Consider the following 72,089-nt stretch of genomic DNA (forward strand, 5'->3'; position numbering starts at 1 on the left):
ACATTACCTCTAAACCATGCAAAGGATGTTTTAGTGGTTCCCAACTTTGAAACACTCTTATAACTTAAGAAATGGCAAAGCAAATGCAAATGCAATACACGAAAAACTGCACAACTTGTAGTCTTTATATATACAAAGAGATCTTTTTTAAGGTGCTTATTACATATTAACACAATAGAAAAATTGTTCCAACTGCATACATATTCCAAAATCCAAATAATAAAACAATAAAACTCATTCAACCCATGCTAAATGATAAGCCATAACCTAGTTCAATTGGTCTAGTTGTTCATTAGCTAGGTTGATTACAAATTTCTATAGAACTCTCATTAGATTGGTACAATAAAATGAACAATCAGTTGTTCCCAGCTAGCATTAACTTGACTGGTATATTTAGACCCATTGATTATTGTCACAAGCTTTTACACATAACTATATAAGGAGTGGGTTAGGATGTATATAGGTTAACCTTAAATTAACTATAAATTACAACACAAAGGTTACACTAGGGTATTGCAGTATTGTAATTATAGAAAACTGCCTAATTTGCTCAAGTGGTGAAGAGTTGTATTAGGCGAGTAAAGTTCACCAGTGGTTATAGGAATACAACTACATCAAAATAATTAGAAACCATAACTACATATACATTAGAGTGAGTAGTTCAAGGGTCTTGATCCTGTGTATATAGGTATTTGGGCAGCCCGGTAGGCAGAGTATGCTTCCAATGTGCAGACACCTTGGACATAGCTAGGTAGCCTTGGACATAGTAAGGTAGCACTTAACCATGTATGTATGTATGCATGTATGTATGTATGTATGTATGTATATGTGTATAGATGTAACTATTCTCTACTTAACATTGTCATCCACATGGGGGGTAGTTGAGCATGCACCTTCTGCAATACTTCATTTCCATTATTTGTGCTCTTTGAATCGAAGGTATATAACTTTATCACTTGTAACTACAATTTTAAAATAGTACAAACCACAATAGTTTCTTATAATTCTATGGTTCTCTTTGAAAGTTTATAAAATTGAAGTTTAAAAATTAATTGCATTTATATACATCTTTTTCAAGTTTGATATTTCTCTTTTTCCTAACTCACAGTCCAAGAATATTTTTTCAAAACACATATTGACCAGTTGGAGATTGAGCTAAAAAAAATTAAGAATGATTGTGCCAAAAGATCTTTAAAATGATTGGTGGATGATAATCATCTTTTTACGCTCTTTTTAGCACAATTCTTACATTTTATGATTTTTGGTGAGAACAAAATTTCAAACTAATCAGGTAGGTGATCCAAAATTAAATCATAATTGGTTGAGGCATGTTTAAATACCTTATTTCACATGTTATTGAATGTTATTTATTTATGTGCTACTGCTAATTAATGTTAAAGGATGAATGTTCTAGGTTGTTGTACTAGTTCTCCAGCCCAAAATAGATAAATCATGATTTGAAATGAAAACTTGGGTTCTTAACTTAATGAATTAGCACACCAAGTGAAAGAAATTGTGTGATGAAGTATTATATGATTTCTACATATTTCACCACATAACAGTGCATTGCAGGTTCACATACATTCTTAAGTAGACATTTGTGAGCACTAGGTGTGTGAAGGCTCCATGCAAAAACATGTAGAAGCAAAAAAGGTCATGATGAACATTTTTGATGACATGTTTTCCAAAAGCATACATAGGTTCCTCAAGGTGATTTCGCATTATTAAATTTTCATGTTTGCCAACACCACTGCTCTTCCTCCTCTGTTGTTCCCAGCTAACAAGATCAAATATAGTTTTCCAAGGATAAAATTGCATATGCAAATGCATCACTTGATAGACTAATTATATAAAGGATGTGAAAGTCATATGAGCATAATGAGAGGAATAATTGATCACACTAGTCACTTTTCTTCATTTTTTTTGAGATTCCAAAGTATAGTCATATCATTAATGTTTTGAGATCATCAAATTTGTGGTTCACTTAATAAAACTATCTTCCAATCACTTTAAACATAAGAAATAATTGAGTTCAAAATTCAATAAACTTACTAGAGTTCACAACAACAATCTATCAAAAACAAAAAAAAAAAGAGTTAATAAAAAAAAAAGTCTAATAATGATGTTATTAGTTGATAGGTTTTTACATCAAGGCATAGCCCGTCATTAAAGTCTTATACTACCAAGATGTTAGAATTGTCAACATCATAAATTGGATCCATTGATGGGAAAGCAACTGTCATCAAGTTGGAATTATTGAAATCATAAATTTATTTTGTTGATAGAAAACCAACTACGCTTTAATCAAGCATTTTAAAGATGCTTTCTAGACGCACCTCTATAGCTTCAAAATTGGTTTTCCAATGGACATATCTATGGAAAACAAACAAACAAACATGTATGTGAAATGTGGGTTTTTTGATTATGCGTGTCAGGTGTTTGATTGATATATGAATGAAATATTGTCTTGTGGACAACAATGATTTTAGGATATACTTAGAATTAGCATGGGGAGAAAACCCTTGAGATTTATAGGATGTTTGTGCAAATTTGGCATCAATAGAAGCTAGGAAGAAGGTCCATACTAATGTTATTAATCTTAGTTTTGCATGGATTGTCACAATGCGGTATGCACTTATCACCATGTATTCAAAATGTGGAAATATGGAGAATTCCCTCAACTTGTTTGACAGAATGTCTAAATTAGATAAATTTTTATGGTCAACATTGATTACAAGGTATGGTTAGAATGGACATGGAACTGAAGCCCAAAATCTATTCTTGCAAATGCAATTGGAAGGGGTTGAATCTAATAAGCAAAGCAAGTCCACTCTTACATCATTAAAATGGACAATGAATCAAATATTCTTTTAGAAATTAATCTTGTAACTATGTATGCAAAATGTGATGCTATGGATAGTGCACACAATCTGTTCAATAAAATTTTGGATCTTGACTTGGTAACACTAACTATAATGGTTGCAGGGTATGCCTGTAGTGAACATGGTGAGGAATCTCTAAAATGTTTTAGACTTGTGGTCATCTACTAACCTGAATAACCTTTGTTTCACCAGTGTGTTAGGGGTGTGCACACACCTAGCATTGTTAATCAGGGTAGACAATTTCATTCTCAAGCAATTAAAAGGGATTGGAGTTGGATATCTCTATAGGTAGTGCTCTTATTACAAAGTATGCCCAATGTAGTTGCATAGTATGGTAGATGTCCATATGGTTTTTGAAAAAATGATCAAGTTGAATGTTTTATCATGGATTATGCTCTACATGGGTTGGACAAGGAGGCAATCCAACATTTTGAACAAGTGCAAAGTGCTAGAATCAAGCCAAATCAGGCTAGGGAATGCTTATGAAAATATAAACCTAATCAATGAAATAACATGCAAACAAGCAAGCATTGAGTATTTCTTTTGCATGGTCATGATCTTCATCCTTTTGGATAATGTAGGCAAAGTAAGTGGTACCAAAAATGACTTTGTCAAAGTATACAAAGTATATCCAATCAAAGGTCATCAAAGTATCAATTAAAGCTACTATGGAATTCATCAAAACCAACAATGGGGTTTCCCATCCAATGTTACCATCACTTCCTCTAATCATTCCATACACAAGAAACCTCTACACAAATGCCCAATGCAAGTTTACAATCACTGTCATAACCAAACCAATCTTGGTCTTCTCCCCTACATAGATAGAAGCTAGTGAGTTGAATACGGTTGCCTTATTAAGCAATGAAAATATGAACACAATAGGAAAAGAAAAAAAAATGAAATCAATGTCTTTGAGAGCTTGTGATATATGACATGGGTATGGTGCCAATTGGGGAATCCAAACACCTGAGTAGAAGACTAAATTTGTACTGGTTGTGGAGAAAGAGGGCATACTAGACAAGAATTTTAACAAAAACAAGATATAGAAATAATAGTGTAATTATCCTCAATACAAACAAATTTTGTACCAGAATTGATGCAGATGTCTCATCAATTAGTTTCGATGCATATTTTGTCACATTTCTAAAATGATTGATTATTGTTGACTATAACTTGCACTTGTTCTTGGGGTAAGTGCTAGTTAGTCTGTTATTGGCTTTTTATGTAGTGAGACTATTTCAATTTTTTTGAAAACTTTGGTTGTCATTGATATTTCAATGCAGCCTACCATCGATGGTATAAAAAACTCATCAAATCATCTCTGGCTAGCGTCAATAGTTCAACAAGGTTTATCATTGATGGTATAATAAACTCATTGAATCATCTCTGTCTAGCATCGATAGTTCAACATTTTGACTAGTTGTTTGATGCCACCATGTGACATAGATGGGGATGATTTTTGACAAAGTGGCCCATCGATAAATTGACAGTCATGGAGTACATCAAACTTTCAACTCAATTCTGGCAATGTTGAATTTTGATATTTAAGTGTCAAAATTTTGACCACCCATGCATTGAAAAATAGGTCCAAATTTACTAGTGAGTTCTATAGTATAAAGTTGGCCTATTAAGGCTTACAATTGACCACTTTTGGTGATCTTCCCTATTAGGAGCAATAATGACTGATAGGTCCACCTTGTTAAAGGATTTATAGACATACAATGAAGTATGCACTTTGTTAGGAGATTTAGAAAAAGACTGTTAAGTACACCTGGTTAAAGGATTTGACTGATGCACTTGCTAGGATGAATCAGTGGTTGATCTCTAATCTACAACTTTGATTTTTTGAATGAGATTCCTTGAATTGCAATGATCACTTGACTGTGATAGATAAGTCTTTGTTCTACTGTATACTGTTTGTAACTTTCTTTGATTTGCACTCATCTGCTTTTACTTCTTCACATACTCATACTTAATTACTTCCTTATGGATATGATACAATACATTACATATATACCAATCCTCTTAATTACATGTTGGAGTTGGCTACAATACCAAATTCATCATAATTCACAATGTCAACCCATTATCGTAACTTGGATTCTGAAGTCAACTCGGTGATGTTCTGACACTCGGCAAACATTGTCAATACTTGGCATACTTTGGCACTTGGTTAATGTTAAAGCTCAGTCTATACTGATCACTTTGAGTAGCAAAAACTCAGTCAATAGTATATGACTTGGTGAACACAAGGAAACTCGGTAGATACTAAATCACTCGATTGACACTGCATGACTCGGTCAACACTGAATTCACTTTTGTTAACACTATGAGCTCAGTGGACACTAATATGCTTGTTTAACACTACAAAGCTTGGTTAACACTAAGATCTTCATCACTTCTACTAGATAGCTCGATAGATTCTGCTACGCTTAGGCAATACTATAAATTATCTCAGATGCTCGGTAGACACTGTAATGCTTGGTATGAACTGCAATCTGATTGTTTAGCTTGGTAGCAACTGAAACACTTGGTTAACATTTCTAAATGAATGGTAAGCTCAGTAGCAACTATAGAGCTTGGTAGCAATGTAACCAACTGACTAAGTGTTAAGTCACTAATAGACAAATTGACCTTAATGTCAACAATCTCTCCCTTTAGCACTATTGACTAAAACACTTACCATACCAAAAATCTAAATTCTCAAAATTACAAATCAAAACCTTCCTTTATCAACATTTTGTGTCTTCAACTCGGTTTTGACTTATTGCTACTGTAGTTTGGTAAATTACTTCATTTTTCAGATTTTTCAAAATTGCTTTTGTAAACACATTTTTGCTAATTTGTACATGTGTCTCCATATTACTACTCCCCCATACATATATCTCTCCCTCGTATATATATCTGGAGTATGTAAATAATCTTCTCCCCCTTTTTAACATAAATGCCAAAGGTGCAAAATATTTACAAGTTAATACCAAAATGTGACAAGAAATCAGTATGTAGCTTCAAAATGATTACCATGGTCTTGTCCAAATTCTCTTTCAATACCTTGGATGCATGCAAGGCTATTTATACCTCTACTAACAATTCCATCATGTGGTCAGCTATGGATAAGTTATTTTCATGGATCAGTGTTTTTATGTGTGCAATATGTTTCTACATTGCATCCATGTTTGCAAGAATCATGCCCTAATTTTTTGTAAGTGTAGCCCTAATTCTGGCTTCTTCCCTTAACAACTCTGCTTGTAGATCTATTAAGTATCTAATCTTTGTAAAGTGTGCAAAGCTACAACTAGGATCAAGTGACAGCTAATGTGCACTTGCCTTCATATTCTCATCTATCTTGGATAATTTATCCTCTATTTCCTTAGTAAAAATAGATGTGTCACTCAACTTGACAAATAAAGAAACAAAATTATTTACAAATGTTTCCAGTGTAGCAAGAATAGTAGACAATTATACTTGATTAATAACAATATTGTATGTTATTTTCTCCAAAAAATTATTTTTAAATTTTCTCTCTGTTCTCTACAACAATTTTTCTTGTCCATTCAGTTCTTCATTGTACTTGTCGACAATTTCAAGTAAGTAATCTAAAATAGGTTGTTTTTCATCAACCTCAATGCATAGAGCATCTACAAATATGCTCTTGATGTCCTCAAGGACTTGATTTTTCTTTTTCCTCTCTTCTCTAAGCTTCTATTGCTTAGCCCTTTTCTTCCAAAGTTTTCCAAGGGTATCCATTTGATCAGATGTCAAATTAGAAAGATCCCAATTCGGTGTTACAATATCTTCCTCTAGATCAATATCATCCTTAGAGGTTTCAACTTCTTGACCCTTGTCCTTAGGAATAATAAATGAAACAATTTCTTTTCTCTTATTCAAAACTTCAGTGCTTGGTTGAGACTGGGTCTCAACTTTCATTGCACTAGCCATGGTGGAAACAATAGTCAAAAAAGTGGGAACAACAACAAATGTACTAACAGTAGAAATAACATTCACAATAGGAATACCTTGTTGTTTCTTGGTCAAGCCTAATGCTGGAGAGATTTGCTACTCAGCAAATGAAGTGTTAAAAACTTCAGTCATTGAAACACTCGGTAAAGTAATTCTAGAGATTGGTTGGGTGCTAGGTGATCCAGTTGTAACCACAACCAACTCAATAGAAACCTTCTTTGAGCTTGATTTCATTAAGGCTTTGCTTGGAGAATAAGGAAAGGAAGTCATAACTTTTGCTACAATCTTTTCTACATGAGATTCTTCAATACTCTGAATTTCTAGAAGACTTCCTCCAATGGCTTCTTTTTCTTCTTCCTCATCAACATCATCAAGATCTACATTGTCTATTTCAGCATCTTTGATTTCTACTTTCTCTTCCACATCATCTTCTTTAGCATCTTTGTCATCTACTTGCACAACATAGTCACTAGGCTTGTTTTCAATGTGGTAGTATTGGATTTCACCATAGATTCAATGTCCTTTAGCAATATTAGACATGTATTGAATTTAGGTGTTTTGTTGATTCCTTTTCAATGATTCCTTCACCTCTTTATCACTAAGACTCAGCATAACTTGTCTCAAGGTTTGTTCATTGATGTCTTTAACAACTTTCAAAGCATTTTCCCATTGAGGTTTGACTACTTTCAGAATTACATGAGGAACTTGTTGTGTTAATTCATTAGGTGAGTACTTCAATTTACCCAATTTTGTCACAAGGGCATCAGTCTCAATTTGTTTTTTCTCCTCTTGGCTCCTAGTCTCATACTTAAGAGATTTAAAACATGTCATACCTATTCCCTATTCCAATCTTTTCAATTTTTCTTGAAGGGTAGGGGTAGACCTCTAAAATATAATCTTTCCAGCATCATCCTCTTCACCCAACTTCAATTTCCTCTTGGATTTGGTGGATCTTCTTGTGAACACAACAGGGGAAGATTTTTTAAGCTTGGTTATTGTAATCTTCCTTTTTTTCTTGGGAGGTTCCTCTTCCTCAGGTTTTGCATTCTCATCTTCATCTTCAACTAAGTCATATCCCTTACCTTTAGTAAGCATGAGAGTAGAGCTTGATTACTTAGTGTTCTTCATTATTTTCTCTATCCTTTTTCTTCATTTGTTCACTGCTTGGGGTAACTTAATCTCAAGCTCAATTCTGACCTTAGCCTCTTCATATGTTCCAAAATATGTTGCCTTAGGATCTACAAGCTCATTCAGTAAAGCCTCAATGATATCCTTTGTCTCATCTACATTAACCTCATATTCTAGAGGTTTAACCCATGCCAATCTAGGCCTGGTTGCTTGAATGTAAACCTTGTCACAGTCAACCAAAAAATAGATATCATGTTCATAATCTTCTACTAGTTTCCTTAGTATCCTATATCTACTTTGCATTTTCTTCTTGAATATCTCAAAATAATTATCCATAATGATGTCAAAGTTTTCTCCCATCTATGCTATAAATTCATTGATTTGTAGCAATACTGGGGTATCTTTCTTCCATACTATAGTTCCTTTAGAAGGAAAAAAACTTTTGAACATAGAAGAATAAACATGTCAAGAGAGAACTGTCATGCCCAAACTGCGAGGGCAAAAACACACAATAATTTTTTTTTTTAAAGTTAAAAACTAAAAAGCTCAAGTTTGATAAGTTGCGATCACAGTTTAAGTAAAGGTTCTCTATACTAATAAATTATTATTTTTGTTATTAAGATGATAACGACAAAATTTATTTTATTACATTATCTTTCCACACAATGTGCATATTATATAAATAACAATTTAAAAGAGTTCGTTCCAAATAATTATGAAAATATAAGATCAAGAACTCATTAAGGAAATATTACATCTACCCATACATCCATATAAACTATTAAGATTATGATCAATTATTAACCTATTAAGTAAAACTAAATAATATTCGAAGACAAATTTTAGCATTATTACTAAAAATAACTATTCATTAAGTTATAACTTTCTAAGGTAATTAAATAATTAAATTAATTTAAAGCTAAACTAACTACATACTAACCAAAAAAAACATACTAATTCTTATAAAGAATTTTATTAAATCACTTAATCAAATTAAGACTTAACAAATTAACATTTAACTATGTAACTATCTAATTACTAAACATTAATTTCAACTAAATAATAACGAAAACTTTCTAAAATTTATTAAATAACTAAATTAATTTAAACTAAACTAGTTAATCTAAAATATCTTACAAATTAAATTAATTAAACTAACTACTAAAACAACTTATAAACTAATACAAATAAATCTAATATAACTAACTAAAATAAATAACTAAAACTAATTACTACCTAATCTAAAATCTAACACTAACTTATTTAAACATTTAATAAAACACAAATTAAAATAAACAATAAACTAACTAACATACTAAACAACTGAACTTATTTTTTAAAAAACATACTAACTACAAATTAAAAACTTAAATATAAAACTACCTACATACTAACCTCCTACCCTAAGCTACCCCTACACACCCCCCCCCCCCCTCCCCCCATGCCAAGTGGCATGACAAGACCCCCCACCTGCCTATCATAGGTCTGCGCGCTACCCAAAGGCCTGCGCAAGCAGACCTGCCCCCCTTCCCAATGACTTACGCATGGGATCAATGGGAAGAAAAAAGAAAATTAAAGGTTTCTGCTTTATATGCATAATACTATGCTAATTTCATTTCACTCCCCTTACCATGATTTGACCCCTGTACTTGCTGGCAGGGTTGGGGATTGTGATTAGATTTTGATTTAAAAATTTATTATTATTTTTTTTTTTTTTAAAGAATGGACATAAAGTCCTAGGCTTAGTGCCTTGCCTCCTAGCCTCTAGGAGTTAATGTAAAAGTTTTGTTGTTGGGTTTAGGATATTTTAGGATAGATATTACTAAAGTTTTATAGATTGAGATAGGATATTTAGGATATTTTTATAATGTTAAGAGTCTATTTTGAATTCTTTTACACCTATTTAAAATAATTGATTTAAATTATATTTATATGATTCAAACAGAATATCAAAAGAATCTTTAAGAGATTCTCTATTGCCCAACATCACTTAATTGTTTCTCCCATACAAAAGACAGAGAGCTTTTACTCTCTTAAAACCTTTTCTTTTTTGAAAATTTATCTAAGTATAGAATTACAAGCAATGCATGTATTTTTTTTTTTGGTCTAAAATTTTTCGAAGTATAAAATTTTAAAGTGATATATTACCAAGAGGGGATTAAATTTTTCTTTTCAAAGCAAATCTATAAGGACTTGTTACAACTTAATATACCAAGAATTTGAATTATCCATTTTAATCAATAATGCAAGAATTGTTTGATTCAAATATTCATGCAAACTGAATCTACATCCATGATCATAATTTTCGTTTTCAACATATATGAAAACTTGAAATTTTTCCAAATTAAACATCATCATTATTTCCATCCTATTTTCTAATATGCATCCATCTAATTTAAAATTTTGATTGAATCACATGAAAAAAAATTATACTCAAACACAAATTTTATTGGTAAACCTGATTCAAAGGCTCAGCCGAAAAAGAATCAGGAAGAAAACCCGGCTTCGTTGCCAATCCAACAAAGTTTGAAATACAATTTACTTAGGATATCAATCCTAAATTACAACAATTAAATTGAATTTTCTTCATGACCCTCATCAAGGGATTCATAAAAAATTCTGCAACACATTTCTAGAACCATGGATGGAACAGAATTCTGATCAGGTGACAACAAGCATGACCAAGAACAAATCAAACATGCATATTCATACAAGGCTTTCACAATAGGATTCACAATGAATCAAAACTAGGGAAAGGTGGATTCTTCCAGCCAGGAGAAGTCAAGCACAACACCAAACAGATGCCCAATCGAGGCTATAAATCAAGAACTTATGTTCTTCCATTTCAACATACCATAATCATACAAGGTTTGTGTTGATAGGTAGGGGCCCATAACACCCTAACCTTTCTCCCTCTTCTCATCCTGAGAAGAGACTCTATACTGGTTGGAGTCCAACTAAACAGACATTTCCCAAAATTGGTCACTTCTGCCCTATCCAAGGGTGAGTAATACCAAAACACCCATGCAAGAAAATCTCAAAATTTCCAAACATAAACATGAAAAGAAATCATCCAAAATAACATGGTTTTAAAATCTTCCCAAAGTACCCACAAACATACAAACATTCAAACAACAACAAGGTAGCATAAGCATGAAACAAGAATGAAATCTGAACAAGGGAGAAGACAATTCCTACCTTCACAAAGAGGTAATAGCAAATGAACAAGTTTGAGTAGAGCTTTCCGCTTCCTTGCTTCAATCTTCAAAGACTCCTCTCTAAATGTAGAGATTGGGTAACAACCTCCACTAGTCCAAGAAGGGCCTCTAAATAAGCCTCAAACTCAACCACCAAAAGGATCAATAACTACTCCCACCCACTTACAATTCTAGAAACTCCTAACTCAACCCACACTATGGTTAAACACTAAGTGGAGGTGGGGTAATGAAACTCAAGGTAGCCATAGTCAATTTTCGCACAAAAGCAAAAAGAGACTTTTTGAGTGGTCTCAAAAGTCAATTAAAGGGGCTTAGGGGTTGGAAAAAACCCCTAACCCATACCCATACCCCTTGGGTATAAATATTCCATGTTTTAAAGCCTTAGGAATAGGTTTAGAGCCAAACAAAAGTTAGGAAAATAATTAGGACCAACTAACAACTCTAACAAAACAGATTAAGCACTAATCCAAATTAGGGTGACTAAACTTGATTAAGAATCAAATTAGCAAACTAATACTAGCTAAATCTGACTTAGATCCAAAGGCTACATAGCTAACCCCAGCTAGCACGTTGAAGAACACAAACAATTCACGAGTGTCAAGCGACACTTAAAAGAACACAGTTATGAACATTAACATTTACTGATCGCAGAAGGATACATACATACATCTCACAATACAATACTTGAATTACGAACAAAAAGGTTTCCAAAATTAACACATAGAGATCAGTTATGTTCCTCCATAGGGTTTCTCGGCTAAAATATCTACACACTCATTGCACACATCAGTAGTCCCATAAAATCACATGTACATATATGTATACGCATTAGAAATTCACATAAATTGGAACATACACCACTCAGGGTTTCTTTCATCCTACTTAATTCTTAACCATTAAAAATCTCTTAAATCAAAGTATCAATCCTACATTTACTGATTTTATCAACATACATATACATAAAACATTAAATGAAAAACATCAAATATCTAAAAATAACATCACACAACGTAAAATAATATAATATGTTCAAGTATCTGATAGTGTCTGGACATCTTGAGTCATGAGTATCAAAATGATAGAGTAACAACTAAGGCTATGAAGGGTCGGGGCGAGGCCTCACAAGAACCGACCTTACACGGATTGTTCTTTAATTATTAGATGTTTTCCATGTTCTTGCTCAATTGATTTAGCAACAACTCGGCAAGGTCAAAGGAAAAATTATTCTTTACCACGTTATACGATATGTTGTTCAACTAGGTTGAGCTGTAGATTTTATGTGCTATCATATGGATGCAAAACTTCAATTCCATGTTAGTTACTCCACTTAGTTTCATTCCTCTTCCATCCCATTAAGCAAACGTCCTTTTTGCCAATTCAACCTGACTTAGGGTTTTTGTGGTTTTTTTTTTATTCAACATGGGCAATCCAGTAATCCTATGTATCATCTTCTTGGTTATGAAAATAGGATGATCCAACCATAATTGCATGTTATGAACACAACTCAAGATGAATCTGATCCGCTTTACTTGGAAGTCCCTCAACATATGTAAAATATGTGTCAAACCCTTTGTCTCCAAATGTTTGTGCTCAGGTTTTAGAACACCATCCGCACATAGTTTGTTGTATGCCTCATTCATCTCTAGGGTTCCAAACTCTTGAATAGAATAGTGATAAAATGATAGAATGCCATGAAAAAGGAGTACCTTAGGTGGAATAAGGGATTGTGCTCCAGTAGGTTTGAGTGCCTTTGCAACTATTGGACTCAATTTGAACGTGGGAACCTTGCAATCAACTCCACAAACCAACATCTCAGAAACTTTCTTAATCTTCTTGCTAGAAGATGCCATCACTCGGTAGGGTTTTGAACATAGAAGAAATCTTCAAAAATAACTACTTAAATTGCTCAGGGTCTCTAAATTTGCTCTTTACTCTATGCTCTAAAAATTTACGGTGAAATAATACATTTGATTTCCTCCTTTTAACAAATTTTGTCTTTTTGATATCCATTAATGCTTCATATGTATATTCTCTCGATGACTGGCTATCCTCCACTCAGTTTGGTCTTTAATATTTAGAAGACACCTTGAAGTCAGTAAGGTCTCTTGACTCGGTAGCAACTACCAACTTAAAGAGAACTTCGAACTTGGCAAGGTTACCATTACTCAGTTTGAACTTAGTAGTTGCTAGAGTCACCAACTTGGCATCTACATCCTGAAAAAGATACGCAACCTAGCCTTGCTCGGTAAGGTCTTAAAATTCCATCATCACTTGGTGATCCTCGTGCATCTTAAATTTTGATATAGATCTTTCTGCTTGCTAGCTGGAATGGTGTTAGATGACTTCTTTCAAATAATAGTTCTAGTGATCTCCATAGGGAACTAAGTCGAAGTGATTTTGCCACCCAACTCATGATTTTGGTGTCAACAACTTCATGACTTTGGCTTGCATTCTCTAGATATTTCTACACCCATTGCTACCTCATTTATTTTATGATATTGTTAGCTTTGGCTTTCTTTACATCTTCAACTCTACCTCTATTCATATAGTTCTTGGCAAGATGTCCAAGTTTTATACAAACAAAACATCTCTTTGTAGTGTCTCTCTTTCTCGTGCGATTTTTTACCTAATTTGCTCCAATGTGCCCAAACTCACCATAGTAGTGACATCTTGATGCAGGAGCATCCAGAGGTATAAGGGCAATCCTGTGTCACCCAAAAAATGTACTTAGACTTAGTTTATATTTCATGTCTTTACATTTTTGGATACCCATTTGGGTCAAATAAAGGTTCCAACCCTCATAGTTCCACTATCAGTGTGTTTGAAAATCTCAAAAAAAATAGGAGCATGCAATTTGGCCATCATTTTGGTAACCTAGAAGGTGTGAATTGGCTAGATGAATGTAATTGTGATTTAGAGCATTCCAAAAAAAGAATCAGGTCAAAAGGCCCCACGGTTTGAAAGTTATTACAATTTTTTGGGTTTTGGAGACCTCCTAAGAATGCTTCAAAGTTAGGTTAGGGGCATTAAATGACCTCGAAAAGGCTGAAAAATGGGGGATAGGTGAAGCTTGTCCATAGGGCTATAGAGCGCTTTGAGAGCTTTCTGAAAATGTAAACGGTTCGTCAATCGGAGCTACGGTTCAAAAGTTATGCCTCCCAGAAGATCGGTTACCATTTTTGGATTCTTCTAGATTTGCACCGACTTCTAACGCCGCTTCTGGAACCTTCTATTTGGTCGGTGGATGCCTACTAGCACTTTCTAGAATGTACTCCTAGTCCTTAACCCTCCGGGGTCTATTTAAGGAGATTTTTGGCATTGTAAAAGGCAGTTCGGAGTGGAGTTTGAGAGGAGGTACCGTAAGGAGAATTTATCTCCAAATTTATGTTATTGTAAGCCCTTAGGGCATGTTTTGAAGTTTATTTTCTTATACTATTTGTACTAGCTTATTTTCTCAGTTAATATAATTTTCCTTTTCTATTGTTTCCATTCTGTTCTTGGGTCGGGTCCCCATCAAGTGGTATCAGAGCGGGTTTTCCTGAGTGTGTAGACAGAGCGCCGACTGTGAGGTAGTTTGCACCAGGACTGTGTGGTTGTGGGTTCGAGTTAGAAGATTCCTCCACGAAGAGAGTGTGGAGGAAGGGCCAAAGCTCCTAAGGAGGTTAGAGCCCTCCAGAGGCAGGTACAAGCATTGCAAGAGGAGCTTCGTAGAGGAGCAAATGTTGCCGCAGGTGACAACAGTGAGGATGACAATGAAGAAGTAATGGGACCAGAAGAGGAAGTTGACAGGGAAGTTCTGAATCCTATAGAGGAAAGGCTTTTTAGGGCCATTACTAAGTTTGGGAAAAGACCTACAATTGAAGTGGGTGTATTTTCAGGAAATCTAAAACTAGATGAGTTGATCGATTGGATCAATGAACTAGAAGAATACTTTGAGTATGAGGATATAAGGGACCCAGATAGGGTTAAGTTTGCAAAGGCCAAACTGAAAGGCCATGCCAAAATTTGGTGGCAAGAGGTTCAACTGGAAAGAAACAGAAGAGGAAAGGAGAAGACCACAAGATGGGATCGCATGGTGGACAAATTGAAGAAACAGTTCATTCCTGTGGACTATGAGCTTGATTTGTTTAAGAAGATGCATGGGTTAAAGCAAGCAGGAAGATCAGTCCAAGAATATACAGAGGAATTTTACCGACTCTTGATTAGAGCAGGGCATGCAGAAGCAAATAAGGAGAAGGTTGCTCGTTATATCAGTGGATTGAGACAGCATCCAGGAGGAATTAAGTCTAGTAAGAATGACCAGCGTTGAAGAGGCATACCAGTTTGCCCTACGAGTTGAAGAGAAGCTGAATAAAAGGTTTGAAGGAAGACAAAGAGGGTGTGGTCAAGGAGGAAGGGGAAGCGGTAGATCATCTGGAGGCCACAATGAAACCCAAAAGAAAAATGAAGATGAGGGTACTAGCAGGAACCAGAGGAATGAGGGTTTCAACCGCTCCTGTGACCAAGACTTTGGAAATCAGAGAGGAAGAGGTAGAGGACATGGACAAGGAAGAGGAGGCTTCTATGGTACCTGTTTCCATTGCAATGAAGAACGTCATCATGCCTTTGAATGCCCTCAACAACAAGGAAGGAAAGATAGGAGAGCTGAGGGCCAAGCTAGGGTTGCTCATGTGGATGAGGATGCACAATCATCACATTCAAAGGATGCAGAAAGAGGAGAGACCTTGGTAAATGAAAGAGTCCTACTAAATGGTGAGAATGAACTAGGACAACGGAGGAGTTTGTTCTGTACCAGATGCAAGTGTGAGGATAAATGTTGTGATGTGATCATTGATGGTGGTAGCACTGATAACTTGGTATCAGAAGAGATGGTCTCTAAGCTGAAGCTCAAGAGGGAGAAACATCCCCAGCCCTATTGGATTTCTTGGGTAAAAGATGATCATAAGGTCCTGGTAAGTGAACAATGTTTAGTGAAATTCAAAATTGGGAGTTACCATGATGAAGTTCTCTGTGATGTTATTTCGATGGATGTTTGCCATCTATTGTTGGGTAGACCATGGCAGTTTAATAGACATGCAGTGCATGATGGACATGCAAACACATACTCTTTGACAAAGGATGGAGTTCGCCACAAATTGAAGCCCATGAAAAAGGAAGGTGAAAAGGTATGTAGCAGTGCTAGGATTTGTCTTGTTGATGGAAGGAAGTTTTTAGATGGCATGAAACATCAGCATATGTGCTATGCTTTGATTCCTAGGAAAGATAAAGAAGGTAGTAGTGAAATACCACTTGAAGTTTCAGATTTACTAGGGGAGTTTGGAGATATTATCTCTGATAATGTTCCAGATGGATTGCCACCAGTAAGGCAAATCAGTCATCAGATAGATATGATTCCAGGAGCTAGTTTGTCGAACAAGGCTGCTCACAGGATGACTCCTACTAAAATAGAGGAGCTAAATAGATAGGTTCAGGAGCTGTTGAGGAAGGGCTTGATTCGAGAGAGCCTGAGTCCATGTGCAGTACCTGCAGTACTCGCACCAAAGAAGGATGGAGAATGGAGGATGTGTACAGATTCTCGAGCTATAAATAGGATCACCATCAAGTACCGATTTCCTTTGCCAAGGATGGATGATATTATGGACTGCTTGAGTGGAGCTCAGTACTTCACAAAGATAGATCTGAAGAGTGGTTATCATCAGATACGGATTCAAGAAGGAGATGAGTGGAAAGCAGCCTTTAAGACCAAGGAGGGTCTTTATGAGTGGTTAGTCATGCCCTTTGGATTGATGAACGCCCCAAGCACATTCATGCGGCTCATGAATGAGGTACTTAAGAAGTTCTTGGGAAAATTTGTTATTGTCTATTTGGATGATATCTTAATTTTTAGCAAGATTTTGGAAGAAAATTTACTGCATGTTCGTAGTGTCCTTGAAAGGCTAAGGGAAGAGAAACTGTTAATTAATCTGAAGAAGTGTGTCTTTGCAAAAAGGGAGTTAGTCTATTTGGGGTTTGTTATATCACCTGAAGGTCTCAAAATGGATCCAGAGAAGGTAAAAGCCATCTTGGAATGGCCTACTCCAAGGTCTGCTACTAAGGTAAGATCATTTCATGGTCTGGTTAGTTTTTACAGGAAGTTTATTAAGAATTTCAGTGGCATATGTGCACCCCTAACTAATACAATAAGAGGGGATAGAAAAGAGTTCAAATGGACTACAGCAGCTACGAGAAGTTTTGAATTGTTGAAGAAGAAGGTAACAGAATAGCCTGTGTTGGCACTTCCAGATTTTAGAAAGGTTTTCCAGGTGGATTGTGATGCTAGTGGCAGTGTTATTAGGGCTGTATTAAGCCAAGAAGGTAAGCCTATTGCATATTTTAGTGAAAAATTGAATGATGCAAAGAAGAAGTATTCTGTTTATGATCAAGAGTTCTATGCAATAGTTCAGGCCTTAAAGAAATGGAGGCATTATTTATTGCCAAAGGAATTTGTTTTGTATACTGATCATCAGGCATTATAGTACCTAAATAGCCAAGGTAAATTGAATCAGAGGCATATGAAGTGGGTAGAATTCTTGCAGAGTTATACATTTGTGTTGAAGCGTAGAAGTGGAAAATCTAATAGGGTTGCAGATGCACTAAGACAGTCACTGCTTACAGTAATGCAGGTTGAAGTAGTTGGGTTTGATGAACTCAAGAATTTGTACCGTGAGGATCCTGATTTTGATGAAGCATGGAAAGCTTGTAAAGAACCTGTTGCTATAGATAGAACCAAGTGGTTAGACTATTTGATTCAGGATGGCATGTTGTTCAAAGGTAGTCAATTGTGCATTCCAAGGAGTTCCATGAGGGAAAATCTGATTAAGGAGAAACACAGTGGAGGGATGGCAGGACATTTTGGTCAAGATAAGACCATTTCCATTCTTAGAGAACATTATTTTTGGCCTCAAATTTCATAGGATGTGAAGAAGTTTGTACAGAGTTGCCAGGTTTGTCAAGTTGCTAAGGGGTTTAGTCACAATACTGGTCTATATCAGTCGTTGCCTGTTCCATCAAGGCCATGGGAGGACATAAGTATGGATTTTGTTCTTGGATTACCAAGGACACAAAGGGGTAATGACTCAGTATTCGTGGTGGTTGATAGGTTCTCCAAAATGGCACATTTCATTCCATGCCACAAAACTCATGATGTTGTCCATATTGCAGACTTGTTTTTCAAAGAGGTGGTAAGACTACATGGTCTTCCAAGGAGTATAGTTTCTGACAGAGACACTAAATTTGTGGAGTATTTCTAGAGGACATTGTGGAAAAAGTTGAGAACAGACTTGAAATTCAGTTCCACGCATCACCCACAAACTGACGGTCAAACAGAAGTGGTAAACAGAAGTCTGGGCAATTTGCTGAGATGTTTAGTTGGGGATAAGCCCAAGGGATGGGATTTAATTCTACCATAGGCAGATTTTGCTTATAATAACTCTATAAATAGGAGTACTGGAAAATCACCATTCCAAATTGTATATGGGAATAGCCCAAGGACTGCACCAGAGCTGAGGAAGATAGAACAAGGGGAGAGGACAAGTGCTGAAGCTGAGGAATTTGTTGAACATATCAAGCGTCTACATGAGGAGGTTCAGGCACACATAACCAAGATGAATCAAGAGTATAAAGCTAGGGCTGATCAAAGGAGAAGACATAAGGAATTCCAAGTAGGAGATTTAGTCATGGTACACTTACGAAAAGAAAGATTTCCAGCCGGTACTTACAACAAGCTGAAAATGAAGAAATTTGGTCCTTGCAAAATTTTGAAGAAACATGACTCAGGAAATGCATATGAAGTGGAGCTGCCAAATGGTATTCACATTTCTCCCATTTTTAACATTGCAGATTTAATAGAGTATCATGATGATGGTGCAGATGATGAGCTGGTGTTAGAGCCATGTCCAATTCCTACTTCTAAGAAGGAGGAGATAGAAGACATTCTAGATCATCGTGTGGGTAGGAGTACTAGAAACAGGCAGTATGAAGAGTATTTGGTCAAATGGAAAGGACGACCGATCGAGGACTCAACTTGGATTTCAGCAACTGAGGTTTCCCATTTGGGATTTCCTCTACCATCCATAAAGTGACAGGGTCACTTTTCAATCTACCCTGGGTGTCTGATGCAGGAGCATCCAGAGGTATAAGGGCAATCCTGTGTCACCCAAAAAATGTACTTAGACTTAGTTTCTGTTTCATGTCTTTACATTTTTGGATACCCATTTGGGTCAAATAAAGGTTCCAACTCTCACAGTTCCACTATCAGTGTGTTTGAAAATCCCAAAAAAATAGGAGCATGCAATTTGGCTATCATTTTGGTGACCTAGAAGGTGTGAATTGGCCAAATGAATGTAATTGTGATTTAGAGCATTCCAAAAAAAGAATCAGGTCAAAAGGCCCCACGGTTTGAAAGTTATTACAATTTTTTGGGTTTTGGAGACCTCCTAAGAATGCTTCAAAGTCAGGTTAGGGGCATTAAATGACCTCGAAAAGGGCCAAAAAATGGGGGACAAGAAAATCTTGTCCATAGGGCTATAGAGCGCTTCGAGAGCTTTTCGAAAATGTAAACGGTTCATCAATCGGAGCTACGGTTCAAAAGTTATGCCTCCCAGAAGATCGGTTACCGTTTCTGGATTCTTCTAGATTTGCACCGACTTCTAACGCCGCTTCTGGAACCTTCTATTTGGTCGGTGGATGCCTACTAGCACTTTCTAGAATGTACTCCTAGTCCTTAACCCTCCGGGGTCTATTTAAGGGGATTTTTGGCATTGTAAAAGGTAGTTTGGAGTGGAGTTTGAGAGGAGGTACCATAAGGAGAATTTATCTCCGGATTTATGCTATTGTAAGCCCTTAGGGCATGTTTTGAAGTTTATTTTCCTGTACTATTTGTACTAGCTTATTTTCTCAATTAATATAATTTCCCTTTTCTGTTGTTTCCATTTTGTTCTTGGGTCGGGTCTCCATCACATCTACACTATGTGTTGTAATCTCAACCAAATATTGCTTTCACAATTTACTCTGTTGAGTTCCACTTCTTGGTTTTGCACTCTAAATATTTGTGTCCTTGTTTGTTGCAATTGTAACACTTTCCTTCAAACTTAGGTTTCTATTTGCATTCACTTGCTCTATGACCATGCTTATTACAATTGTAACACTTTCCATTGAACTTTTCTTTGCTATTACTCCAACACTTATTTGATGTATGACCTATCTTACCACAATGATTTCAAGTAGGTCTTTTGTTATTTTGAGCTCCTTGTTGAGATGATTCAGCTTCTTCTATATATCCTAATCTAGCTTTGCCTTTGTGTCTGTATTGAGTTTGCTCATTCAACTGATTCATGATTTCTTAAGATTTCACCATTCTCTCATTGGTTTTCTTTTCCGTGCTTAGTTTATTCTGCAATCTTTCATTCTCTATCCTTAGATTGATAAGCTCTTGATTTGCATCATTGGTTTGATCAATAAATTCTATATTCTGAATGGATAGTTGTTGAATTTCATTGTCCTTTTCTTCTATCTCTTCTTTGGCTTTGTCCTTTTGTTCCATGACTTCACACATTCTAATTGATTGGATTTCTTGATCTCTTTTCAACTTTTTGACCTCTTCTTGAAGAATGAGATCCTTCTCAAGTAGGCCTTTGATTGTTGCATCAGATTCATCAAAACTTCTTTATGGAAATAAGTCTTCAATTCTTTCTTTAGTGTAGAGATTTTCATCTATTTGTGTTGCAAGATCTTTCCTTCTTTGCAATGATTGATAGATTTTCTCCTTTGCTTTCTTGAGTTGTCCAATGGCTAATTCCAGATCCAACTTTTCATTCTTCATCACCTTTTCTAGCCTGTATACCTCCATTACCTCTTATCTTATCTCAAGCTATTAAACTTTTGATGTGAGAACCAAAATCTCTAATACCAATTGTTGGAAATATAAGGTAGGCTAGGTTACTAAGAGGGGAGGGGTGAATCAAGAACCAATACAACTTTAACTCACTTCACCAATTAATCCTTCATATATTATTATGATCTAATTGCATGCATGAAAGAATGAAAGCATTAAAACATTTATAACACTTTGACACAAGATATGGTGACCTAGAAACCTTCCAAATAGAAAGTAAACTAGGGTGAGGATGATACCAACAAGCTTTAGTACTGCAGTATAAAGTTGGCTTGTTAAGGCTTACAATTGACCACTTTTGGTGATCTACCCTATTAGGGTCAATAAGGACTATTAGGTCCACCTTGCTAAAGGATTTACAAACATACAGTGAAGTATGCACTCTGTTAGGAGACTTAGCAAAAGACTGTTAAGTCCATCCAGTTAAAGGATTTGACTGATGCACTTGTTGGGATGAATCAATGGCTAATATCTTATCTACAACTTTTAGTTGTCAAATGAGATTCCTTGAATTGGAATGATCACTTGACTATGATAGATAAGTCTTTCTTGTACCATAGACTGCTTGTAGCTTTCTTCAATTCGCACTCATCTACTTTTACTTTTTTACATACTCATACTTAAGTACTTCCTTATGGATATGATATAATACATTACATATATACCAATCTCATTAATTACATGTTGGAGTTGACTACAATACCAAATTCATCATAATTCACAAAGTCAACCCATTGTTGTAACTCGAGTTCTGAAGTCAACTTAGTGATGTTCTAACACTTGACAAATACTATCAACACTCGACATACTCTAGCACTCAGTTGACATTGAACCTTGGTCCATACTGATCACTTTGAGTACCAAGAACTCGGTCAACATTGTATGACTTGGTGAACACTAAGAAACTCGGTAGATACTGAATCACTTAGTTAACACAGCATGACTCGATCAACACTAAATTCACTTTTGTTAACACTATGAGCTTGATAGACACTAATAGACTTAGTTAACACTAAGATCTTCATCACTTCTACTGGATATCTCAGTAGACTTTACTATGCTTGAGTGATATTGTAAACTGTCTTAGATGCTTGGTAGACACTGTGAAGCTTGGCATGAACTGCAATCTAATTGTTTAGCTTGGTACCAACTGAAACACTGCTAAATGAATGATAAGGTCAGTAGCAATTATAGATCTCAATAGTGATGTAACCAACTAACTAAGTGTTAAGTCACTAATATTGATGTTAATGTCAACACTTAACAAGTGTTATATTTGTAAACCAACACATACTAGATGTACTTCCTTTCTTACCATAATAATAACATGTGGGTTTAGTCTTCTATTGTCCAAGTCTTTTTCTCTCGAGGTATCACCTTCATCATTCTTGATGTCACCTTTGTAACCAAGATCAATAATGCTTTTGTTTATTCTCTTAGATTTTTTCTGCTCATCTATTTTCTCTAAGCTCTTGTTGAATTTTATTAACTTTTAATTCTTCTCATTTGTACTCCTTAGTTCCACTATTAGCTTGAGTACTTACTCTATCAACTATGAGAACTATTCCATGCAAGGATGACATCTCTTCTTAGTCTTTTGTGTGTCTTTTTTTCTAACTATTGCTTCAGCTTCATCTTTTGCTAAGATGGTATTATCTTTCTCCTTCTTAGATTTTCTCACTTCTCTTCTCATCTCTTCTTTCTCCTTTCTCATATGAGTAATGGTATCTTTTGGACTTTCATTCTTAATCATTGGGTCAGATGAGCTAGAAGAGACATATTTGATGAGATTGTGATAAGTAAGGTATTGAATACTTTACTTCCCATCTATGCAATTAGAGTATCTACAATTCAAGAACTAAGATGTACCCCTGGTAATGGTTTGACCTTGGATAGTCTAGTTGGTAGACTCACTGCATTTGAACTGTCAATTCTTTTATAATTGTTCCCCTACTAGTGTTGAGTATTCTTTCAGGGCTCAACTAACCCTTGATGGAACTAGAAGAAAGAAAAAGACTAAACATGTGGAAAATGACAGTGAATCAGATAATGACCTTGATAAAATTGGAGCATTATTGGCCAAAAGGTTACTTAGAGGAAAAGGCAAATACAAAGGTAAACTCCCTATTATTTTTTTTACATGTAACAAAGTCGGTCATATTGTTGCAAGATGTCCTAACATAAATGAGAACGATGAAAGGAAAAAATTGAAGTATCAAGGAAGGAGAGACAATAGAGACAACTGAGGTAACAAAGACTACAAAGACAAAGGTAAGAAATATTGCTACATTATTGAAGAAGATGGTTCTAGAAGTGATTATAATGTATTGGTTTGTTTCTGGATTTGACTGTGTAAAGATTTTTACCATCAATGTTTCGAATCACACTATGTGATCCATCATCGGGATGAAAAGAGAGAAAGAGATGCAAAACAAAGTGAGTTGTAGATGTTGACATGCCAAAGGGAAGAGAGATTACATGCACACCAAATTTAGAAGTAGGTAAGATGGTTGCACAGGGAACCAACAGGGACGCTTCACCAACAACAAAGAAAGAAAGAACATGTGAGGTCAAAATGAGAACAAAAGAGATAAATCAATCAGATGTAGGAAATTGAAGAAAAGTAATTAACAAATCAAAAGGAAAAAAGGACGTCACAACTAACCCAACCTAAAAAGTAAAAATTAAGCAAGGGCAGACAATTATCATGATGAAGAAGTTGTTTATGTTGCAATGAAAGATGACTCTAATGAAGATGAGAAAATTGCATTAATTTCACATCTAATTAAGAATGATAAATGGATGATTGATAGTGGTTTCTCACATCATATGATAGGTGATACAAGTAATCTTGAGAAGTTAGAACATTATAATGGAAGTAGTGTTAAGTTTGGAAATGATGCACCATGTTATGTGAAAGGTAAGGGATTAATTATACCGAATGATAAGATCAATTGTGACAATGCATATTGGGTTGATGGTTTGAAATATAATTTATTGAGTGTGGCATAGTTGGACAGTACAGGCAACTTAGTTGAATTCCAAAATAAGAAGGCAAATATCTATGATTCTACTAGTGAACTAATTGGAAGTGGAGAGAAAATAAGAGGTAACTTGTTCTATCTAGACATATCTAAGGATACTTGTCTATTTTCACAACTTGAAGATATATGTATATGGCATAAGAGGCCATGTCATGTGATCTTTGATAATTTAGTAAGCATTAGTAAGATGAAAAGAGTTAGAGGGTTACCAAGATTAAGCCAACCTGATAAGGTGATGTGCAAAAAGTGTCAAATGGGTAAAATGACAAAGTCTAGTTTCAAGAGCAAGACCTATTGTCATGATGATATTTTGGAGTTGGTTCATATTGATTTATGTGGTCCAATTGGACTACAAAGCTACTATGGTGACAAATATTTCATTTTATTTATTGATGAGTTTTCTAGAATGATGACTACGATATTTCTTAAGGAAATTTTTGATGTATTTCAAATGTTTAAGTGGTATTTGGCTAGAGTCGAAAAGAAAACAGGAAAAAATATGAAGTGCTTGAGATCAGATAGAGGAGGTGAATTCATATCAGATGAGCTCAACATATTCTTCAACGACAAAGAAATCAAGAGGCAAATGAGTGCACCTAGGACTCCACCACAAAATGGAATAGATGAGAGGAGTAGATCAATTATGGACTATGTAAGAACATTGATGATGGAGAAGAATGTTTCACAAAAATACTAGAGAGATGTTGTAAATATTGCAATCTATACTCTAAACCAAATTCAATTGAAGAAAGGTACACACAAAACACCTTTTGAACACTGGTATGGCTATGCACCTAATGTGAATTACTTCAAAGTTTTTGGAAGCAAGTGCTACATATTGAAAGATGTAAGAAAAGGAAAAGTTGATGCAAAAAGTGATGAAAGTTTGAATTCTAACACTAACAAAATTGTAGAAAGTACAAATGTTAGAGTTAATGAATTTGCAGAAAATAATGAATAAGAATGCAAGAAAGAACCAAAAGACTACAAGAATTTTGTTTATGTGTATGAAGGTGAACCTAACACTTTAGCTTAATCAGATAAGGTGGTTGTTGAGCATCAACAACCATCCACTGCCAAGGTTCACTAGAAGATCTCTATCAGGCATTAGTAGACTACCAAGCATCAAGCTATAGGATTTGAGTTACAAACCAAGTCTATCGACCATCAAATAGAGGAAGCTAAGTTGTAGGAGAACACACCAGATGCAAATGAACAAGCAGAACCCAGTGAAGCATAGAAAGAAGAAATACAACATGAATTAGTCTTGGCAAAGTATGTGAGAAGACATCATACACCAGATCAAATGATCAAAGACAAAGATTACAGAGTCATGACAAGAAGAAGATTGAAGAATGATACATGCTTATTGTGTGAGTTTGAACCCAAATCAATTAAAGATGCTTTGGAGGATGAAGATTGGATAGGAGCAATGAATGAAGAGATTGACAAAATTGATAAAAATAAGACATGGACATTGGTACTAAGGCCAGAGAATAAGAATATGATTGGAAATAAGTGGGTTTTCAGAAACAAGTTGAAAGAGAAAGGTGAAGTCACAAGGAACAAGGCAATACTAGTCTGTAAAGGATATGCACAAGAAGGAGTTAACTATGGTAAGAAATTTTCCCCAGTTGCAAGGTTGGAAGGAGTGAGAACTTTAGTTACATATGCTTCTTACAAAGGATTCAAAGTATATCTTAGAGGAAGAAGTCTACATTGAACGATCTAGAGGTTTTGTTGATTCAAGCAAGAGGAATATGGTATGTAAGTTATAGAAAGCATTATATAGTTTGAAACAAGCCACGAGAGCATGGTATGAAAGGTTACGCACTTATTTGGTGAAAATTGGTTTTGCAAGAACAAATAACAATAACAACCTATACTTGAAAAGTGAATCTAAAAGTAAGATACTATTAGCTAAATTTTTTGTTAATGATATCATATTTGGAGGAAAAGATTCAATGTGTAAGTTATTTGCTAATGAAATGAAGAAAGAATTTGAGACACCATTGTTTGGAGATACAATTCTTTGTTGGATTTCAAGTCTATCAAATGAAATTTGGCATGTGCATTAGACAATTCAAGTTTATCTAGGAGATATTGAAGACTTTTTGAATGGAAGATTCAAGACCAGTTGGAACACCTATGGTTAATAGTCATAAATTATCAAAGAATGATGATTCTACTGAGGTGAATCAAACATTATTGATGTAGGAGCATTCCGGGTCTAAGGGCAATCTTGCATCACCCAAAAATATTTTACTTCCAATCTTTTCTATTTTAATAAGGACTTGTAGACAGGGTGGTTACTATTTATGGAAACTTGCTATTTTTAGTAAGTTTATCATATGAGCTCAGAATGTTCTCATTTTCTACAAGAAGGTTTATTTTAGAGATATAAACCTACCATGAAAGTTTGATTGCTCTAGCTTAAGTATCAAAGAAGTTATTGCAGATTTTTGGTGGAACAATTTGTAGAAAAATCTTCAAGCTCACTGTTGGAGGCCTTAGAGTGCTCGGATGAGGTCCGAAAACTTGATGGGAAAGCGCTAGTGTCATTTTGAGCCTATAGATCAAGACCTAGTGTTTTCGAAAAGTGGTTATAATAGCTAATCGGAGCAACAATTTGTGAGTTATGGCCTTCCAAAGTTGGGCTACCCAAAACTTCTAAATAATTTTCAAAGATGTATTTGGCCGACTCTATATGTTTTGTTAGGGTCTGTCGGCCCTAGGTATTAAGTTTGGGCATCTAGAACCTTCCCAAGTGGCATAAAACTACCTATTTATGAAAGGCCCAAACATTGTCTAAGACAACTTTGAGTAATAGTTCGCAGCTTGTCTTGCAAATTATTGTACTGAAGGTGCCCATGTAGGTTAACATATTGTACTTATGAATTCTATAATTTTGCATATACAACACAAATAAGTAGTCCATATTTTGTTCTCACATTTGGTATTGTTTCTTTGTTTATGTTATGAGTTTATGGTATTAGGGGGAGCACCCTACATCAAGTGGTATCAAAGCTAGAGTTCTTGAGTGTGTGGAAAGATCATCGACTGTGAGGCAGTTCACACTAGGATCATGGTTTGGACTGAACGTGTAGACAAATCACCAATCATGAGGCAGTTTGCACTAGGGTTTTAGTGGAAGCACAAAGAGAGTGTGACGGAAGAGTTGTAGTTGTTACGCCTGAGGGTTTTCGAGCCCTCCAAAGGAAAATGAAAGCATTGGAATAACAAATGTGAAGAGGAATAAATCTTCCTATAAGAGATGAAAGCGACGATGACGATGAAGTAGAAGAAAATGTCAAAGTAAAGGCAATTCTAAATCCAAAGGAAGATGGGCTTTTTAGGGCCATCTCCAAGATTGAAAAAGACCTAAGTTTGAGGTTCCCACATTTTTGGGAAATCTTAACCTAAAGGAACTGATCGATCAGATCAATGAACTAGAGGAGTCTTTGAGTATGAAGATATTGATGATCCTGATAGGGTCAAGTTTGTGAAGGCAAAACTGAAGGGACATGCGAAGATCTGGTGGCAGGAGGTTCAATTAGAGCAAAATAGAAACGGAAAGGACAAAATCACCAAATGGGATTGGATGAAAGATAAACTAAAGTGACAATTATTTCCTGTGGATTATGAGATTGATCTATTGAAGAAGATGCAAGGGTTGAAGCAAGCAAGCAAATCAGTTCAAGAGTATACCGAAGAGTTCTACTAAGTTCTCATTAGAACTAGCCATGCAGAAGCTGATAAGGAGAAAGTTGCCCATTATCTTAATGGGTTAAGGCCCAGAATTCAGGATGAGCTAAGTCTGGTTTGAATGAGCAATATTGAGGAGGTGTACCAGTTTGCCCTAAGATTTGAGGAGAAACTGAGCAAGAAGTTTGACAATAAGAATAGTGGAAGAGGTCGTGGTGGATGATCTTATGGTGGTCGTGATGATGATCAAAAGAATAAGGATGAGGCTGGAAGGAACAATCAAAACTAGATGGGAAACAATTCCAATCATTTCCATGATCTAAACAATAGAGATTAGAGAGGAAGAGGCAAAGGACAAGGATCTAGAAGAGGAGGCTTCCATGGGAAATGTTTTCACTCTGGATAAGAAGGGCATAGAGCATTTGAATGTACCCAACGCCAAGGAAGGACAGATCAAAGAACAAAAAGATAGGCTAGAGTTGCACATGTTGACAAAGATGTCAAATCCTCACATTCTGAAGACACTAAAAGAGGAGAAGTCCTAGTTAACCGAAGAGTCTTGTTGAGTGGTGAGAATAAACCTGAGCAAAGAAGGAGCTTGTTTCGCACAAGGTGCAGATGTGAAGATAACTATTGTGATGTGATCATTGATGGTGGAAGCACTAAAAATTTGGTGTTAGAAATTATGGTCACCAAGTTGAAGTTGAAGAGGCAGAAACACCTGCATCCATACCATATTTCTTGGGTGCAAGATGACCACAAGGTTATGGCCAATGGGCAGTGCTCAGTGAAGTTCAAGATTGGAAGCTATCGGGATGAGGTACTATGTGATATCATATCTATGGACATATGTCATATGTTGCTAGGTAGGCCATGGTATTTTAACAGGCATGTTGTACACAATGGGTGCAAATACCTACACTCTAACCAAGGATGGAGTGAAACATAAGTTGAAAGATAAAGAAGAAAAGGTATCCAGTGCTGCTAGAATATGTTTTGTTGATGGAAAAAAATTTCTTAAAGGTATGAAACATGAGCATATGTGTTTTGCTATAATTCCTAAAGATAGTAAAGAAGAAGTAGAGGAGGTACCTGTAGAAGTTGTAGATATGTTGGAAAAGTTTTATGATATTGTATCGGATAATGTACTTGATGGATTGCCCCCGATGAGGAAGATCAATCACCAGATGGATTTGGTTCCAGGAGCAAGTTTTCCAAACAAGGCAACTTACATAATGACATCAGCAGAAAGTGAAGAGTTGAACAGGCAAGTTCATGAGTTGTTGTAGAAGGGGTTGATTAGAGAGAGTCTGAGTCCATTTGTTGTACTAGCAGTATTAGCACCAAAGAAGAATGGAGAATGGAGGATGCACAGATTCTCATGCTATCAACAATATCACAATAAAGTATAGATTTTCATTGCCAAGGATGGATGATATTATGGATTGTTTGAGTGGAGCTAATTATTTCACAAAGATAGATCTAAAGAGTGGGTACCATCAGATTCATATCAGAGAAGGTGATGAGTGGAAGACTACTTTCAAGACAAGGGGAGGACTATATGAGTGGTTAGTCATGCCTTTTGGGCTAACCAATGCACCAAGCACTTTAATGAGGCTCATGAATGAGGTACTGAAGGAGCTTTTGGGTAAGTTTGTCATTGTTTACCTAGATGATATATTGATCTTTAGTAAGACATTAGAGGATTATTTGATTCATATTCACAAGGTGTTTGATAAATTGAGGGAAGAAAAGTTGTTGATAAACTTAAAGAAGTGCAGTTTTGTAAAGAAAGAGTTGGTGTATTTAGGATTTGTAGTCTCAGGAGAAGGTCTAAAAATGGACCCAAAGTAAGTGAAGGCTATCCTTGAATGGCCTACTCCCAGGAGTGCGATAGAGGTAAAATATTTTCATGGACTAGCTATATTTTACAGAAAGTTCATAAGAAATTTTTGTAGTATTTGTGGACCCTTGACTAAAACAATGAGAGCAATAGGAAAGAGTTTAAGTGGACTGTAGGAGCAAATAAGAGTTTTAATCTATTGAAACAGAAAGTCACTAAGCAACCTATTTTAGCACTTCCTAATTTTAACAATGTGTTTCAAGTAGACTGTGATGCTAGTGGTACTGCAATAGGAGCTATTTTGAGTCAAGAAGGTAGACTTGTTGCTTATTTCAGTGAGAAGTTGAATGATGCAAAAAGAAAATATTTTGTTTATGATTAGGAATTTTGTGTTATAGTTGAAGCATTAAAGAAGTGGAGACGCTATCTTCTTCCCAAGGAGTTTGTTTTGTATACTGATCATCAAGCTTTGTAATATTTGAATAGTCAAGGAAAATTGAACCAAAGGCATTTAAAGTGGGTTGAGTTTTTGCAAACTTATACACTTATTTTGAAACATGGGAGTGGGAAGTCTAACAAAGCTGCAGATGCTCTTAGTAGAAGACAACTCTTGTTGACAGAAATGCAGATAGAGGTGGTTGGGTTCAAGGAACATAGTACTTTGTATCCAAATGATCCTGATTTTGGTGAAGCATGGAAGGCTTGTATGGAACCTGTTACACTTGATAGGACAAAGTGGTTAGATTTTATGATCTAGGATAGTATGTTGTTCAAAGGAAACTAGTTGTGCATTCCTAGAAGTTCAATGAGAGAGAACCTCATCAAGGAGAAGCATAGTGGAGGATTAGATGGACATTTTGAAAGAGATAAAAGTATAGCTTTGGTTGCTGAAAATTATTACTAGCCATAGCTACAACAAGATCTGATGAAGTTTGTACAAAGTTGTCGAGTATGTCAGATGACGAAAGGAGTAAAGCAAAATATAGGGTTGTATTAGCCATTACCTATACCAAAGAAGCCATGGGAGGATTTCAACATGGATTTTGTTCTTGGATTACCAAGGACACATCGTGGGTATGATTCTATTTTTGTGTTGGTTGACAGGGTTTCAAAGATAGCATATTTTATTCCTTGCAAGAAGACTAGTGATGTTGTTCATGTAGTAGAGTTGTTTTTTAGAGAAGTGGTGAGAGTACATGGTCTGCCAAAAAGTATAGTTTCAGATTGAGATACTATACTTTTATCTCTTTCAATCTAAAAAAGTCCATCTCCCTATACTTTAAAGCTATACTCTACTATAGGGTATAGCTAGGAGATTACAATGGAGTATAGGAGATTACAATGGAGTAAGTTTATACTTAAAAGTTGAACATCATTAAAGTTCCTTGTACAAACTTTTATCTCCTACTATAATTGTAAACTTCTATCAAGGAACTATAAGTATAGGTTGCTGTGGATAAAATAGTTGTAATACCATTGTATGGACATTACAAAATCCTCTTATTTTATAAGTCTAGCCATACCTAAAATGCCATAAGTATAGACACCATACAGCACTTAGTAATAAGTTTATGAGTAAAGTATAACATAGGATTACAGATGATCCTGATTTAAAATAGGTACACATCCATTTTGAGATGTTCAAATAAGAGGATAGTGGAGGATTAGATGGACATTTTGAAAGAGATAAAAGTTATGGACATAAACTTATTACTATACTTTCCTCCACTTATTGATAGTTTCCTTGATACAATGGATTACAGATGAGGTAAACTAGTTATGGACATAAACTTATTACTAAGTGTTGTATGGTGTCTATACTTATGGCATTTTAGGTATGGCTAGACTTATAAAATAAGAGGATTTTGTAATGTCCATACAATGGTATTACAACTATTTTATCCACAACAACCTATACTTATAGTTCCTTGATAGAAGTTTACAATTATAGTAGGAGATAAAATTACAAGTTCCTTGATAGAAGTTTACAATTATAGTAGGAGATTATTACAGATGATCCTGATTTAAAATAGGTACACATCCATTTTGACATGTTCAAATAAGAGGATAGTGGAGGATTAGATGGACATTTTGAAAGAGATAAAAGTTATGGACATAAACTTATTACTATACTTTCCTCCACTTATTGATAGTTTCCTTGCTACAATGGATTACAGATGAGGTAAACTAGTTATGGACATAAACTTATTACTAAGTGCTGTATGGTGTCTATACTTATGGCATTTTAGGTATGGCTAGACTTATAAAACAAGAGGATTTTGTAATGTCCATACAATGGTATTACAACTATTTTATCCACAGCAACCTATACTTATAGTTCCTTGATAGAAGTTTACAACTTTGTACAAACTTTTATCTCCTACTATAATTGTAAACTTCTATCAAGGAACTATAAGTATAGGTTGCTGTGGATAAAATAGTTGTAATACCATTGTATGGACATTACAAAATCCTCTTATTTTATAAGTCTAGCCATACCTAAAATGCCATAAGTATAGACACCATACAGCACTTAGTAATAAGTTTATGTCCATAACTAGTTTACCTCATCTGTAATCCATTGTATCAAGGAAACTATCAATAAGTGGAGGAAAGTATAGTAATAAGTTTATGTCCATAACTTTTATCTCTTTCAAAATGTCCATCTAATCCTCCACTATCCTCTTATTTGAACATCTCAAAATGGATGTGTACCTATTTTAAATCAGGATCATCTGTAATCCTATGTTAGCTATGTTAAGGAGTAAAGTATAACATAGGATTACAGATGATCCTGATTTAAAATAGGTACACATCCATTTTGAGATGTTCAAATAAGAGGATAGTGGAGGATTAGATGGACATTTTGAAAGAGATAAAAGTTATGGACATAAACTTATTACTATACTTTCCTCCACTTATTGATAGTTTCCTTGATACAATGGATTACAGATGAGGTAAACTAGTTATGGACATAAACTTATTACTAAGTGTTGTATGGTGTCTATACTTATGGTATTTTAGGTATGGCTAGACTTATAAAATAAGAGGATTTTGTAATGTCCATACAATGGTATTACAACTATTTTATCCACAGCAACCTATACTTATAGTTCCTTGATAGAAGTTTACAATTATAGTAGGAGATAAAAGTTTGTACAAATGAAAGAGATAAAAGTTATGGACATAAACTTATTACTATACTTTCCTCCACTTATTGATAGTTTCCTTGATACAATGGATTACAGATGAGGTAAACTAGTTATGGACATAAACTTATTACTAAGTGTTGTATGGTGTCTATACTTATGGCATTTTAGGTATGGCTAGACTTATAAAATAAGAGGATTTTGTAATGTCCATACAATGGTATTACAACTATTTTATCCACAGCAACCTATACTTATAGTTCCTTGATAGAAGTTTACAATTATAGTAGGAGATAAAATTGTAAAAATAGTAGCTATACCCAAGAGTATAGCTTATAGGAGATAAAAGTATAGCTATGTTAAGGAGTAAAGTATAACATAGGATTACAGATGATCCTGATTTAAAATAGGTACACATCCATTTTGAGATGTTCAAATAAGAGGATAGTGGAGGATTAGATGGACATTTTGAAAGAGATATAAGTTATGGACATAAACTTATTACTATACTTTCCTCCACTTATTGATAGTTTCCTTGATACAATGGATTACAGATGAGGTAAACTAGTTATGGACATAAACTTATTACTAAGTGTTGTATGGTGTCTATACTTATGGCATTTTAGGTATGGCTAGACTTATAAAATAAGAGGATTTTGTAATGTCCATACAATGGTATTACAACTATTTTATCCACAGCAACCTATACTTATAGTTCCTTGATAGAAGTTTACAATTATAGTAGGAGATAAAAGTTTGTACAAAATAGTTGAACATCACCATTGTATGGACATTACAAAATCCTCTTATTTTATAAGTCTAGCCATACCTAAAATTCCATAAGTATAGACACCATACAGCACTTAGTAATAAGTTTATGTCCATAACTAGTTTACCTCATCTGTAATCCATTGTATCAAGGAAACTATCAATAAGTGGAGGAAAGTATAGTAATAAGTTTATGTCCATAACTTTTATCTCTTTCAAAATGTCCATCTAATCCTCCACTATCTTCAAAATGCTCCAAGTGTCCCATCTAAAATAGGTTATGCTTCTCCTTGATGAGGTTCCATCTAATCCTCCACTATGCTTCTCCTTGATGAGGTTCTCTCTCATTGAACTTCTAGGAATGCACAACTAGTTTCCTTTGAACAACATACTATCCTAGATCATAAAATCTAACCACTTTGTCCTATCAAGTGTAATAGGTTCCATACAAGCCTTCCATGCTTCACCAAAATCAGGATCATTTGGAGCATAGTGGAGGATTAGATGGACATTTTGAAAGAGATAAAAGTATAGCTTTGGTTGCTGAAAATTATTACTAGCCATAGCTATTGATCTAATCCACATAGTATATGGCTAGTAATAATTTTCAGCAACCAAAGCTATACTTTTATCTCTTTCAAAATGTCCATCTAATCCTCCACTATGCTTCTCCTTGATGAGGTTCTCTCTCATTGAACTTCTAGGAATGCACAACTAGTTTCCTTTGAACAACATACTATCCTAGATCATAAAATCTAACCACTTTGCCTGTCAACCAACACAAAAATAGAATCATACCCACGATGTGTCCTTGGTAATCCAAGAACAAAATCTATGTTGAAATCCTCCCATGGCTTCTTTGGTATAGGTAATGGCTAATACAACGCTATATTTTTCTTTACTCCTTTCGTCTCTGACACAAGCAAACTAAAGTATAGCTATGTTAAGGAGTAAAGTATAACATAGGATTACAGATGATCCTGATTTAAAATAGGTACACATCCATTTTGAGATGTTCAAATAAGAGGATAGTGGAGGATTAGATGGACATTTTGAAAGAGATAAAAGTTATGGACATAAACTTATTACTATACTTTCCTCCACTTATTGATAGTTTCCTTGATACAATGGATTACAGATGAGGTAAACTAGTTATGGACATAAACTTATTACTAAGTGCTGTATGGTGTCTATACTTATGGCATTTTAGGTATGGCTAGACTTATAAAATAAGAGGATTTTGTAATGTCCATACAATGGTATTACAACTATTTTATCCACAGCAACCTATACTTATAGTTCCTTGATAGAAGTTTACAATTATAGTAGGTAGCTATGTTAAGGAGTAAAGTATAACATAGGATTACAGATGTTCCTGATTTAAAATAGGTACACATCCATTTTGAGATGTTCAAATAAGAGGATAGTGGAGGATTAGATGGACATTTTGAAAGAGATAAAAGTTATGGACATAAACTTATTACTATACTTTCCTCCACTTATTGATAGTTTCCTTGATACAATGGATTAAAGATGAGGTAAACTAGTTATGGACATAAACTTATTACTAAGTGTTGTATGGTGTCTATACTTATGGCATTTTAGGTATGGCTAGACTTATAAAATAAGAGGATTTTGTATTGTCCATACAATGGTATTACAACTATTTTATCCACAGCAACCTATACTTATAGTTCCTTGATAGAAGTTTACAATTATAGTAGGAGATAAAAGTTTGTACAAATGAAAGAGATAAAAGTTATGGACATAAACTTATTACTATACTTTCCTCCACTTATTGATAGTTTCCTTGATACAATGGATTACAGATGAGGTAAACTAGTTATGGACATAAACTTATTACTAAGTGTTGTATGGTGTCTATACTTATGGCATTTTAGGTATGGCTAGACTTATAAAATAAGAGGATTTTGTAATGTCCATACAATGGTATTACAACTATTTTATCCACAGCAACCTATACTTATAGTTCCTTGATAGAAGTTTACAATCATAGTAGGAGATAAAATTGTAAAAATAGTAGCTATACCCAAGAGTATAGCTTATAGTAGAGTATATAAGGAGAATAGGTTGCTGTGGATAAAATAGTTGTAATACCATTACAACTATTATCTCCTACTATAATTGTAAACTTCTATCAAGGAACTATAAGTATAGGTTGCTGTGGATAAAATAGTTGTAATACCATTGTATGGACATTACAAAATCCTCTTATTTTATAAGTCTATCCATACCTAAAATGCCATAAGTATAGACACCATACAGCACTTAGTAATAAGTTTATGTCCATAACTAGTTTACCTCATCTGTAATCCATTGTATCAAGGAAACTATCAATAAGTGGAGGAAAGTATAGTAATAAGTTTATGTCCATAACTTTTATCTCTTTCAAAATGTCCATCTAATCCTCCACTATCCTCTTATTTGAACATCTCAAAATGGATGTGTACCTATTTTAAATCAGGATCATCTGTAATCCTATGTTATACTTTACTCCTTAACATAGCTAACATAGGATTATAGATGATCCTGATTTAAAATAGGTACACATCCATTTTGAGATGTTCAAATAAGAGGATAGTGGAGGATTAGATGGACATTTTGAAAGAGATAAAATTTATGGACATAAACTTATTACTATATTTTCCTCCACTTATTGATAGTTTCCTTGATACAATGGATTACAGATGAGGTAAACTAGTTATGGACATAAACTTATTACTAAGTGCTGTATGGTGTCTATACTTATGGCATTTTAGGTATGGCTAGACTTATAAAATAAGAGGATTTTGTAATGTCCATACAATGGTATTACAACTATTTTATCCACAGCAACCTATACTTATAGTTCCTTGATAGAAGTTTACAATTATAGTAGGAGATAAAAGTTTATCTCCTACTATAATTGTAAACTTCTATCAAGGAACTATAAGTATAGGTTGCTGTGGATAAAATAGTTGTAATACCATTGTATGGACATTACAAAATCCTCTTATTTTATAAGTCTAGCCATACCTAAAATGCCATAAGTATAGACACCATACAGCACTTAGTAATAAGTTTATGTCCATAACTAGTTTACCTCATCTGTAATCCATTGTATCAAGGAAACTATCAATAAGTGGAGGAAAGTATAGTAATAAGTTTATGTCCATAACTTTTATCTCTTTCAAAATGTCCATCTAATCCTCCACTATCCTCTTATTTGAACATCTCAAAATGCATGTGTACCTATTTTAAATCAGGATCATCTGTAATCCTATGTTATACTTTACTCCTTAACATAGCTATACTTTTATCTCCTACTATACCTTACAAACTCCTAATATAATTGTAATACCATTGTATGGACATTACAAAATCCTCTTATTTTATAAGTCTAGCCATACCTAAAATGCCATAAGTATAGACACCATACAGCACTTAGTAATAAGTTTATGTCCATAACTAGTTTACCTCATATGTAATCCATTGTATCAAGGAAACTATCAATAAGTGGAGGAAAGTATAGTAATAAGTTTATTTCCATAACTTTTATCTCTTTCAAAATGTCCATCTCATTGAACTTCTAGGAATGCACAACTAGTTTCCTTTGAACAACATACTATCCTAGATCATAAAATCTAACCACTTTGTCCTATCAAGTGTTACAGGTTCCATACAAGCCTTCCATGCTTCACCAAAATCAGGATCATTTGGAGCATAGTGGAGGATTAGATGGACATTTTGAAAGAGATAAAAGTATAGCTTTACAATGATAGAAGTTTACAATTATAGTAGGAGATAAAAGTATAGCTATGTTAAGGAGTAAAGTATAACATAGGATTACAGATGATCCTGATTTAAAATAGGTACACATCCATTTTGAGATGTTCAAATAAGAGGATAGTGGAGGATTAGATGGACATTTTGAAAGAGATAAAAGTTATGGACATAAACTTATTACTATACTTTCCTACTATAATTGTAAACTTCTATCAAGGAACTATAAGTATAGGTTGCTGTGGATAAAATAGTTGTAATACCATTGTATGGACATTACAAAATCCTCTTATTTTATAAGTCTAGCCATACCTAAAATGCCATAAGTATAGACACCATACAGCACTTAGTAATAAGTTTATGTCCATAACTAGTTTACCTCATCTGTAATCCATTGTATCAAGGAAACTATCAATAAGTGGAGGAAAGTATAGTAATAAGTTTATGTCCATAACTTTTATCTCTTTCAAAATGTCCATCTAATCCTCCATTATCCTCTTATTTGAACATCTCAAAATGGATGTGTACCTATTTTAAATCAGGATCATCTGTAATCCTATGTTATACTTTACTCCTTAACATAGCTATACTTTTATCCACTACTATAATTGTAAACTTCTATCATTGTAAAGCTATACTTTTATCTCTTTCAAAATGTCCATCTAATCCTCCACTATGCTACAAATGATCCTGATTTTGGTGAAGCATGGAAGGCTTGTATGGAACCTGTAACACTTGATAGGACAAAGTGGTTAGATTTTATGATCTAGGATAGTATGTTGTTCAAAGGAAACTAGTTGTGCATTCCTAGAAGTTCAATGAGATGGAAATTTTGAAAGAGATAAAATTTATGGACATAAACTTATTACTATACTTTCCTCCACTTATTGATAGTTCCCTTGATACAATGGATTACAGATGAGGTAAACTAGTTATGGACATAAACTTATTACTAAGTGTTGTATGGTGTCTATACTTATGGCATTTTAGGTATGGCTAGACTTATAAAATAAGAGGATTTTGTAATGTCCATACAATGGTATTACAACTATTTTATCCACAGCAACCTATACTTATAGTTCCTTGATAGAAGTTTACAATTATAGTAGGAGATAAAAGTACTTTGTACAAACTTCATCAGATCTTGTTGTAGCTATGGCTAGTAATTAGAAGACAACGTAAAGTATTAGCCATAGTGGAGGATTAGATTTTACAACCAACATGGCTAATAATTTGTACAAACTTCATTAGATCTTGTTGTATCTATGGCTAGTACCATTAAGTATAGGTTATTGGACAATGGAATCCTATGTCGAGTATGTTTTAGAACCTGTATTTTCAGCAACCAAAGCTATACTTTTATCTCTTTCAAAATGTCCATCTAATCCTCCACTATGCTCCAAATGATCCTGATTTTGGTGAAGCATGGAAGGCTTGTATGGAACCTGTTACACTTGATAGGACAAAGTGGTTAGATTTTATGATCTAGGATAGTATGTTGTTCAAAGGAAACTAGTTGTGCATTCCTAGAAGTTCAATGAGAGAGAACCTCATCAAGGAGAAGCATAGTGGAGGATTAGATGGAACCTCATCAAGGAGAAGCATAACCTATTTTAGATGGGACACTTGGAGCATTTTGAAGTATAAACTTTGTTATAGATATCATACCCACGATGTGTCCTTGGTAATCCAAGAACAAAATCCATGTTGAAATCCTCCCATGGCTTCTTTGGTATAGGTAATGGCTAATACAACCCTATATTTTGCTTTACTCCTTTCGTCTCTGACATACTCGACAACTTTGTACAAACTTCATCAGATCTTTTTGTAGCTATGGCTAGTAATAATTTTCAGCAACCAAAGCTATACTTTTATCTCTTTCAAAATGTCCATCTAATCCTCCACCATGCTTCTCCTTGATGAGGTTCTCTCTCATTGAACTTCTAGGAATGCACAACTAGTTTCCTTTGAACAACATACTATCCTAGATCATAAAATCTAACCACTTTGTCCTATCAAGTGTTACAGGTTCCATACAAGCCTTCCATGCTTCACCAAAATCAAGATCATTTGGAGCATAGTGGAGGATTAGATGGACATTTTCTATACCCAATGACAACTATCAAAATGTCCATCTAATCCTCCACTATACTTCAAATCATTGAACAAAGTTAGATAGATAGAACTTCTAAAGCACTATTTTCCATAACTATCCTTAGAAGCACAACAAGATCTGATGAAGTTTGTACAACCTATACATACAATGGAAGGTTAGATGGTTATATTTTACTATAACCAAGTATAGGTTGTATTAGCCATTACCTATACAAAAATAGAATCATACCCACGATGTGTCCTTGGTAATACAAGAACAAAATCCATGTTGAAATCCTCCCATGGCTTCTTTGGTATAGGTAATGGCTAATACAACCCTATATTTTGCTTTACTCCTTTCGTCTCTGACATACTCGACTGTTGTTCAAAGGAAACTAGTTATGCATTCCTAGAAGTTCAATGAGAGAGAACCTCATCAAGGAGAAGCATAGTGGAGGATTAGATGGGTTCAAGGAACATAGTACTTTGTATCCAAATGATCCTGATTTTGGTGAAGCATGGAAGGCTTGTATGGAACCTGTTACAGATGAGGTTCTTTATGTCCTCCATAGTAATAATTTTATACCAAAGAAGCCATGGGTATCATCAGGATAACCTCCTAAGTATAGACATCTAAATGCCATAAGTATAGGTTATTGGACAATGGAATCCTATGTCGAGTATGTTTTAGAACCTGTATGGAAGGCCTATGAGAACAACATAATTTTATGTCCTTGGTAATCCTTGGTTATCAGATCCTCCTCCACTATAATACCATACTCGACTATACTTATGGCTAATATTTTTGTATGGAACTTCTTTCAAAATGTCCATCTAATCCTCCATTTGTATGTATAGACAAAATTATTACTAGCCATAGCTACAACAAGATCTGATGAAGTTTGTACAAAGTTGTCGAGTATAGTATTAGCCACATCAAGATAAAATATACCACTATGTTGTAGCTATGGCTAATACAACTTATAAGTGGCTAATATATTTTACCTATATTTTACCTATAGATGAAGTTTATAACTTTGGTATATGTGTGGACCATAGTTTGAAAGAGATAATCAATGTAATACTTTACATTGGTGAGAGTACAACTTATAGCTTTGGTTGCTACTTTACGTTGATATATATTAGTTGTATCTCCAACTAATATATAAGGATCAACCATAAAATATAACCAAAGAGAAAAATATACAATTGCTATAAGTTCATAAAGATAAAAGTATAGCTATGAGATAAAATCATAGCTTTGGTTAAATTGTGTATTGATTAGATAGAATATAGTAAAATTTAACCACTTTGTCCTATCAAGTGTAACAGGTTCCATACAAGCCTTCCATGCTTCACCAAAAATAGAATCATACCCACGATGTGTCCTTGGTAATCCAAGAACAAAATCCATGTTGAAATCCTCCCATGGCTTCTTTGGTATAGGTAATGGCTAATACAACCCTATATTTTTCTTTACTCCTTTCGTCATCTGACATACTCGACAACTTTGTACAAACTTCATCAGATCTTGTTGTAGCTATGGCTAGTAATAATTTTCAGCAACCAAAGCTATACTTTTATCTCTTTCAAAATGTCCATCTAATCCTCCACTATGCTTCTCCTTGATGAGGTTCTCTCTCATTGAACTTCTAGGAATGCACAACTAGTTTCCTTTGAACAACATACTATCCTAGATCATAAAATCTAACCACTTTGTCCTATCAAGTGTAACAGGTTCCATACAAGCCTTCCATGCTTCACCAAAAATAAAATCATACCCACGATGTGTCCTTGGTAATCTAAGAACAAAATCCATGTTGAAATCCTCCCATGGCTTCTTTGGTATAGGTAATGGCTAATACAACCCTATATTTTGCTTTACTCCTTTCGTCATCTGACATACTCGACAACTTTGTACAAACTTCATCAGATCTTGTTGTAGCTATGGCTAGTAATAATTTTCAGCAACCAAAGCTATACTTTTATCTCTTTCAAAATGTCCATCTAATCCTCCACTATGCTTCTCCTTGATGAGGTTCTCTCTCATTGAACTTCTAGGAATGCACAACTAGTTTCCTTTGAACAACATACTATCCTAGATCATAAAATCTAACCACTTTGTCCTATCAATTGGGATAGTATATGATCTAACCAAATTATCTGTATTAGTAAATTTTCAGCAACCAAAGCTATACTTTTATCTCTTTCAAAATCATAAAATCTCTATTATAGCAATAGAACCTAATATAGTAAAGCACAAATGAGGTTCATTTTATATCTCTAATAATTTTCAGCAACCAAAGCTATACTTTTATCTCTTTCAAAATGTCCATCTAATCCTCCACTATGCTTCTCCTTGATGAGGTTCTCTCTCATTGAACTTCTAGGAATGCACAACTAGTTTCCTTTGAACAACATACTATCCTAGATCATAAAATCTAACCACTTTGTCCTATCAAGTGTAACAGGTTCCATACAAGCCTTCCATGCTTCACCAAAATCAGGATCATTTGGATACAAAGTACTATGTTCCTTGAACCCATCTAATCCTCCACTATGCTTCTCCTTGATGAGGTTCCATCTAATCCTCCACTATGCTTCTCCTTGATGAGGTTCTCTCTCAATAAACTTCTAGGAATGCACAACTAGTTTCCTTTGAACAACATACTATCCTAGATTGTGGATTCCATACAGCACTTAGTAACGTAATACCTTGGTTGATGAGGTTGTATAGACATCTGATCTATAGGTTATGGCTTTGGTTGTCCTATACCACCATAAAATGGTTCCATCTAATCCTCCACTTTGTCCTATCAAGATCTTGTTGTAGCTATGGCTAGTAATAATTTTCAGCAACCAAAGCCATACTTTTATCTCTTTCAAAATGTCCATCTAATCCTCCACTATGCTCCAAATGATCCTGATTTTGGTGAAGCATGGAAGGCTTGTATGGAACCTGTTACACTTGATAGGACAAAGTGGTTAGATTTTATGATCTAGGATAGTATGTTGTTCAAAGGAAACTAGTTGTGCATTCCTAGAAGTTCAATGAGAGAGAACCGCATCAAGGAGAAGCATAGTGGAGGATTAGATGGAACCTCATCAAGGAGAAGCATAGTGGAGGATTAGATGGACATTTTGAAAGAGATAAAAGTATAGCTTTGGTTGCTGAAAATTATTACTAGCCATAGCTACAACAAGATCTGATGAAGTTTGTACAAAGTTGTCGAGTATGTCAGAGACGAAAGGAGTAAAGCAAAATATAGGGTTGTATTAGCCATTACCTATACCAAAGATGCCATGGGAGGATTTCAACATGGATTTTGTTCTTGGATTACCAAGGACACATCGTGGGTATGATTCTATTTTTGGTGAAGCATGGAAGGCTTGTATGGAACCTGTTACACTTGATAGGACAAAGTGGTTAGATTTTATGAAAATGGATAGTAATGGCTATCCTTAACTTATGATTTTTTTCTTGGATTACCAAGGACACATCGTGGGTATGATTCTATTTTTGTGTTGGTTGACAGGCAAAGTGGTTAGATTTTATGATCTAGGATAGTATGTTGTTCAAAGGAAAATAGTTGTGCATTCCTAGAAGTTCAATGAGAGAGAACCTCATCAAGGAGAAGCATAGTGGAGGATTAGATGGGTTCAAGGAACATAGTACTTTGTATCCAAATGATCCTGATTTTGGTGAAGCATGGAAGGCTTGTATGGAACCTGTTACACTTGATAGGACAAAGTGGTTAGATTTTATGATCTAGGATAGTATGTTGTTCAAAGGAAACTAGTTGTGCATTCCTAGAAGTTCAATGAGAGAGAACCTCATCAAGGAGAAGCATAGTGGAGGATTAGATGGACATTTTGAAAGAGATAAAAGTATAGCTTTGGTTGCTGAAAATTATTAGAGATATAAAATGAACCTCATTTGTGCTTTACTATATTAGGTTCTATTGCTATAATAGAGATTTTATGATTTTGAAAGAGATAAAAGTATAGCTTTGGTTGCTGAAAATTTACTAATACAAATAATTTGGTTAATCCACGGCACTTAAAATCAACTATGTATACATGGAAGGCTTACTAGGTAATCCTTGGTTATCAGATCCTCCTCCACTATAATACCATCAACCTATATACTGTTATAGGCTTACTAGGTTGTATGGATTTCAACATGGATTTTGTTCTTGGATTACCAAGGACACATCGTGGGTATGATTCTATTTTTGTGTTGGTTGACAGGCAAAGTGGTTAGATTTTATGATCTAGGATAGTATGTTGTTCAAAGGAAAATAGTTGTGCATTCCTAGAAGTTCAATGAGAGAGAACCTCATCAAGGAGAAGCATAGTGGAGGATTAGATGGGTTCAAGGAACATAGTACTTTGTATCCAAATGATCCTGATTTTGGTGAAGCATGGAAGGCTTGTATGGAACCTGTTACACTTGATAGGACAAAGTGGTTAGATTTTATGTCAGATACTATAGGTAATGTCGAGTATAGGTAATGTCGAGGATAATATAGTTTGCTTGTATGCAATGTGAAAATTTACTAATACAGATAATTTGGTTAGATCATATACTATCCCAATTGATAGGACAAAGTGGTTAGATTTTATGATCTAGGATAGTATGTTGTTCAAAGGAAACTAGTTGTGCATTCCTAGAAGTTCAATGAGAGAGAACCTCATCAAGGAGAAGCATAGTGGAGGATTAGATGGGTTCAAGGAACATAGTACTTTGTATCCAAATGATCCTGATTTTGGTGAAGCATGGAAGGCTTGTATGGAACCTGTTACAGATGAGGTTCTTTATGTCCTCCATAGTAATAATTTTATACCAAAGAAGCCATGGGTATCATCAGGATAACCTCCTAAGTATAGACATCTAAATGCCATAAGTATTGAACTTCTCTCCTAGCCATAGCTATAAGTCCATCATCACTAGGACAAAGTTAAAGGAAACTATCCTTGATTGTACTAGGACAAGTTTGTACAAATTATTCCTTCCTTGATGTGGCTAATACTATACTCGACAACTTTGTACAAACTTCATCAGATCTTGTTGTAGCTATGGCTAGTAATTAGAAGACAACGTAAAGTATTAGCCATAGTGGAGGATTAGATTTTACAACCAACATGGCTAATAATTTGTACAAACTTCATCAGATCTTGTTGTAGCTATGGCTAGTAATAATTTTCAGCAACCAAAGCTATACTTTTATCTCTTTCAAAATGTCCATCTAATCCTCCACTATGCTTCTCCTTGATGAGGTTCCATCTAATCCTCCACTATGCTTCTCCTTGATGAGGTTCTCTCTCATTGAACTTCTAGGAATGCACAACTAGTTTCCTTTGAACAACATACTATCTATCTTTAACTAGTCTCCATTTTCAAAATGGTATATTTTACCTATAAGTTATCCATTACAACTAGTTGATTAGCCAAGTATAGGTTGTATTAGCCATTACCTATACAAAAATAGAATCATACCCACGATGTGTCCTTGGATAGATGTCCTTAACCTATTTTAGATGGGACATTTTGAAAGAGATAAAAGTATGGCTTTGGTTGCTGAAAATTATTACTAGCCATAGCTACAACAAGATCTGATGAAGTTTGTACAAAGTTGTCGAGTATGTCAGATGACGAAAGGAGTAAAGCAAAATATAGGGTTGTATTAGCCATTACCTATACCAAAGAAGCCATGGGAGGATTTCAACATGGATTTTGTTCTTGGATTACCAAGGACACATCGTGGGTATGATTCTATTTTTGGTGAAGCATGGAAGGCTTGTATGGAACCTGTTACACTTGATAGGACAAAGTGGTTAAATTTTACTATATTCTATCTAATCAATACACAATTTAACCAAAGCTATGATTTTATCTCATAGCTATACTTTTATCTTTATGAACTTATAGCAATTGTATATTTTTCTCTTTGGTTAGATTTTATGGTTGATCCTTATATATTAGTTGGAGATACAACTAATATATATCAACGTAAAGTAGCAACCAAAGCTATAAGTTGTACTCTCACCAATGTAAAGTATTACATTGATTATCTCTTTCAAACTATGGTCCACACATATACCAAAGTTATAAACTTCATCTATAGGTAAAATATAGGTAAAATATATTAGCCACTTATAAGTTGTATTAGCCATAGCTACAACATAGTGGTATATTTTATCTTGATGTGGCTAATACTATACTCGACAACTTTGTACAAACTTCATCAGATCTTGTTGTAGCTATGGCTAGTAATAATTTTCAGCAACCAAAGCTATACTTTTATCTCTTTCAAAATGTCCATCTAATCCTCCACTATGCTCCAAATGATCCTGATTTTGGTGAAGCATGGAAGGCTTGTATGGAACCTGTAACACTTGATAGGACAAAGTGGTTAGATTTTATGATCTAGGATAGTATGTTGTTCAAAGGAAACTAGTTGTGCATTCCTAGAAGTTCAATGAGAGAGAACCTCATCAAGGAGAAGCATAGTGGAGGATTAGATGGAACCTCATCAAGGAGAAGCATAGTGGAGGATTAGATGGACATTTTGAAAGAGATAAAAGTATAGCTTTGGTTGCTGAAAATTATTACTAGCCATAGCTACAACAAGATCTGATGAAGTTTGTACAAATTATTAGCCATGTTGGTTGTAAAATCTAATCCTCGACTATGGCTAATACTTTACGTTGTCTTCTAATTACTAGCCATAGCTACAACAAGATCTGATGAAGTTTGTACAAAGTTGTCGAGTATAGTATTAGCCACATCAAGGAAGGAATAATTTGTACAAACTTGTCCTAGTACAATCAAGGATAGTTTCCTTTAACTTTGTCCTAGTGATGATGGACTTATAGCTATGGCTAGGAGAGAAGTTCAATGATTTGAAGCATAGTGGAGGATTAGATGGACATTACCTATACCCAATGACAACTATCAAAATGTCCATCTAATCCTCCACTATACTTCAAATCATTGAACAAAGTTAGATAGATAGAACTTCTAAAGCACTATTAAATCAGGATCATTTGGAGCATAGTGGAGGATTAGATGGACATTTTGAAAGAGATAAAAGTATAGCTTTGGTTGCTGAAAATTATTACTAGCCATAGCTACAACAAGATCTGATGAAGTTTGTACAAAGTTGTCGAGTATGTCAGAGACGAAAGGAGTAAAGCAAACTAGTGGAGGATTAGATGGGTTCAAGGAACATAGTAGTTTGTACAAAATGATCCTGATTTTGGTGAAGCATGGAAGGCTTGTATGGAACCTGTAACACTTGATAGGACAAAGTGGTTAGATTTTATGATCTAGGATAGTATGTTGTTCAAAGGAAACTAGTTGTGCATTCCTAGAAGTTCAATGAGAGAGAACCTCATCAAGGAGAAGCATAGTGGAGGATTAGATAGAACCTCATCAAGGAGAAGCATAGTGGAGGATTAGATGGACATTTTGAAAGAGATAAAAGTATAGCTTTGGTTGCTGAAAATTATTACTAGCCATAGCTACAACAAGATCTGAATGAGTTTGTACAAAGTTGTCGAGTATGTCAGAGACGAAAGGAGTAAAGCAAAATATAGGGTTGTATTAGCCATTACCTATACCAAAGAAGCCATGGGAGGATTTCAACATGGATTTTGTTCTTGGATTACCAAGGACACATCGTGGGTATGATTCTATTTTTGTGTTGGTTGACAGGCAAAGTGGTTAGATTTTATGATCTAGGATAGTATGTTGTTCAAAGGAAACTAGTTGTGCATTCCTAGAAGTTCAATGAGAGAGAACCTCATCAAGGAGAAGCATAGTGGAGGATTAGATGGGTTCAAGGAACATAGTACTTTGTATCCAAATGATCCTGATTTTGGTGAAGCATGGAAGGCTTGTATGGAACCTGTTACACTTGATAGGACAAAGTGGTTAGATTTTATGATCTAGGATAGTATGTTGTTCAAAGGAAACTAGTTGTGCATTCCTAGAAGTTCAATGAGAGAGAACCTCATCAAGGAGAAGCATAGTGGAGGATTAGATGGAACCTCATCAAGGAGAAGCATAGTGGAGGATTAGATGGGTATTTTGAAAGAGATAAAAGTATAGCTTTGGTTGCTGAAAATTATTACTAGCCATAGCTACAACAAGATCTGATGAAGTTTGTACAAAGTTGTCGAGTATGTCAGAGACGAAAGGAGTAAAGCAAATAGAATCATACCCATGATGTGTCCTTGGTAATCCAAGAACAAAATCCATGTTGAAATCCTTCCATGGCTTCTTTGGTATAGGTAATGGCTAATACAATCCTATATTTTGCTTTACTCCTTTCGTCTCTGACATACTCGACAACTTTGTACAAACTTCATCAGATCTTGTTGTAGCTATGGCTAGTAATAATTTTCAGCAACCAAAGCTATACTTTTATCTCTTTCAAAATGTCCATCTAATCCTCCACTATGCTTCTCCTTGATGAGGTTCTCTCTCATTGAACTTCTAGGAATGCACAACTAGTTTCCTTTGAACAACATACTATCCTAGATCATAAAATCTAACCACTTTGTCCTATCAAGTGTTACAGGTTCCATACAAGCCTTCCATGCTTCACCAAAATCAGGATCATTTGGAGCATAGTGGAGGATTAGATGGACATTTTGAAAGAGATAAAAGTATAGCTTTGGTTGCTGAAAATTATTACTAGCCATAGCTACAACAAGATCTGATGAAGTTTGTACAAAGTTGTTGAGTATAGTATTAGCCACATCAAGATAAAATATACCACTATGTTGTAGCTATGGCTAATACAACTTATAAGTGGCTAATATATTTTACCTATATTTTACCTATAGATGAAGTTTATAACTTTGGTATATGTGTGGACCATAGTTTGAAAGAGATAATCAATGTAATACTTTAGATATTATAGTTAGAGATAAAATAGCAATGGTTCATATTCAAAATCTCTTTCAAAATATTTTTCCAGTAACAGGTTTCCATGCTTCACCAAAAATAGAATATAGGTTGCTGTGGACAATGGAAACTATCAAGCTACGATATATTATAGTGTTGGTTGAATATAGCTATGATATAGGTTGCTGTGGATAAAATAGTGCTTTAGAAGTTCTATCTATCTAACTTTGTTCAATGATTTGAAGTATAGTGGAGGATTAGATGGACATTTTGATAGTTGTCATTGGGTATAGGTAATGTCCATCTAATCCTCCACTATGCTTCAAATCATTGAACTTCTCTCCTAGCCATAGCTATAAGTCCATCATCACTAGGCTTATAATCTATAGCATCTCCACTATGTTAGCTATAAGTCCATCATCCTATCGCATAGTGGAGGATTAGATGGACATTTTGAAAGAGATAAAAGTATAGCTTTGGTTGCTGAAAATAATTACCTATACCAAAGAAGCCATGGGAGGATTTCAACAACTTTGTACAAACTTCATCAGATCTTGTTGTAGCTATGGCTAGTAATAATTTTCAGCAACCAAAGCTATACTTTTATCTCTTTCAAAATGTCCATCTAATCCTCCACTATGCTTCTCCTTGATGAGGTTCTATCTAATCAATAGCAATATCTTAAAGGAAATTAGATGGAACCTCAATGAGAGAGAACTAATAAGTATAGGTTATACTCGACAATGGCTAATAATATAAAATAGTTGTCATTGGGTATAGGTAATGTCCATCTAATCCTCCACTATGCTTCAAATCATTGAACTTCTCTCCTAGCCATAGCTATAAGTCCATCATCACTAGGACAAAGTTAAAGGAAACTATCCTTGATTGTACTAGGACAAGTTTGTACAAATTATTAGCCATACAATCTCCACTTATAGCTATTGAAATCCTCCCATGGCTTCTTTGGTATAGGTAATGGCTAATACAACCCTATATTTTGCTATAAGGAGATCCTTATGGTTGATCTCCATGGCTATAACATAGTGGTTCATATACTATAGTATATGATTTTATCTCATAGTTATACTTTTATCTCCTACTATAAATGTAAACTTCTATTAAGGAACTATAAGTATAGGTTGCTGTGGATAAAATAGTTGTAATACCATTGTATGGACATTACAAAATCCTCTTATTTTATAAGTCTAGCCATACCTAAAATGCCATAAGTATAGACACCATACAACACTTAGTAATAAGTTTATGTCCATAACTAGTTTACCTCATCTGTAATCCATTGTATCAAGGAATGCACAACTAGTTTCCTTTGAACAACATACTATCCTAGATCATAAAATCTAACCACTTTGTCCTATCAAGTGTAACAGGTTCCATACAAGCCTTCCATGCTTCACCAAAATCAGGATCATTTGGATACAAAGTACTATGTTCCTTGAACCCATCTAATCCTCCACTATGCTTCTCCTTGATGAGGTTCTCTCTCATTGAACTTCTAGGAATGCACAACTAGTTTCCTTTGAACAACATACTATCCTAGATCCATGGCTAATTTCAAAAGCCAAAGGAGAATCATACTTATAGCTCAACTAAAGATATAAACTAAGATCATTGCCATAAGGAATAATGTTAATAATGTCCATAATTTTCAGCAACCAAAGCTATACTTTTATCTCTTTCAAAATGTCCATCTAATCCTCCACTATGCTTCTCCTTGATGAGGTTCTCTCTCATTGATCATCAGATCTTGTTGTAGCTATGGCTAGTAATAATTTTCAGCAACCAAAGCTATACTTTTATCTCTTTCAAAATGTCCATCTAATCCTCCACTATGCTTCTCCTTGATGAGGTTACACTTGATAGGACAAAGTGGTTAGATTTTATGATCTAGGATAGTATGTTGTTCAAAGGAAACTAGTTGTGCATTCCTAGAAGTTCAATGAGAGAGAACCTCATCAAGGAGAAGCATAGTGGAGGATTAGATGGACATTTTGAAAGAGATAAAAGTATAGCTTTGGTTGCTGAAAATTATTACTAGCCATAGCTACAACAAGATCTGATGAAGTTTGTACAAAGTTGTCGAGTATGTCAGATGACGAAAGGAGTAAAGCAAAATATAGGGTTGTATTAGCCATTACCTATACCAAAGAAGCCATGGGAGGATTTCAACTCGACAACTTTGTACAATTATAGTAGGATAGTCTTGGATTTTGTTCTTGGATTACCAAGGACACATCGTGGTTATGATATCTATAACAAAGTTTGTACTTCAAAATGCTCCAAGTGTCCCATCTAAAATAGGTTATGCTTCTCCTTGATGAGGTTCCATCTAATCCTCCACTATGCTTCTCCTTGATGAGGTTCTCTCTCATTGAACTTCTAGGAATGCACAACTAGTTTGCAGACCATCTAGTGGAGATACTATTTTATACAACCCTATATTTTGCTTTACTCCTTTCGTCATCTGACATACTCGAGTCCATCTAATCCTCCACTATGCTACTTTTATCTCTTTCAAAATGTCCATCTAATCCTCCACTATGCTTCTCCTTGATGAGGTTCTCTCTCATTGAACTTCTAGGAATGCACAACTAGTTTCCTTTGAACAACATACTATCTATCTTTAACTAGTCTCCATTTTCAAAATGGTATATTTTACATATAAGTTAAGGATAGCCATGGGACATTTTGAAAGAGATAAAAGTATAGCTTTGGTTGCTGAAAATTTATACCTATACCAAAGAAGCCATGGGAGGATTTCAACAACTTTGTACAAACTTCATCAAATCTTGTTGTAGCTATGGCTAGTAATAATTTTCAGAAACCAAAGCTATACTTTTATCTCTTTCAAAATGTCCATCTAATCCTCCACTATGCTTCTCCTTGATGAGGTTCTCTCTCATTGAACTTCTAGGAATGCACAACTAGTTTCCTTTGAACAACATACTATCCTAGATCATAAAATCTAACCACTTTGTCCTATCAAGTGCTTTGGTTGCTGAAAATTATTACTAGCCATAGCTACAACAAGATCTGATGAAGTTTGTACAAAGTTGTCGAGTATGTCAGAGACGAAAGGAGTAAAGCAAAATATAGGGTTGTATTAGCCATTACCTATACCAAAGAAGCCATGGGAGGATTTCAACATGGATTTTGTTCTTGGATTACCAAGGACACATCGTGGGTATGATTCTATGTGGGTATATGGCTAGTAATAATTTTCAGCAACCAAAGCTATACTTTTATCTCTTTCAAAATGTCCATCTAATCCTCCACTATGCTTCTCCTTGATGAGGTTCTCTCTCATTGAACTTCTAGGAATGCACAACTAGTTTCCTTTGAACAACATACTATCCTAGATCATAAAATCTAACCACTTTGCCTGTCAACCAACACAAAAATAGAATCATACCCACGATTTGTCCACAGCAACCTAATGATTCATACAATAGGTAATACAGGTTCAATATAGCTAACCACTTTGTCCTATCAAGTGTTACAGGTTCCATACAAGCCTTCCATGCTTCACCAAAATCAGGATCATTTGGAGCATAGTGGAGGATTAGATGGACATTTTGAAAGAGATAAAAGTATAGCTTTGGTTGCTGAAAATTATTAGATGGGACAAAAATATTACTTCTTTACCACAATAAAATGGATTAGGACAAGGAGAGGTTCCATCTAATCCTCCACCATGCTTCTCCTTGATGAGGTTATACAGACATCTGAGGATTAACTCTTATGGTATCTCTATATAATAGATGTATGGATTTTGTTCTTGGATTACCAAGGACACATCGTGGGTATGATTCTATTTTTGTGTTGGTTGACAGGCAAAGTGGTTAGATTTTATGATCTAGGATAGTATGTTGTTCAAAGGAAACTAGTTGTGCATTCCTAGAAGTTCAATGAGAGAGAACCTCATCAAGGAGAAGCATAGTGGAGGATTAGATGGACATTTTGAAAGAGATAAAAGTATAGCTTTGGTTGCTGAAAATAATTACCTATACCAAAGAAGCCATGGGAGGATTTCAACAACTTTGTACAAACTTCATCAGATCTTGTTGTAGCTATGGCTAGTAATAATTTTCAGCAACCAAAGCTATACTTTTATCTCTTTCAAAATGTCCATCTAATCCTCCACTATGCTTCTCCTTGATGAGGTTCCATCTAATCCTCCACTATGCTTCTCCTTGATGAGGTTCTCTCTCATTGAACTTCTAGGAATACACAACTAGTTTCCTTTGAACAACATACTATCCTAGATCATAAAATCTAACCACTTTGCCTGTCAACCAACACAAAAATAGAATCATACCCACGATGTGTCCTTGGTAATCCAAGAACAAAATCCATGTTGAAATCCTCCCATGGCTTCTTTGGTATAGGTAATGGCTAATACAACCCTATATTTTGATTTACTCCTTTCGTCTCTGACATACTCGACAACTTTGTACAAACTTCATCAGATCTTGTTGTAGCTATGGCTAGTAATAATTTTCAGCAACCAAAGCTATACTTTTATCTCTTTCAAAATGTCCATCTAATCCTCCACTATGCTTCTCCTTGATGAGGTTCCATCTAATCCTCCACTATGCTTCTCCTTGATGAGGTTCTCTCTCATTGAACTTCTAGGAATGCACAACTAGTTTCCTTTGAACAACATACTATCCTAGATCATAAAATCTAACCACTTTGTCCTATCAAGTGTAACAGGTTCCATACAAGCCTTCCATGCTTCACCAAAATCAGGATCATTTGGATACAAAGTACTATGTTCCTTGAACCCATCTAATCCTCCACTATGCTTCTCCTTGATGAGGTTCTCTCTCATTGAACTTCTAGGAATGCACAACTAGTTTCCTTTGAACAACATACTATCCTAGATCATAAAATCTAACCACTTTGCCTATCAACCAACACAAAAATAGAATCATACCCACGATGTGTCCTTGGTAATCCAAGAACAAAATCCATGTTGAAATCCTCCCATGGCTTCTTTGGTATAGGTAATGGCTAATACAACCCTATATTTTGCTTTACTCCTTTCGTCTCTGACATACTCGACAACTTTGTACAAACTTCATCAGATCTTGTTGTAGCTATGGCTAGTAATAATTTTCAGCAACCAAAGCTATACTTTTATCTCTTTCAAAATGTCCATCTAATCCTCCACTATGCTTCTCCTTGATGAGGTTCCATCTAATCCTCCACTATGCTTCTCCTTGATGAGGTTCTCTCTCATTGAACTTCTAGGAATGCACAACTAGTTGGCAGACCATCTAGTGGAGATACTATTTTATACATGGATATATTTTGCTTTACTCCTTTCGTCATCTGACATACTCGAAAACTTTGTACAAACTTCATCAGATCTTGTTGTAGCTATGGCTAGTAATAATTTTCAGCAACCAAAGCCATACTTTTATCTCTTTCAAAATGTCCATCTAATCCTCCACTATGCTCCAAATGATCCTGATTTTGGTGAAGCATGGAAGGCTTGTATGGAACCTGTTACACTTGATAGGACAAAGTGGTTAGATTTTATGATCTAGGATAGTATGTTGTTCAAAGGAAACTAGTTGTGCATTCCTATAAGTTCAATGAGAGAGAACCTCATCAAGGAGAAGCATAGTGGAGGATTAGCGGTTACAATGTCCTTGATATGTCCAACTTAGATCTATATTTTCAAAATGAACCATTATATATTAAAATTGTGTATTGATGAACCTAATACTTTAGATAACCATTTTATCCTAGATCATCAATTGTCCTATCCTTATATATCATAGTTAGATAGCAAATGAGGTTCTATCTAACCATAGTAGCTAGGTTCAATCCTCCACTATGCTAATAATGTTATGGCTATAACATTGCTATAAGGAGATCCTTATGGTTGCTGAGGTATATGAGAGAACCTCATCAAGGAGAAGCATAGTGGAGGATTAGATAGATTTTATGATCTAGGATAGTATGTTGTTAAAAGGAAACTAGTTGTGCATTCCTAGAAGTTCAATGAGAGAGAACCTCATCAAGGAGAAGCATAGTGGAGGATTAGATAGAACCTCATCAAGGAGAAGCATAGTGGAGGATTAGATGGACATTTTGAAAGAGATAAAAGTATAGCTTTGGTTGCTGAAAATTATTACTAGCCATAGCTACAACAAGATCTGATGAAGTTTGTACAACTATGTTCATTTTGGTGAAGCATGGAAGGCTTGTATGGAACCTGTTACACTTGATAGGACAAAGTGGTTAGATTTTATGATCTAGGATAGTATGTTGTTCAAAGGAAACTAGTTGTGCATTCCTAGAAGTTCAATGAGAGAGAACCTCATCAAGGAGAAGCATAGTGGAGGATTAGATGGACATTTTGAAAGAGATAAAAGTATAGCTTTGGTTGCTGAAAATTATTACTAGCCATAGCTACAACAAGATCTGATGAAGTTTGTACAAAGTTGTCGAGTATAGTATTAGCCACATCAAGGAAGGAATAATTTGTACAAACTTGTCCATTCTTCAAAAGGAAGATGGTAAACTAGTTGTACAAATTTGTTGGGTATTTTTGGTGTACATTGTGGAAAAAGTTGAAGATAGATTTGAAGTTGAGTTCATCACATCATCCGCAGATTGATGGACAGATAGAAGTTGTGAATTGCAGTTTGGGAAACTTGTTGAGATGCTTGGTTGGAGATAAACCAAAAGGATGGAATATGATTTTACCACAAACAAAATTTGCATATAATAATTATGTTAATAGGAGTATTGGTAAATCACCATTCTAGATTGTATATGGGAGAAGTCCTAGAAATGCTTATGAATTGTGTTAGTTGGATAAAGGAGAGATAAGTAGTGTTGAAGTAGAAGATTGTACTAAACATTTGAAGAACATCCATGAGGAGGTAAGGAAGCACATCATAAAGATGAATAAATAGTATAAGGCTAAGGCATATGTGAAAAGGAGATATAAGGAATTTCATATTGGAGATGAAGTCATGGTTCATTTGAAAAAGGAGCATTTTCTAGTGGGTACATATAATAAGCTGAAGATGAAGAAGTTTGGACCGTGCAAGATAGTGAAAAGGCATGATTCTGGAAATGTGTATGAAGTGGAGTTGCCTACTGAATTGAATATTTCACTAGTATTTAATATTTTAGATTTGACAAAGTATTACGAAGGAGGTGACAGAGATGAAGTTGCAAAAGCACAGTGGAGTATTCCAGCGGCTAGTTTGGCTACATAGGAGATTGAGGAGATACTAGACAATTGTATTGGAAAAAGTACTAGAAATAGAACTTATGAGGAATATCTAGTCAAATGGAAAGGGAGGCTAGTTGAGGATTCATCATGGCTAGTAAAGAAGGAGGTTAATTGTCTTGGTTTTCCTCTGAACACCTGAAATTTGACAAGGTCACTTCTTAAATTACCTCGGGTGTTTGATGTAGGAGCATCCTGGGTGTAAGGGCAATCTTGCATCATCCAAAAATATTTTACTTTCAGTCTTTTCTATTTTAATAAGGATTAGTAAACAGGGTGGTTACTATTGATGGGAACTTGCTATTTTTAAAAAGTTTGTCATATGAGCTTAGAATGTTCTCATTTTCTATAGGACGGTTCATTTTAGAGATATAAAACTACCATAAAAGTCTCATTGCTCCAGCTTAAGTATTGGAGAAGTTATTGCAAATTTTTAGTGGAACAATTTGTAGAAAAATCTTTATGCTCGCCATTAGAGGCCTTAGAGTGCCCAGATAAAGTTCAAAAACTAGACAAAAGGGCACTAGTACCATTCCAAGCCTGTAGATCAAGAGTTGGTATTTCTAAAAAGTGGTTATAATAGCCAATCAAAGCAACGGTTTGTGAGTTATGGCCTTCCAAAGTTGGGCTACCTGAAACTTTTAAATAATTGTCAAAGATGTATTTGGCTGACTCTATATGTTTTGTTAGGGTTTGTCGACCCTAGGTATTAAGTTTGAACATCTAGAACCTTCCCAGGTGGCATAAAACTGCCTATTTAAGAAATGCTCGAACATTGTCTAGGACAACTATGGGTAATAGTTCACAACTTATCTTGCAAATTATTGTACTGAAGGCGCCCATGTGGGTTAACATATTGTACTTATGAATTATGTAATTCCACATTTGCGGCACAAATAAGAAGTCCATATTTTGTTCTCACATTTGTTGTTGTTTCTTTGTTTCTGTTATGACTTTATGGTATTAAGGGGAGCACCCTACATCAATTATATTGGGTAACAATTGGAAATTTTGAATATGTTGTACACAATAGACCTAATATTGCATCAACAGTTGGAATTATTGGTAGATTTTATGCTAATCCTAGAGGGAATCATATGATGGCAGTGAAAAGGATAATGAGATACTTGAAAGGAATAAAAGATTGTGGATTATGGTACAAGAAAAATGATAAGTTTGAGTTGAAGGTTTTCACTAATGCAGATTGAGTTGGAAATGTTGATGATAGAAAGAGTACAAGTAGAGATGTTTTCTTTCTAGGCAAGAGACTGATCTCATGGAAAGTAAGAAGAAGAACCATATTTTACAATATACAATAGAGGTTGAGTATGGTGTTGCGATAGTTAATTATTTTAATATTTTGTGGATTAAGCAATTGTTGAAAGGTATGAAGAAAGAGATTATTGAACCTATTATTATTTATTGTGATAATGCAAGTGTTATAAACATATCAAAGGACCTTGTGACACACACAAAGACTAAATACATTGAGATCAAGTATCATTACTTAAGAGAGCTAGTAGAAGGCAAATAAGTGAGATTGGAATAGGTGAAAACAAAAGAGAAGATAGTTGACATATTCACAAAGGCACTACCTAAGGACACTTTTGAGTATCTAAGAGGTAAGTGAAGGGTCGTTCTCCCTGCCTAAAGAAAACTGAGAAGAGATGCACTTGCATCAATCGTTATAGTTAGAATGTCTTACAAATTAATGCAAGAGGTCACACTTTAGGAGTTTCCTAAAGGTATGAAAAGAAAAACAATGAACTATGAGGAGATGAAGTTGCAAGGAGTTATGAAGCAATATGATGGAATGTCATTTCTATATCAGTCAGAGCAATGACATGAGAATGGTGTCTTTAACATTATTGTTAAAGATGGAGATGAATGTGTTCAAGTTACCATTCACATGGTGAAGTAGAGTATGTTATGCAAAAAGAGGGAGCTATATGTTGCTAGATGTGTTGTCATCTAGAGATTAGAAGGAGAAGTTGTTAGCAAATAAGGAGTAGTATACCATTGAGAAGTTTGAAACATATAGTGATACTAAAATAGTTGATGTTAGAGGGAGCATCCACAAATTGCATTGGATGAGAATCATAAAGTAGCTAATAAAGAGAGAACACACACAGAGGGAGTTGATAGTACAAGTTCAGAGAAGCCACAACGAAGCTTTTGGATTACATGGTAACTAGAGGTGTTGTTGTCAATGCCAAAGAGGGAGATTGATGGAAACTACAATTGGAATAATTATTATGTTGTCATTGATGTCAAACCTTTTGGAGAGACATTTGCTAATAGTGTAGAGTGCCATGCGATTTGATTGATGAAGAAGGTTTGAGAAAAAGAGATAACAAGGTGAGCTAGTCAAGTTGTTGAGAAGAGAGAAGTTAAGTATCATGGAATTACAATAGGAACTTGATAAGTTAGTCACTGACAAGATAATGTGTTGTTTAATCTTTACACGAAGTCAAGAAGATAAGTGAATTGATGTATGTGTGAGATGATAAGAATTTGAGTAAAACTCTAAGCTTGATCGAGTACCAGTGCTAGTCAGTTAATAAAGGAGTTGAATTAGAAGATTAAGGAACTTAAAAAGAAGCCAAACAAATAGTTTTAGCTGAGTTATAGTTATTGTCGAGCAATTTGATGAAGGAAATGTTAGTACTGACTGTGTTAGTAACAAATAAGAAGGAGACTGAATGTCAAGCAAGACAAAACAATGTATGCCAAGCTATACAATGATGACTGAGAAAAAAACATAGTGATTATTGAGTAACAACAAAAGTTATAGTTTGAGAAAGAATCAAGTTTGAGGTTGACATAGTTGAATTTTTGGATTAGTCAAAATGTGTCGATGATAAGGATTGATGTGTTGGTATATTTAATGTATAAAGAGAGTTTTTTATGCGATCAAAGATAAGTATTTAATTAGAAGTTTAAAAAAAGGAGAAGGAGAACAAAATAATGGAAGGATTCGATGAATCTGACCTAACCCTAAGATCTATAGTGATGTTTAAGCGACAAAAGATTGAAATTACCTATTTAAGGAGGCATAAGAGATGATTTCTAAGGTTGATTAATTATTGATTGATGATCTTGAGGAGAACTTATAAAGAATATAGTAGCTGAGGAGAAGTGTGAAGATTAGTGAAGTATGATTGCTTCAAGGGATGCCAAGAAGATTCGTGATGGAGATGATAATAGAGGTCAGTCAGTGAACCAATAGATGGGTGAATGGAGATATAAATTTTCAAAGTGAGTTGTGTTTTGTAGATCAAACCTAGTTGTTACATTTTGATTATTGTGGGAGTAAAATTCTTTAATCAAGGTTGACCTAATAGATTTTGTAAATCCTTCAATCAAGGTGACATTTTAATGGAATGATCCAAAGTCCTCTAACAAGGCCACTCCTAACAAGGCAATTAAATCCTTTAATAGGGTCACACCTAGCAATGTATTTTGTAACCATTAATAGGGTTGGTCTTTAATTGAGCTCACTTCAAAAGAGTGAAAAAGTGGTGGCATATTACTTGGTGGTTTTTCCCAAATTGGGTTTCCACATTAAATCCAAGTGTCATTGAGTTGTGGGAAAATTGCTTTATGCATGTTATTTTACTATTAGTTAGCATACATATACATAACAAAGAGTTAAAGAATGGTAAGTTGTTGATATGTTTTTATATAGACTAAGTTGTTTAATTAGATTGTTTGAAGTTGTTAACGATTGATTTGGTACATCCAGACCTAAGGATAACTGATTTACGCCCACCCCCCACCCCCCCAAGTTATTATAAATCAATCTAACAAGGGACTTCCTAAGTTTTCCCCTTAAGTCTTCAATAGTCTCAAGTGCTTGTTCTAGTTGTCTTTGTAATATGGGAGATGCCATTGGATCTTCCCTCAAGCTGTCAGGCTTGTTGTAACAAGGGTTTGCACTCTAATACCAATTATTGGTCCCAACTGGTATTGGGGGGTGTGAATCAATACCAATACTAAAATCAATTACTCTCTCAACCGTTCTAAGTAAATTGAATAATAATCACTCAACAACTAAATCAATGATAAATATAGTGAAATAAAAACTTATAAGTTTACACAAAAGAATTCATTAATTGGCATAGAGATTTATACATGGAAACCCTCAATTAGAGGATGAAAACTACAATGGGGATAATATACCCACTTGCCTTACAATGCATGCAAAGGGTTTCCCAGTTAAGACCTATATTTGTTTCTTCTCGAAACACATCCTGTCAAGAATGTTTATAACCTATTAGGGTTATACAAGCATGTAAAATATACCTTGTCAAAGGATTTACAAATCTCCTTCTGAGAGATACCTGTTTAAAGGATTTACAAAATCTTACTAGTGAAGCTTTCTATATTAAGAGCTACAACTAGATGCAATGGTAAGAAATCAATCTAATGTATAAGATCTAAATATAGTATTGTCTTGCCTTGTAGATCTTTGTTGCATATCCTCAAAGATACATTGATCTCCCTATTTACTTAGTGAACTCTTCATTCTAACCTCTTCCCTTGGTTGTTTGGAATAGCCCATCATTGTATCAATTTCCTTTGCAACTACCTATTTTGCTAATTTGCACTGCAAAAAACTCTTTGTGTTCTTACATCTCTCTCTCTCTCTCTCTCTCTCTCTCTCTCTCTCTCTCTCTCTCTCTCTCTCTCTCTCTCTCTCTCTCTCTCTCTCTCTAAATGTAATTTGAGTGCCTATATTCACTTTGTGATGTCAGTGCATAGTTACCCATGACAAAATATCCAATTCCATGTCTAACTCATTCACAAAAAACTCATGACCCCTAATCCTAGGGTCTAGACTAGTAGCCTTGGCAGTCCATCTATAAGCCTATGTGTAGCCTTTATCCTTGCTTGCTTACATCACTTTGTCATTTTCTTGTGTCACGTACATTCAAATTGATCTCCCATCTTGTTACATCCATGATGACTCACTTCATAGATGATTTGTGATCAAATACCCTTTCACTTGCCTACCGCTAGTGGCATAACATATATGTGCATGCCAATTTACTCTTCTATTGGTGACCATGTTACCTTGTGACATCTTTTTCCTTCAACTAGTTGTCAATCAATGACAACACTATTTCATAATCTTCATACAAATTAGACTTGCGGGATAAAGAACTCCATACATAAACTCTGATCTACTAGTAGTCAAGTACAACTAACCTTTAATCATTGATTTCTACATACTTGCATCTACTTTTGTTGAATCATCCTCTTCATTCAATTCATAACTAGTAACATTAAGAGTGAAAATAGTTTTTAAATTTTCTAAGTCAAACTTCTTTAGTAACTTCTTCACATACTTGGATTGGGAACTTAAAATACCTTTGTCATTTTGACTCACTTGCAATCCAATGAAGAAACAACTCTTCTACCATTAATATTTCAAATTCATCCTACAAATTTCTTACATGGATTATTTTTGCCTCCAAAGGTAATGTTAGCAATATACACAACAACAATCAAGAATATTTTCTGAATATACCTTCAAGAACAAATTGTTGTTAGTAAAACCTTTATTGAATCTTTAACTATTCAAGTATTTTTCTAACTTACCATACCAAGTTCTTGTTAGTTTGTAGTAATTGATCAAGGAAGTATTGTACACTCTCTACTTTTTTGGGCCTATTTTATCAACTATTTTCTTATTGGCTGATATGTTGTAATTATTCTAACCCTAATTTTGTAAGCAACAAACAACTTATATAAAATGGCTCAGGGTTAGGGATTTCATAAGGTGTGATGTGATAATGTGATAATAGCTTCTTGTGACTATATTGAGTTGTAAGGGATTATAGATTGTAATCAGGTTGTAATCATTGGATAATAAAATATTAGACTTATTGTTTGGTGGACATAGCCTAGGGATTGGGTGAACCATGTTAAATCTTTGTGTCTCATGTTCTCTTCTATGTGATTTATTATTTTATGATATTGGATGTATTTACATGTAATTATTATTTTTGTCTCCTTAATCCTAATAGCTCTATTTATCTTCTTTAACTTGTATAGTGCCTTCTTTAACCTACAAATAACATGAAGATCATTTTCTAATCTAAATCCTTCTACTTGCTCATTATACTTCTTGGCTCAATGTTCTTGACATGAAACAACACACAAGTCAAAAAAATTTAACTATAAAACATCTGATAAGTAGGAGATAGTTTCACAATAAGTCATATTTTGATGTTGCTATTAGGATTCAACCATGTAGTTTTGAGTCAAACTCATTGACCCATGTTTCATGAGTGTTCACACAAACCCATTTCGAATGCGAATGAATGGAAAACTGAGCACTCATTGAATCTAGGTGGTGCTTATAAAGATGAAGCATAGAGATTTCCCATGAGGTTACCCATCCCAATACTACTTCAACTTGAGCAAGTTTAACTAAAAAGTTTCTTCCATGGTTAAACCCACTTTGCTTACAACCCCATTTGCAAAACCTTCACTAGTGTTGTACCTTATGAACCATTAACTATAAATATCCTCAAGTGAATCAATTATAAGCAAGAGATATTTTCCACAATTCAAATTATCACATTGCTATCAAGACTCGATTGTGCAATTTTTGGGTCAAACTCATTAACTTATGTTTCATGAGTAGTTGTTCATATGAACCCATCTCTCGTGAGAATGAATGAAACTTTAAGCACTCATTGTACCTAGCGATGCTCACAAAAGTCAAGTGTCAAGACTTCCCAGGTCACCACCCTCTAGGTTATGCCATGTTCTCAAATAACCATATTTATAAAACTAGAATTATAATGCTTTACCCAAGCATAGTTTTACATGTTGCTTTTTGTGTTCATAGATTTTAAATTTAGGCAACAAAAATGTGTTGACAATAATACAACTTCAACATATTTAAGATGAGCTTTATGAGCTACAAAACAATTGCAATATGAAGTTTTACAATGCATTTCAACTGTATAATCTATATACCACTTGATGATTTAATTTTTGTAAATAGTCCTCAATCTTTTCAAAATTAGAATGTCTAATAGTTGTTTCATTGTATAATTGATTAATAAAATGAAAAAAAAATTAAAACTTATTTTATCTAATTTGATTTTCACTATAAAACATTTCCACGAGCTACATTTTTAGTTCCTGCCATGGCAAAGAACTTATGCCAAGGGCTAGGACATAAATAATTATTATTCTTTTCATAAACAACCAATAATATTTACTTATTTGACTCCAACTATGTTAATTTGCAATCCCATGTATGAAAACATGTTTGATACTTACCAACTCCATGTCTCATTTGAATGGTGTTAAGTATTTAACTTGACAATATACAAGTCTAAAAGTGCAGACTACACTAGACCTTCTTACCCTAATATATCATTAAGTTGGCAGTAAATTATATACTTCCCTTAAGAGCCGGTGACTTCTCAAGATTATAACCCTTAACTAATCTAACACAGTGTTAGTTAGATGTTATTGTGTTTGTATTTTAGATCACTGACTTATAGGAAAATTAGTTTATGCTAGTTTAGGAAGGGATATGTCCCTTTGAGGGACAAACCCTTTAGCAAGGATATATATAGGGAGGTTATCGATGCAGTTAGAGGACACACAATAACAATTTAGTCTGCTCCTCTAAGTATCGATATCTTGTAATTAATATAAAAAATACTCCCATTTGATCAAGGTTGATTGTTTATTATTGTATCAGCATAGAGAATTTTAGTGTTCTTCACATATTACACAATTAAGGTTGTATCCTTAAGCAATATCATCATACTAATATATTGCAGAAGTAGATAATTTTGGATCAGATATATAAGTGTCAACTTCCTCAATATTTAGATTATTAGAAGACCATTCTTAGCTATCAAAGATAGAAGTAAAATTCTGACTCAAAGGATATAGAATTTGCAGAATATTTACATGGTATCAAAACTTTAGTAGTCGAACCTAGGCATTTCAAAATTTAGTTATCAGAATTCATATATATCTAGCAACTATCTCCTATTTTTAATGGCATACACAATCAAACCCGAGGACAAGTTTGATGGGAAAGAACACTTTGAAGCCTGGAAGTTTAGGATCATGATGATTCTTGAAGAGAATGATGTCAAACAATTTGTTGATGGAGCATCCAAACAATCTCCAGTTGAAACTCACAAATCTATCTAGAGCAAAGGAAATAGAAAAGTTATTCAAATCATTTTAGATGGAGTAAAAAATGATATCATAGCTATGCTTACAAAACATCAAACTACCTTTGATATGATGAATGCATTACGAAATGCATATGAAGTAAACAATGCAACTAGGGTTCTCGCACTAAAAAGGCAACTAAATCACATTCAGATAAAGAAAGGAGAATCGATAAATTCTTGCTTCCTAAGAGTTATCAGCATTAGAGATGAACTATCAAGTATAGGAACCACTATTAGTGACACAGAATTAACACTTATGGCTATAGATGGATTGCCAGATTCATGGGAGACATTTGCACAAGGAATAAGTGTCAGAGATCATCTTTCGGACTTTAACAGACTCAAAAATGATTGTCTTCAAGAGGAATCCTGAAAACTAAAGAAAGGAGGGAAACCGAAAATAGAAGATGAAGAACGTCATGTTTTTAATACAAACTCCTATAAGGGCAAGAAGAAGCATTTCAAGAAGAAAAAAGGGAATCAAAAGAATGGAAAACCCAAGAAAGATCTATCTAAAATAAAGTGTTTCAAATGTGAAAATTTTGGACACTACAAATCTAATTGTCCTAAAAATTCCAAACAACAAGCAAATTGTACAAATGTTATTAGGGAAGAAGATACTTATGATCCTGAGAACCGTGTTTTGTATTCCTCACTATCAAATGAAATTTCAAATAAAGCATCGGTAATTGATAGTGGGTCTTCTAGAAATATAACAGGATACAAAGAAACACTAGACTCTTTATCAAAGAAGGTTAACAATGAAGTTACCATTGGTGATAATTCAACACACTCCATTGAAGGAATTGGAAATTGTATTTTGAAACTAAAATCAGGACATACTCTTCTACTTAAAGGTGTACTCTATGTATCAAGAATTAAAAGAAACCTAATCTCAATTATTGCACTTGAAGATTATGGGCATAATATTGCATTCATGGATGGCAAAGTATTAACTTGGGCAAATAACTCCTCCATCAAGAAAGTGAAGTTAACTGGTTAGAGAAAAGGATATTTGTATGAATTGAATACATTATCTAGTTGATCTATTAAAGCCTTAGTTCATGAAGCTACAAATATAAATGAAATATGGCATAGAAGATTAAGATATCTAAATTTCAAAACTTTATCAACTATGGAGTAGATGGTTATTGGATTGCCTAAACTAAATAAAGATCACTCAAGTATTTACAAAGCGTGTGCTCTGGGTAAGAACACCAATAGTCATTTTCATGATAGTACTAGAAAAACAAATAATGTACCAAAATTAATTCATTCAAATTTATGCGGACCTATGTATGTTCCTCTCTTGGAGGATTCTGGTATTACATCTCGTTCATAGATGACTTCCCTAGGAAAACATGGATTTATTTTTTTAAATGTAAAGAATCAGAAGAAATCCTACAAAGATTTAAAGAATTCAAAACATTAACTAAAAACTTTTGAGGGTATAAAGTTAAAACCCTTAGAATTGATAATAGAGGAGAATATACCTCATACTTGTTTAAAAGGTTTTGTAAAGAATCAGGGAATAAGAGGGAGTATGTTGTTCCTTACAATCCAAAACAAAACGGAGTAGCAGAAAGAAAGAATAGGTCAATTATAGAAGCCGCTAGAGCTATATTTTTTATCAAAATCTATAATATTGGGTAAAAGCACAAACTTATGTCACCCTTTTATAAAGGAAAAGGATATAAGAACTTAAACTGTTCAACTTTAATGACAGAAAAAGGACATTTGTGTTTAGAATTTGAAGATGATGTAAACTAATGAAATGTGTAAAATTGGATGAAGTTTATGCATGTAATTTTCCATTTGATTGAGTCAAAATTTTATTATTTTTTTTAAATGCTAAAAATGTAAAGTTTCGTTCCCACACAAACAACTATATGCAAATGATCATAGTTTGGTCCAGTTTTGAACTATGTTATAGTTGACATGTATACCTAGTGGACAAAAAAAAATAAAAATTGGACTTATATGTTTCAAGTTATAAGTGTTCAAAGTCAAACTTATCAAAAAATGACAATTTTTTTTCCTACCAAACTTTTTCTATCAAATCTACATTTTTTTTTTTTAAATTACATATTCTTGAAGATGACTCTCTCCACTAGAGGTACACATAAAGTTTTTTATTTTTTGAACATGATTTACCATTTTTTCTTTTTCTTTTTTTGAATAGATATCTTGTTGAATCTTAAAAGACCTACTTGCAATATTTTATAAATATAACATATTTTAAATAATCAAAATACTACAAAATTTATATGACCATAATCTTGACTCCAAGATCTACCAAAGGGTATTTTTAGTTTTTGGAAAAACTTCAATTTGGATGGAGAAATTAGTATTCAAAGTAAAAAAAATTCAAAAATTGCATCTTTTGCTTGTGTGGCTACCACTTAGGATGCCGCATAGGCAGTTATGACCGAAAGGGTTATGACCATAACCCTTTCGACCATAAGGGGTTCGATCGTGACCCTTTTTGGCCCAAAAAACTACAAGCGGTTACATTGGTGGTTTCGTATATAAAATAATTAGATTTTAATTGTAATTTATAATTTAAATTATGCACAGTGAGTTGCAAAATTTAAAGGAGCTTTTTTAAAAATAAATATTTTTTGAAGTCATGTTTATCAATTGTTTCCTAGAGTTTAATGACAATTACAAAGGATCATCAATAAAGTTTTTTTTTCACCTAGTTATTTTATGTACTCTATATTGAAGTATTGAGATATATTTGTGGAATCTAAATTAAAATATTTTCCTATAGGTCAAAGTATTGAATGGGTAATAAAAAGGCTAGATCAAGGAAATATGATACAATAAGAGATGACAAAATGAAAAGTCATACAAAACGTAATCAAACCCAAACTATTGAAGTTAATGGAAAAGATGAGATTCATGAAGATGAACAAATTGGTAGTTCTAATGATAGAAACATATTATTAGGTGTAGGAAATTTGATGGATTTGGACGAGGACCTACTTTTTAGTCAAATTCCATCTACATAAATGGTAAAAGAGAACGCTATTATAAAGCATTGCCAAAACATGTGAGATGAATATTTCAAAAACAAAAGTATATTTGGAAAGGCACAATTATTTGTCGAGTTATTTAGGAGAAAAGATATGAGGCATGTTTTGGAGTTGATGGGTGTTGATACAAGATAAACTATACGCATAATGTCGAGGAGGTGATTTGAGCACTGCACGTAGAGCATTAATGACTACTATATCTAGTAGAAAGTTGACACATAGGAAACAAGTACGTGCAATTTTTTATTTACTACATATATCTAGAAGAATTGTTCAAAGATACATTAGGAGGAGAAATATGCTAGATGAAAACATTGAGAATAATTGGGTGAATATTTGCAAAGTTCCTTGAAAAGACAAAATTTTTGAAGATGTAAAAAGACTGGCTATTGAATTTTGGACCACATTATCTCATGTTTCTTTCAATAGACATGATACTATACAAATTAAAGATTAAGAGACAGGGACTATAATTGAACATCCAAAACATTTTATAGATATAACACAAAGTGAATTATTTCAAACATTCAAGCAAGAATTTCCAAATGTGAAAATATGTCAGAGAATGTTTGAGGGTCTAAGTCCTTCCTTTGTATGCATAAATAAGATGCATGAAACTTGTTGTTGTTGAAACCATGTTGAATTTGGTCTACACTTGTAATCATATAGAAAACTTATGGCAGTACTTGATCCAAATTTGGTCATCCCTAACAGTACGTTATAATTTCTAAAGTCTATATTATGTGAAAAATTAGAAGATTTAGATGAGTTCAAAGTACAATGCATCATAAATCAATGTCTAGATTGTGGAGATTTATCTAAATTTCCACTGCAGAATGAGAATATTAATGAATCGACATCAGTTTCATGGATGAGATATGAATATGAGACATACCAAAATAAGACAGGAGCTAAATCCAAAAAAAATATATTGAAGGAGAGTGAATTATGATATGATGAGTTTATGTACTGTAAGTTACGTCCATTGATATATCCGCATATCCAACATTGTCATGGTGCATGATGGCAAGCTAAACAATTTCGTGATTCAAAAAATTATTTTCTACCTGGTTGTATTCTTTCTGTTGTAGATTTTTCTGAGAACTATATATTTTCACCTCAAATAGAGCTTCAAGGGCAATATTTTCATTCTGAACAAGTTGCAATATTTGTACAAGTGACTTATAGACATGCACAATTTGAGGTAGATGAGATAGAAAGTTCAGAGGAAAATGAATGCATTATCATCAAGGAGGTTCATTTCTATATTAGTGATGACAGAGTTCATGATAGGAGCTATGTTGCTCATTGTTTTGCAATCTTCTCTAAAGATCTTAGAAATCATGGAGTAAATGTTTCAGAGCAATGGATTTGGTCTGATGGTTGTGCAGGTTAGTGTATGTATACATGTACATTTTTTATTTAACTTTAAATGTAAAACTTATATTGATTTGTACATGTATTTCAATTTGATTTATATAATTATTTTTTAATCTCATTTCATGAATTCATAGGACAATTTAAATCCGCAAAGACATTTAATTGGTTAGCCATGCAACATGTTAGAAGCAATGTTGGGTTTTTGTGGAACTTCTTTGAAAGCAGACATGGAAAAGGGGAGCACGATGGAACAAGAGCATGTATAAAGGCACACTTCGACAACATGAACTTGCAAGTACATATGTACATACATTTAGTGTGTAATAATGTATAAGAAATTGTTGAATGGTGCAAATATCATTTTGCTACTTGAGATATTAAATATAATAAACGTTGTTTTTTGGAAGTGAAAGGTACAAGTATTAAATTTATTTATTTATTTGATATAATGCATGTATGTCTGTACATATTCTTATAATTCAAGTTTTTAATTAAATTATTTGTATTTGTAACAGATATAGATCGATCTAATCCTTACAATTGTCAAACGATTTCTGGTATTAGAAGTTTACATCAAGTGGTGACTACATGGCACCACAAACCCCCAGTGATTAAAGTATGAGAGAAATCATGTTTTTGTGATGACTGCGTGAAGGACAATCTAATGAGTGTATGTGAAAATATTGCGAGTGGATATGTTTTACATTGGGATTTGAAGGACATAGTTAGAAAGCCTCATTTTGAAGATGCTGACATTGACATTGACATTCATGATCCTATATATTCAGCTAATTATAAGCATGTTTCTGATTAAGTTATGCCAGGTTTGTGGCATATGTACATATATATGACATGCATGTATGTTCATTTAATTTTTCACTTTATAAACACATCTATTTTTATGTAAATTGTAGGAGATATTTTTGTTGTCCAAGCCTTAGCAAATAATGTAGAAAATGTAGACTATTATCTTCTAAGATGCACAAAAGCAAAACACAAGTTGCTAGTGTAGACACCTAAAAACCTTTAGAAAATAAAGTATTTTTATTTTCTGAAAAAGTCCTGATGACATCATCATTTATTAATTAATTAATTAATTAATTAATTAATTTTTATGCCATTAAATCCCTTTATCTTAATTAAAAATATTTAATTAAGGAATCCCTCCCAAAAATGTTTAAATCTTATTTAAACATTATTTTCTTATTTATTAATTATTTAATTAATAAATTGACCAAAAATCCTAAAATAAATAAAAAATTTATTTTTTGCCCAAAACTTGGCCAATTTCCTTATGACCAATAACCTCTTCCAAAATCTTCTAATCCTTCTTTAATTTCGATTAAAGGCTAATCTCATCATTTCCTACCCTTAATCCCAACTCAAAATATTTAATTAAGATTAAATATTAATCCTCATGTTTATTAAAAAAGTTTTAATAAATATCTCCTCAACCCAAACCCTTGAAATAAATAAAACTTTATTTATTTCCTAAAAATCTAATTTATCCTCACCCTAAGAAGTTCTAGACTCTTCTAGAAAGTCTTCATCCTCATCCTAGGAAATTCTAGACTATTCTAGAAAGTCTTTATCCTCATCCAAAGTCTAGACTCTTCTAGAAGATGTCTTTAAAACTAATCCTAATCCCCTCCTAACCTTGTCACATTCCCTAAACATGAGTTAAAACTTCCTAACCCAAGCCAAAGTTAACAAATATCTCTTTCTTCACCCACCCTCATTAAATGCCATCCACTTGCCTATCCTTAAGCTAATCCTAAACCATCCTAATCCATCCTCTAATCATTTTCACAAGCCTAAACAAGCTTAAAACCTTCCTAATCAAATCCAAGTCGAATTTGCTCTCATCACCCTCAAAATATCTCAACCATAAAACTTTATGAAGTCCACTAGGTCATAAATGACTCTTACAAGCCCTTTTATGGTTCTTACAAGTCATTATGAGGGTCTTTATGAAGATTTTATCCCTTGAGCCTCCTTTGTTGACTCATCCTTCCCCTTTCCTCCATCCTCTCACCATGTGACATGTGTCACTCTTTGATTGGCTATAAGGAAGCACAATCCATGTGCTCTCTTCTCATGCAATCTGAGCCCTCCATGAGCTTTTTCCCATCCTTGCATCTTAGCCCTCAATCCCTCAAGCCTCTTGCCTATAAATTGGATCCTTCCCCTTTGCAAAAAAACACAATCCATGAAGTAAAGTTATAATGCTATTTTGAGAGCCAAATCCATACTAAAGCCATCTATCCACACCAAAAATCCACAATCATCCATTGAAGCCTTTGGAAGCATATTGAGCATACATCCTATCCATTTAGATAAAGCCACTCAACAAGAGAGCTTCTCATTGAGAGAGCCCATTAATGGCTCATATTTTCAATTGAGAGCTCATCTTAGTCTATCTTGAAGTTTATGAATTTTGTTTAGTTTGTAGAAGCTTTATTTAAATTTGGTTTCTATTAGCATACTAACATTGCTCATATACAGCTAGAAGGAACTATAGATGTTGATGGATAGTCATATCCAATTGGATCAGTTGTTGTTGAAGGAACATATTATCAACAAATTAGGATAACTGACAGCGGTATTGAATTTATTAAACACATGCCTGGAGAAAAGTTTTTACAATACAGTAACCACGTTGTAGCAACAAAGTTACAATTCGACACAATAACAAGAAGAGGACGTCATGAAAATCAAAAGTAGAAACTACTTATTGAAGGACATGAAAATATTCTAGAGATAATTAAAAATAGAGAGGATCCTAACAATACAATGTTTGTGGAGCTCTGGTTCAGAGCTATTTGTACTTATTTTCTATATATAGCTCTCATACTTTCATATTTACTAGTTCCATACATATCGTTTTGGATATATATTTTGTAAATTTATATACATTTGATCATGGATCTTGGATATATGGTACAAATTATGAACATTCATGTATTGTTATTTATATAGCACGTATTACATTCTTTATGTTCATACATGTATTCTTTGTGTTCTTATATGTATTAAATTTAGTGATGAACATGTACTGCTATTTATATTTTGTGTATGGTTTCATGTATATATATGTACATACATCCCATTAGGACTTCCCCTTAGAACCTCCTCTTAAGACTTCCCCTTAAGACAACTCCTTAAGACATCCCATTCTAGGAGTTCCCCTTAAGACTTCCTCTTAGGACCTCCCCTTAAGACAACCCCTTAAGACATCCTATTAGGACAATTCCTTTACTAATTAAATGCACTCTTAAAATTGATTCTATAGCACATATTACATTCTTTATGTTCGTACATGCATTCTTTGTGTTCTTATATGTATTAAATTTAGTGATGAACATGTATTGTTATTTATATTTTGTGTATGGTTTCGTGTATATATATGTACATACATCCCATTAGGACTTCCCCTTTAGACCTCCCCTTAAGACAACCCCTTAAGAGAACCCCTTGAGACATCCTATTCTAGGAGTTCCCCTTATGACCTCCCCTTAAGACATTCTATTAGGACAATCTCTTTACTGATTAAATGCACTCTTAAAATTGATTCTATAGCATGTATTACATTCTTTATATTCGTATGTATTCTTTGTGTTCTTATATGTATTAAATTTAGTGATTAAATGTTGTAGCTCACATCATGTATTATTTACTAGCACTCTCTATGTTCTTAAATATGTATTAAATTTATTGATTAAATGTCAACATAACACATGTACAA

Source organism: Cupressus sempervirens, chromosome 6, assembly GCF_028749045.1.
Source record: "Cupressus sempervirens isolate cs-2001-9-10 chromosome 6, ASM2874904v1, whole genome shotgun sequence".
Taxonomy (NCBI): Eukaryota; Viridiplantae; Streptophyta; class Pinopsida; order Cupressales; family Cupressaceae; genus Cupressus; species Cupressus sempervirens.